This window comes from Triticum urartu, chromosome 2A, assembly GCF_056163025.1.
Source record: "Triticum urartu cultivar PI428250 chromosome 2A, HENAU_Tu73, whole genome shotgun sequence".
NCBI classification, from domain to species: Eukaryota; Viridiplantae; Streptophyta; class Magnoliopsida; order Poales; family Poaceae; genus Triticum; species Triticum urartu.
Window position 1 is genome coordinate 53,202,335 of NC_141874.1, and position 68,476 is coordinate 53,270,810.

General features: G+C 47.7%; 3 protein-coding genes and 1 pseudogene across 3 annotated transcripts; all 4 read left to right on the top strand.

Moving 5' to 3' along the window:
* The first annotated feature begins 578 nt into the window (after nt 1-578).
* On the top strand, nt 579-1,195 carry LOC147983648 (BTB/POZ and MATH domain-containing protein 3-like). Its single transcript, XM_087540811.1, has 2 exons — nt 579-793; nt 853-1,195. Exons 1-2 carry the CDS (start codon nt 579-581, stop codon nt 1,193-1,195), a joined length of 558 nt encoding a protein of 185 aa, XP_087396937.1.
* Nucleotides 1,196-26,396: 25,201 nt separating this feature from the next.
* LOC147983649 (uncharacterized) lies at nt 26,397-29,762 on the top strand (annotated as a pseudogene).
* Nucleotides 29,763-40,443: 10,681 nt separating this feature from the next.
* Nucleotides 40,444-43,131, top strand: LOC147983650 (uncharacterized). The gene is made up of 5 exons (XM_087540812.1): nt 40,444-40,503; nt 40,587-40,760; nt 40,843-41,193; nt 41,281-41,376; nt 42,859-43,131. The coding sequence occupies exons 1-5, from the start codon at nt 40,444-40,446 to the stop codon at nt 43,129-43,131; spliced, it is 954 nt and encodes a 317-aa protein (XP_087396938.1).
* Nucleotides 43,132-43,919: 788 nt separating this feature from the next.
* Nucleotides 43,920-44,597, top strand: LOC147983651 (BTB/POZ and MATH domain-containing protein 1-like). Its single transcript, XM_087540813.1, has one exon. The coding sequence runs from the start codon at nt 43,920-43,922 to the stop codon at nt 44,595-44,597; it is 678 nt and encodes a 225-aa protein (XP_087396939.1).
* The last annotated feature ends 23,879 nt before the right edge of the window (nt 44,598-68,476 follow it).

Sequence of the window (68,476 nt, forward strand, 5' to 3'; positions counted from 1 at the left end):
CAACTACAGCTTGCGCGTACGTCGCGAGTTCGACCGCTGGTCACTGCAGCATTTTTTAACTTTTGCTTTTTTTCGAAAAAAATAAAACTGCGCGAGGCCAGACTCGAACCCGCGACTTGCTGCTAAGGAAACGATACCTTTGCCAACAGGCCACTACCTGTTCTGTTGATATACAAGAGATGCTACTTATTTAACTATGCAGTGAACGTTTGAATTCAAAAATTTCAAAATATTCGAGATATTTTGCTCGTTATGTGTGTTTCTCGAGGGGCGACGGTAAACGCGGTAACCGCGCGAGATCGCGAAATTTCGCTCGGTACCCAAAACGCTGTCAACTGCTTCATTGAAAATAGAGATACGAAAGAATGCAGAAGCTACGGCTACGACTCAAAGGTTCCCCGGAAGGAAGACGCAAAGCGCGTCACTTTTCAAAAGGAAAGGACCGAGGCTGACTGAATCCGTCCATGTCTCTTACCGATCTTCTGCCTATATAAATCCTCCAAACCTGATATGAAGTCCCATCGCATCGCATCGATCCTACTAGAATACGTACGCAGCGTTCCCATCGATCTAGAGAGATGTTGTCGTCGTCTCCGCCGTGCTACGCGCCCGTGCCCTCGGATGACCAACCACTGCAACACGCGGATGCCCCCGTGTCCACCGTCGCCGCCACGGCCGTCGGCGCCGGGGAGCACATCCTCAGGGTCGAGGGCTGCTCGCGGCTCAAGACCATGCACGGCAGCGACGGCGGCTACCTGGAGTCCGCCGTGTTCATGGCGGCGGGCCACGCCTGGCGGGTCTGCTGCTACCTCAACGGGGCGCGCCCGCCGGCTTCGTTTCGGTGTTTCTCAGGCGCGACGACGACGACGCTGACGCCGATGCCGAAGAGAACGTCATCCACGCCGAGTACGAGTTCGCTCTGGTGCACCACCGAGGGACGCTGGTAAACTGGCCGTCGCACCGCGAACGCGGGACCGCCTCCGCCTTCGACAAGGGGAACTCCTGGGGCTGCCCGTCGTTCATCGCCGCGGAGGACCTGAATCGCTCCAGGTTCCTCAAGGACGACTGCTTCGCCGTCCGGTGCAAGGTCACCGTCGTCCAGGTCCAGGAGTGGGCCGTCCAAGAGGACGCGAGGCCTGCTGAGACCACCGCTTGGAAGGCGTTTGCTAGGTTCTGTGGTTCCATCTGTGGCTAGATAGATGTGCTTGTTGCAATGTTTTTGGCTCCTGCATGTTTGGAAAAAATTGTAATGCGTTACCTTCTTGTTTCATCATGTTTACCACTGTTTCTTGCAATATTTTTTGCTCGTATTCAGAGAAAATTATTACTATATGCTTACTAGTTCTTCTTGTTTTTTACTGAAAAATATGTCTAGATTAAATATGGTAAGGAAATAACCCCATTACATCTGCAAAAGGGACAGATGTTAACAACCGCGGAGTCACTTGGTCACACCAATAGTTTACAAGAAAATGATCCCCCTCTCATCATTGCTCCTCCCAGGTGACACCAAGGGGAAACCGAAAACCCTAATGCGGCCGCTGCCGTTGGTCTTCGCCACGAGCTGACAGTCCCAGCACCAAAGGTGCCAGGGATCATGTTCCCTCTCTCTCATTCACGGTCGACCGGTCATCGGGAGTGTCAGCGGTTGACTCATCAGTGGAGCGCGTATCCGTCACCCCTGCATAATCCTGTACTTTTTTAAGGGAGAGCCTATTGGTAAATTGCAATATAGAAAGGTTTACATCTTTGATTACATGCGATAAGAGGAAATCTGGAGGTTCATCCTCCCATAGCAGAAATAGCTTTGAATCATACACATGTCTGGCAAGGATGTGTGCCAAATTATTTGCTTCCCTAGGGCAATGTATAAAGCTGAGACTTGGTACTGCATGAGCAATATGAAAACAGTCCGCCAGGATTGCTGAATATAGTGCTCAGATCTCGTTCTCCTCGTTGCAGGCATCAATGATCTCAAGGCAATCAGACTCAACTAGTGAGGTGCAAATGCATTTTAAAAAATCATTCACTTTCAGAATCTTTTTTTTTGCGGAAAAGCACATATATTATTCACATAGCAATGCTACAACTAGTTTCACAGAGTTTAACAATCTCATCCGGGCCTGAACAAAGCCACACCACAGTTCGACCCTCGTCCTACCAAAAGCTGCCAATGCATGGCTTACAGAATTTGGAGATCGCTTTATGTGAGTATACAAGAGTTTCGCTGAGACATAAAAAGCTTAATCTCACGAACTAGAAAACTACTCCCTCCGTTCCCAAATGTTTGTCTTTCTAGACATTTCAAATGGAGTACAACGTACGGATGTATGTAGACATATTTAGAGTGTAGATTCACTCATTTTCCTTTGTATGTAGTCACTTGTTAAAATCTCTAGAAAGACAAATATTTAGGAACGGAGTGAGTATATTGTGATCTGTTCATTTGTTCCTTTTTAATCATGTTCAAAGCCTCCAAGCAGTCTGTTTCGACTAAAACAGCACGTTGACTCCACTGAAGTGAGAGAGACAATCCTTCTCTGATTGCAAGTAATTCTGCCTCCAGAGAATCATAACAATGCAACAAGTGACGGCATGAACTGAAGATTATGTCGCCATTATGATCTCGTAGAATCATACCGCTTCCTGCATTTCCATCAGATTCCATATAAGAGCCATCTGTATTAAGCTTCACGGTGTTTATATTTGGCCTCTCCCATTGTAAGCTATCTGTTACTGTCTTCTTTCTCTTGTTCGATTTTGTGCAAAGGAGCATATACTCAGGTAAAACTGCTTTACCTTTGACTGAATCTGCATCCAATGAATGTGAAAGCGATAAAATGGGTTGGACATAGCTGCTCAAAAAACGCTTCAACACTTCTTCTTTTTTTTGCGGGGGTAAAGGGAGTTTTATCACATATGAATAGAGTTACAGTCGAGGGGCCAAATGTCCTCGATACATGGTGGAACCGAACCAAGCCACACAGCCGTAGCTTGTTCGGACCGGCTATATTTCGCCAGACGATCGGCAACTCTATTTTGAAGTCTACTAATCTTTTGTGGAAAAAACTCCCTACTACCAAGCAGATCTTTGATTTCCAGAACTGTATGACCGTATCTCGAGTGAACCAACGCACCGTTAGTCAAGCTAGACAGGGCTTCCGAGGAGTCCGTTTGCACAACCACTGGGAGATCGGAGTGCTGCATGGCCAAGGCCATACCCTGCATGATCGCATGTAGCTCAGCTTCGAGTGGATAGTTGCAATGAAAGATATATCGATACGCGGCCATCAGAATCTCCCCTTTCTCGTTCCTAAGCACCATCCCTGCTGCAGCAGAGCCATCCTCTTGGAGAAACGACCCATCAACCGAGAGCGCCACGGTGCCCTGCGCCGGGGCTGGCCATGGAGCTGCAAGACGCTCCATCGTGTGCCTCGGCCTGTCCATATCCATAGTAGTCATCTTCCCCTTTAGGATATCTTCAGTAGAGTAGCGGCCAGCTAACTTGATCGATTTGTAGTAGCTATCCAGGTACTCGACGGTAGACGGCACCGGGGGGGCTGCCTTCCCATGGGTCATATCATTCCACAACTGCCAAATCCTCCAAACAAGCAGGATGAGCAAATCACAGACATCTTCCGAGCATCTGGCCAGCAAGGAAACCAGCCATTCTTTCCCATCAGAGATGATAGCCTCATCTCCAGGTAGTGGCCATCTTCGTCGCATATTTATCCATAAAATTCTTGCATGGGTGCAGGTTACTAATGCATGGAAAGAGTCCTCCACCTCAAAACCACACAGCGGGCAGGTGGACGTCGTAGACAGGTGTCTATAGGATTTACACAGCTGTGTAGCTAGTGTACCCGTTGCACACCTCCAAGCCGTAATCTTCATCTTCTGAGGAACCTTGGACTTACATATATAGTTCCAACTTGATCGGTTCCCCTCCGGGTTGGTGCTAGATGCACCATTTGCAAAGGTATCGTTGTGTTCGTAAGTGGCCAGCTTGTAGGCACTTCTTACAGTAAATTGTCCACTCTTTTCCGGGTGCCAAGACAAAAAATCATCACGTTGGCGCGGCGAGGGTCGGATTTTTAGAATGTGCTCAATATCCATATCCCAGAAAAACTCCCTCAGCCGATCATACCTCCAAGCCCCATTGTCATCAAGGAAATCAGAAACCCAGTTGAAACGACAGTTCCGTTTTGGAGTGATCGGACGGAATGAGTGAGGGCGCGGGATCCACGGATCACGCCATGTCCGGATCATTGTACCATTACCAACACGCCATAAGACCTCCTTCTTGATAAGCGCAAGGCCATGCAAAACTCCTTTCCACACCTCCGAACTGGAGTTCGGGAAGACTATATCAAGTAGCTGACCAGAGGGGTAATATTTAGCTTTCAGCAGACGCGCACATAAGCTATCCGGATTGTCGATAAGCCTCCAGACCTGTTTGGCGAGCAAAGCCTGGTTAAAAGCCCTCATGTCTCGGAAACCCATGCCACCCATGGATTTCGGTAACCGTAGTCTGTCCCAGCTCATCCAAACCATTTTCCTTTTGCCGTTCTCCACCCCCCACCAGTATTGGCGAATCATACGAGTCAGGTCATCACACACTGAGTAGGGGATTTTGAAAATACTCATAAGATAGGTCGGAATGGCCTGAGCTACCGCCTTGATCAGAACCTCTTTGTTGCCAGAAGACATGTATTGCTCACTCCAGTCGACAAGAACTTTCCTTAGCCATTCTTGTAATGACACAAACTTCCCCTTGTGCATCCTGCCTTCAGGTATCGGCAAGCCCAAATATTTGGGCTCAAAAGCTTCCTGGGTAACTTCCAGAATATTTTTAACTTGCGTAGCAACAACTTGTTGGCACTGGTTTGAGAAGAGGATGGAACATTTGGACGGTTTTATCAGCTGACCAGTCGCCGTCGCAAACGTGTTCAACAAACCTTTCACTAACAGTGCCTGCTGTTCTGTTGCCTGGAAGAACAGTAGCGAGTCATCTGCAAATAGAAGGTGGGAGATTTCCGGTGCCCCCCCTGCATATTCTTATCCCTTCAAGGCCATCTTGTTGCGTCGCCTTATGAATCAAGGAGGATAGAGTATCAGCAACAAACAAGAAGAGGAAGGGAGATAACGGGTCACCTTGACGGAGCCCTCTTGAGGGAGAAAAGAATCCAACAGCTTCCCATTAAACTTCACCGCATACTTCACAGATGAAACACACGCCATGACACGGGAGATCCACACAGGAGAGAAACCCCATTTTGCCAAAGCCCGCTCCAAGAAATCCCAGTCCACACGATCGCAGGCCTTCGACAGGTCTAGTTTGTACGCACACAGCCCGGGGCCCGAGTGCCTTACAGATTGTATATGATTGATGCATTCGAAGGCAATCATTGAATTATCAGAGATCAACCGTCATGGGATGAAAGCACTCTGGTTTTCAGATATAAGTTCTATCAGAAGAGGCCGGAGTCTGTTCACCATTGAGAAACAGTATAACGGAACGAGCTACGAGCCTCCACGGCGCTTGCCATCGTTAACCATCCGATCAGGTCGATCTTGGATGTCCTGATGTTTCTCTTGGGCCGCTGCTCGGTGGTGCTATCTAGGCCGGCTGTGATTGTTCGGGCCACGTGTGCTTATTGGGCCGGCGGTTGCGTGCGTTTAACCCAACTGATGAAGTTTGAAACATGATTCTAGCCCAAAAGGTGTACGCGTCCATCCCAGCCCCCGTGAGCATTGCTCGTGCTTTAGTCTCTAAACTTTTTTTGGATACAAGCCTATTACTTATTTGTCCTGGGAAAAACTTCTATACCCACCCGTTGAGCTAAATTGTGATATTCTTGATCACTATGGAAAATTTTGAGGTTAATGTGTGCTGCACATGCGGACATTCCTAGCCTTTTGGGGTTAAGTCAGGCATGGTAAGAAGAATCCGTATATAGATTATCTGCAAATAAACGGTGGATGATTCGTTAATCCTATATGTATGCTTCTTTGGAGGTGGCGTTGACATAGTCAATTTCTTTGTTTTTGTGTCTCTCAGTTGGTGAGGTTGGGATGCCTATCTCATATATATAAATTAAGAAACAGTATAACGGGGCAGAAAGTCTCCCATTATGTGAATGATTAAATTATCCTTTATGTAACTTTGTTTTCTTGATATATATTTTTTCAAATGTTTACACAATATTCTAAATTTTTTAAAAATATACGGGCGTAGAAACGCGCGCAATCATGATCTGGTACACTTGGAGACCACCTTATAAAGCACATTACACAGGCTAATAGGACGGAAATCTTTCAGTTCCTACGGGTGGGGAACTTTAGGAATAAGCACTATAGCTGTGTCGTTTAGACCATCAGGCATCACACCAGATAAGAAAAACTGTTGAACTGCAGCAACAATCTCCGTTTTTACTAAACCCCAGTTGCGCTGGTAAAACCTGGCCGGGAGGCCATTGCAGCCCGGGGCTTTGAGGGGCCTGATCTGGAACAAAGCATCCGAGATTTCCTCCTCGGTATAAGGTCTACACAGTGATTCATTCATCTCCACTGAAACTTTAGGCTGTATACAATCAAGAACCCCATCCGGTGAAAGGGTTGGGTCCTTAGTAAAGATCTCCTTGAAGTAGGAGGATGTCATTCTCTCCATATCTGATGGAACGTGACACCAAGAACCATCTTGCTTCTGCAACCGGCGTATGAGGTTTCTACGAGCTCGCCAGACAGCTCTTCTGTGCAGAAACTTGGTGTTCCGTTCCCCTTCCTTTAACCAATCAATACGAGACCGTTGGAGCCAAAGCATCCGCTCACGGTATAACAGCTCATCCAATTCGTTCATCTTTGCACGAATGACAGCATAGTCAGAACCCGTCATCTGTAACTCGTCAAGTTGTGATCGCAGCTTCTCGATCTCCTTCAACACGTTACCAAACTTAATTTTATTCCACTCTTTTAAATCCTTAAGCACCTCCTTCAGGGATTTTGCTACCAAACCCAAGCTGTCAGGTTGTTTGTGTCTGTTCCACGCCCTGGCTAGCATGTCAGGTAAAGTATGGTCCCGTTCCCACATTATCTCATAGCGTAGAGTGGGTACCCGACGTCTCTCATCTTGCTGACCCTCCATCTGGATCAAGATGGGGCAGTGATCCGAACAGGGAGTGGCCAGATGGGTCACCTTCGCGGCGGGGAAAGAGTCCCGCCATGATTCATTAGCGCAAGCACGGTCCAGTCAGACCTGAACATTCCGATCCGCCTGCTGACCATTGTTGTAGGTGAAAGGATAACCTGAAAAGCCCAGGTCTTCCAACTCGCATCTTTCCAAGCAATCTCTAAACGCCGCCATTTGAGATTCAGACCGCGGCGTACCAGAGAGGTGCTCATGTTGCCAACGTGCCTCGTTAAAATCTCTGCACACCACCCATGGCTCCCGTGAGCTGGCCCTAAGCCCACACAGTTGCTCCCACATCCGATGACGATTCTCAACACGTGGCTCCCCATAAATAAAAGTTCCTCGCCAAGAAGTGCCCGAACCGCCATCTACTACCTTGACGTCAATAAAACGGCCGCAAGAATCTATCACCGTTACTGTCAACGACTCATCCCAGAACAGAGCCAAACCACCACTTCTTCCATCGCTACTCACACCATGAAAGCCTTTCAACCCGAGTCTCCAACGCAGCTTTTCCACTTTAACAGAATCCTGTCTAGTCTCATAGAGGAAGACTAGTTTGGGGAAGTTGGCTTTTGAGAGGGCCAAAACCTCACGAACTGTCCAGCGGTTCCCCCCCTCCCCCGCGCAGTTCCAGAACAGTATATTCATTGCGTCCGGCGGTCCTCCTCGCGGGAGGCCGCCGATATCTCATTTGTAATAAGCTCCTGTGACATTCTGGCGCGTTTGCTACTAGATGTACTGCTCGAAGGCGACGTAGCCTCCTCTCCATCTTTTCCCTTACAATCCGTGATGGCAAGTAGGGTTTTGGGCTTGTTGGATGTGTGCATGCCCTCATCCCCAGCAATATCCATGTTGAGTCTTTTTCTTGCCTCACGTTCCAGCTCCATATGTTCACGACGTAACTTAGGCGGGCTGGTCGCCGTATCTAGTAGATCCGGATCAGTCCCATGTATCCGAGGATCCAACGGAGCTTTGGAGCCGCCATTATCTCCCGTCTGCTGCGGGGCCTTCGCCCTGCTAGGGTTTGGTTCGGGACGAGAGCGGCTAGGGCCGTTGGCGTATAGCCAGTCACCGAACTTGAGCTTCTGCTGATCATGAACCCCAGAGCCGCACTCCTTGTGTTCATGTCCAATGAGGCCACAGAACTTGCAGAATCTGGCCAACTTCTCATAGCGAACCAGAAAAACTTGTCTTGCTTGAGATCGAACTATGCTCACAAACTTGGTTAGGGGGAGTTTTATGTCATGCTCCACCCTAACCCTAATGTAGTCGCCGTGGGTGTTGCCGTTCAATCTCATCTCCAGGATTTTGCCCGCGCCTTTCAACAGCTTGCCCACAATCTCCTGCTTGCAATAGGGATCCGGCAGCTTATGAATCTGTAACCAAATAGGCATATGATCGAAGACTACCTCATCAGCTTTGGTAAACCCGTCATACGGGCACAACAGGACCGCCATGTTTCGAAATAGCCATGGCCCATGCATCATCATCCGCTCCCAATCACCCAGGCATGAGGCCTGGACTACGAATCTATTGGGACCAACAGGGCGAAATCTCACCCTTTGAGCCGGATTCCAGGACGCTCTCATATCCTTATAGAATGCGGCCGGGGAGAAATTCTTCTCGGTATGAACCCTAGCAAGGGCTAACCACCGCACGCTTTCTTGGATCACCGGATCCTCCTCATCAATTTCCACATCGTTGAAATCCTCATCGTTCAGATCTAGTTGGTCGAAGAAGTCCTCCAGGACGGAGTTCGCGGGCGCCGAGGCGCCGCCGCTTGTGGCCGAGTTGGCGTCCGAGGAGGCCATCGGGACACGGCGGGAAGACTGCAGGGATCGACGGGGCGCCGATCGGTGTAGGTTGGGTGGTGGGACTCTAGGCGGTCAGATCGCCATAGAGGAGACAAACCCTAGGCGAGGAGCGTAGGGGACGTGGGGTCACGCTTCGACACTTCAACAGGGGGTGCAGGTTTCGAATGTACAACCTCATTCCGCACATACCAGATTCTCCACAGCAACATCAAGAAGCACAGGGACTGATTGACAGACATATTACTTGCAGCTTGAAGGATTCAGTCTGTTGATGTATTGGTCAAGTCATTTAGTTTTGGTAAATCCCAACAGGTCGACATAGTGTGCCATAAGTCTCTGGCGAAAGTGCAGCGACAAAGGGCATGAAAAGTATCTTCAGTTTCAGTGCCACAAATTGGACAAAGAGACGAAATCTCAAGCGTCCGAGATCGCTTACGTTCCCATGTAGGCATAGAGTTTGTTGCAGCCCGCCAAGCAAAAATGCGCACTTTAGGAGGTGCAGTACTTTTCCAAATCGCTGACCACATAGATTGTTCACCACTAGGGGGAAATGCTGGAGAAGTCTGTGCAGATTGGTTCAACTCATCAAAGGCAAGCTTATAGGCACTTCTAACTAAGAAAACACCTGATTTCTCACCGGCCCAAGCAAGAAAATCCTCCAGGTTACGGGTAGTAGTTTTAATCTTTAAGATGAGTGAAGCATCAAGCGGAAGGTACTGTTGGATCAAGTTAACATCCCAGTTGCCATGAATATCAAACAATTCGGAGACCCACCTCAACCGGCATCGACCTTTCTGAGATATTGCCTTGTACTCAGGTTTCGGTACCCATCTGTCACGCCAAATACGGACTTGTGTGCCATTGCCAATCCTCCATATAAGGCCTTTTTTCAGAAGTTCTAGACCATGCGAAACACCTTGTCAGGAGGTAGACGGATTTGCAGAAAATACCGTGTCCTCAAGTCTGCCATGAGGGTAATATTTTGCTCGTAACAGTCGTGCACACAAGCTGTCAGGAATTGTGAGCAGACGCCATGCTTGCCGAGCAACCAAGCCCTTTTTGAATAACCTGAAGTCGCAGAAGCCTACGCCATACTTTTTTCCAGTGTGTCTTTCTCTTGCCTTTCTCAGAGCCTTCCATGTCAACATGAGCTCCTTTACACACTACCGGAAAACGGTCCTACCACGACGGCCAAAACTATGTCTACGGCTGCCGTCGGCCTAGTTTGAGATATGCCGACAGCCCAGTCCTGGCCGTCGGCCTACCCTGGCCGTCGGGTTACACGGAGCTATGCCGACGGCAGCCGTCGGCACAGAACGGCCGTCGCCGTAGATTCAGACATGCCGACAGCAGCCGTCGGCATAAACCAGCCGTCGGCATACCTGTGGGCCCGGCGACCCCGCCCGTGACTGGCGGTTAACGCCGTCAACCCTATGCCCGACCGTCGGCCGTCGGCATATCTCCGCATGCCACGTCACCGATCCGCGGCGTAGGTATGCCGACGGCAGCCGTCGGCATAGGTGCTACGTCACCGATCCGCGGCACGACGCCTCCCAAAACCATGCCGTTTCTATGCCGACGGCAATGCCGTCGGCATAGCTATATATTTTTTTACACGCATTTTTTTCATATGTTTTTATGCTTTTTTACATATGTTTTTATGCTTTTTAATATGTTTTTATGCTTTTTATGTATTATATGAATATATATGTAGTTTGTAATTTTTCCATAGATTATGAATATATATAGTTTGTATTTTTTTCGAGCACATTAATACTGTGTCGTCATGTTCTTTTGAATATAGGTCCTTATATTTTATTAAAATCAAAAACAGCTATGTGACAGAAGTTCAGTGGCGGAAGCAAACGCCCGGCACCCGTCTCCGGAGTGTGACCCCCTGACGTCCGCGGTGTGCCCCCCTCACGGACGGCGCCGCCGCCAGCATCTGGAGGGCGGAAAGAGCCGCATCGGGTCTATACGGAGGGGACGTTGCTCCCAAGTGTTTCTATGGGATGACCTACCACAACTGGGTGGTGTTGTGGCATGTTAGAAGAGGCGGCACGCATCTCCGGGGCGTGCCCCCCTAACGAACGGCGCCGCCGCCGGCACCTGGAGGGGGAAAACGGACGCATCGGGTCTACACGGAGGGGATGTAGCTGTCGGTTTGGCCCGGATGTTGCTCCCAGGTGTCCCTCTGAGCTGACCTGACACAACCGGGTGGAGAGGTCCACTGTTCAAAGCCCTTCCATGGAAAGTCAAAGGGCTAGATCTCATGGTCAACCGCTCCAGGGTTAGGCGGGATGGTGGCCCTGGGGGGGGGGGGTAGCAATGCCACCGGAGCGTCGCACCGGCCCCTCATACATGCGGGGTGGTGTGGTGGCTGTTGGAAATATGCCCTAGAGGCAATAATAAATTAGTTATTATTATATTTCCTTGTTCATGATAATCGTTTATTATCCATGCTATAATTGTATTGATAGGAAACTCAGATACATGTGTGGATACATAGACAACACCATGTCCCTAGTAAGCCTCTAGTTAACTAGCTCGTTGATCAATAGATGGTTACGGTTTCCTGACCATGGACATTGGATGTCATTGATAACGGGATCACATCATTAGGAGAATGATGTGATGGACAAGACCCAATCCTAAGCCTAGCACAAAGATCGTGTAGTTCGTATGCTAAAGCTTTTCTAATGTCAAGTATCATTTCCTTAGACCATGAGATTGTGCAACTCCCGGATACTGTAGGAATGCTTTGGGTGTACCAAACGTCACAACGTAACTGGGTGACTATAAAGGTCCACTACAGGTATCTCCGAAAGTGTCTGTTGGGTTGGCACGAATCGAGACTGGGATTTGTCACTCCGTGTAAACGGAGAGGTATCTCTGGGCCCACTCGGTAGGACATCATCATAATGTGCACAATATGATCAAGGAGTTGATCACGGGATGATGTGTTACGGAACGAGTAAAGAGACTTGCCGGTAACGAGATTGAACAAGGTATCGGATACCGACGATCGAATCTCGGGCAAGTACAATACCGCTAGACAAAGGGAATTGTATACGGGATTGATTAAGTCCTTGACATCGTGGTTCATCCGATGAGATCATCGTGGAACATGTGGGAGCCAACATGGGTATCCAGATCCCGCTGTTGGTTATTGACCGGAGAACGTCTCGGTCATGTCTGCATGTCTCCCGAACCCGTAGGGTCTACACACTTATGGTTCGATGACGCTTGGGTTATAAAGGAAGTTTGTATGTGGTTACCGAATGTTGTTCGGAGTCCCGGATGAGATCCCGGACGTCACGAGGAGTTCCGGAATGGTCCGAAGGTAAAGATTTATATATGGGAAGTCCTGTTTTGGTCACCGGAAGAGTTTCGGGGTTTATCGGTAACGTACCGGGACCACCGGGAGGGTCCCGGGGGTCCACCAAGTGGGGCCACCTGCCCCGGAGGCTTGCATGGGACAAGAGTGGTTAGGGACCAGCCCCTTAGTGGGCTGGTGCGCCTCCCACAAGGGCCCATGGCGCCTAAGAGGTGGAAAGGGGGCAAACCCTAAGGGGATATGGGCCTTAGGGCCCATATTGGTGCGCCTCCCTCTCCCCTCCCCTCTTGGCCGCCACCCTTGTTCCCCATCTAGGGCTGCCGCCCCCCCTAGAGGGGGCGCAGCCCCTCCCCTTCCCTATATATATTGAGGCAAAGGGCTGCCCACAACATGCGATTCGATCTCTCTTGGTGCAGCCTTGCATCCCTCTCTTCCTCCTCTTCTGCGGTGCTTGGCGAAGCCCTGCAGGATTGCCACGCTCCTCCATCACCACCACGCCGTTGTGCTGCTGCTGGATGGAGTCTTCCTCAACCTCTCCCTCTCTCCTTGCTGGATCAAGGCGTGGGAGACGTCACCGGGCTGTACGTGTGTTGAACGCGGAGGTGCCGTCCGTTCGGCACTTGGTCATCGGTGATTTGGATCACGACGAGTATGACTCCATCAACCCCGTTCACTTGAACGCTTCCGCTTAGCGATCTACAAGGGTATGTAGATGCACTCTCCTTCCCCTCGTTGCTGGTCTCTCCATAGATAGATCTTGGTGACACGTAGGAAAATTTTGAATTTCTGCTACGTTCCCCAACAGTGGCATCATGAGCCAGGTTTATGCGTAGATTCTATGCACGAGTAGAACACAAAGAAGTTGTGGGTGTTGATTTTGTTCAATATGCTTGCCATTACTAGTCTTATCTTGATTCGACGGCATCGTGGGATGAAGCGGCCCGGACCAACCTTACACGTACCCTTACGTGAGACCGGTTCCACCGACAAACATGCACTAGTTGCATAAGGTGGCTGGCGGGTGTCTGTCTCTCCCACTTTAGTTGGATCGGATTCGATGAAAAGGGTCCTTATGAAGGGTAAATAGCAATTGGCATATCACGTTGTGGTTTTGTGTAGGTAAGAAACATTCTTGCTAGAAACCCATAGCAGCCACGTAAAACATGCAAACAACAATTAGAGGACGTCTAACTTGTTTTTGCAGGGTATGCTATGTGATGTGATATGGCCAAAAGGATGTGATGAATGATATATGTGATGTATGAGATTGATCATGTTCTTGTAATAGGAATCACGACTTGCATGTCGATGAGTATGACAACCGGCAGGAGCCATAGGAGTTGTCTTTATTTATTTATGACCTGCGTGTCAACATAAACGCCATGTAATTACTTTACTTTATTGCTAACCGTTAGCTGTAGTAGTAGAAGTAATAGATGACGTGACAACTTCAAGAAGACACGATGATGGAGATCATGATGATGGAGATCATGGTGTCATGCCGGTGACAATGATGATCATGGAGCCCCGAAGATGGAGATCAAAAGGAGCAACATGATATTGGCCATATCATGTCACTATTTGATTGCATGTGATGTTTATCATGTTTATACATCTTATTTGCTTAGAACAACGGTAGTAAATAAGATGATCCCTTATTACAATTTCAAGAATGTGTTCTCCCCTAACTGTGCACCGTTGCTAAAGTTCGTCGTTTCGAAGCACCACGTGATGATCGGGTGTGATAGATCCTTATGTTCACATACAACGGGTGTAAGACAGTTTTACACATGCAAAACACTTAGGGTTAACTTGACGAGCCTAGCATGTACAGACATGGCCTCGGAACACAAGAGACCGAAAGGTCGAGCATGAGTCGTATGGTAGATACGATCAACATGAAGATGTTCACCGATGTTGACTAGTCCGTCTCACGTGATGATCGGACAAGGCCTAGTTGACTCGGATCATGTAATCACTTAGATGACTAGAGGGGTGTCTATCTGAGTGGGAGTTCATAAGATGAACTTAATTATCCTGAACATAGTCAAAAGGATTTTGCAAATTATGTCGTAGCTCACGCTATAGTTCTACTGTTTAGATATGTTCCTAGAGAAAAATTAGTTAAAGTTGATAGTAGCAATTATGCGGACTAGGTCCGTAAACTGAGGATTGTCCTCATTGCTTCTTAGAAGGCTTATGTCCTTAATGCATCGCTCAGTGTGCTGAACCTCGAACGTTGTCTGTGGATGTTGCGAACATCTGACATACACGTTTTGATAACTACGTGATAGTTCAGTTAAACGGTTTAGAGTTGAGGCACCAAAGACGTTTTGAAACGTCGCGAAACATATGAGATGTTTTGAGGGCTGAAATTGGGATTTCAGGCTCGTGCCCACGTCAAGAGGTATAAGACCTCCGACGATTTTCTTAACCTGCAAACTAAGGGAGAAAAGCTCAATTGTTGAGCTTGTGCTCAGATTGTCTGAGTACAACAATCATTGAATCAAGTGGGAGTTGATCTTCCAGATGAGATAATGATGTTTCTCCAAAGTCATTACCACCAAGATGCTAGAGCTTCATGATGAACTATAATATATCAGGGACATATATGATGATCCTTGAGATATTCGCGATGTTTGACACCACAAAAGTAGAAATCAAGAAGGAGCATCAATTGTTGATGGTTGGTGAAACCACTAGTTTCAAGAAGGGCAAGGGCAAGAAGGGATACTTCATGAAACGGCAAATCAGCTGCTGCTCTAGTGGAGAAACCCAAGGTTGAACCCAAACCCGAGACTAAGTGCTTCTGTAATAAGGGGAACAGCCACTGGAGCAGAATTACCCTAGATACTTGGTAGATGAGAAGGCTGGCAAGGTCGATAGAAGTATATTGGATATACATTGTGTTAATGTGTACTTTACTAGTACTCCTAGTAGCACCATGGTATTAGATACCGGTTCGGTTGCTAAATGTTAGTAAACTCGAAATAAAAGGCTGCGGAATAAACGGAGACTAGCTAAAGGTGAGCTGACGATATGTGTTGGAAGTGTTTCCAATGTTGATATGATCAAATATCGTACGCTCCCTCTACCATCGAGATTGGTGTTTGCGTTGAGCATAGACATGATTGGATTATGTCTATCGTAATACGGTTATTCATTTAAGGAGAATAATGGTTACTCTGTTTATTTGAATAATACCTTCAATGGTCTTACGCCTAAAATGAATGGTTTATTGAATCTCGATCGTAGTGATACACATGTTCATGCCAAAAGATAGTAATGATAGTACCACCTACTTGTGGCACTGCCATGTAAGTCATATCGGTATAAAACGCATGAAGAAGCTCCATGTTGATGGATCTTTGGGCTCACTCGTTTTTGAAAAGTTTGAGACATGCGAACCATGTCTATTGGTGTATATGCATGAAGAAACTCCATGCAGATGGATCATTTGGACTCACTTGATTTTGAATCACTTGAGACATGCAAATCATACCACATGGGCAAGATGACTGAAAGCCTCGGTTTCAGTAAAATGGAACCAGAAAGCAACTTGCTGGAAGTAATACATTTTGATGTGTGCAGTCCAATGAGTGCTGAGGCATGTAGTGGATATCGTTATGTCCTTACTTCACAGATGATTTGAGTAGATGTTGAGTATATTTACTTGATGAATCACGAGTCTGAATTATTGAAAGGTTCAAGTAATTTCAGGGTGAAGTTGAAAGATCGTCGTGACAAGAGGATCAAAGATCTATGATATGATCATAGAGATGAATATCTGAATTACGAGTTTGGCACAGAATTAAGACATTGTGGAAATTGTTTCACAACTGATACAGCCTGGAACACCATAGTGTGATGGTGTGTCCGTACATCATAACTGCACACTATTGGATATGATGCATACCATGATGTCTCTTATCGAATTACCACGATAGTTTATGGGTTAGGCATTAGAGACAACTGCATTCACTTTAAATAGGGCACCACGTAATTCCGATGAGATGACACCGTATGAACTATGGTTTAGAGAAACCTAAGCTATCATTTCTTAAAAGTTTGGGGGTGCGATGCTTATGTGAAAAAGTTTCAGGCGGATAAGCTCGAACCCAAAGCGGATAAATGCATCTTCATAGGACACCCAAAACAGTTGGGTATACCTCCTGTCTCAGATCCGAAACCAATAAGGAATTGTTTCAAGAATCGGGTCCTTTCTCGAGGAAAGGTTTGTCTCGAGAATTGAGTGGGAGGATAGTGGAGACTTGATGAGGTTATTGAACCGTTACTTCAACTAGTGTATAGCAGGGCACAAAGAGTTGTTCCTGTGGCACCTACACCAATTGAAGTGGAAGCTTATGATAGTGATCATGAAACTTCCGATCAAGTCACTACCAAACCTCGTAGGATGACAAGGATGCGTACTACTTCAGAGTGGTACGTAATCCTGTCTTGGAAGTCATGTTGCTAGGCAACAATGAACCTACAAGCTATGGAGAAGCGATGGTGGGCCTGGATTCCAAAATGGCTCGAGGCCATATAATCCGAGAGAGGATCCATATATGAAAACGAAGTGTAGACTTTGGAAGAACTACTTGATGGTCGTAAGGCTGTTGAGTACAGATGGATTTTAAAAGGAAGACAGACAATGATGGTAAGTGTCACCATTGAGAAAGCTCGACTTGTCGTTAAGATGTTTTTCCAACAAGTTCAAGGAGTTGACTACGATGAGACTTTCTCACTCGTAGCGATGCTAAGAGTCTGTTGGAATTATATTAGCGATTACTGCTTTATTTATGAAATCTTGCAGATAGGATGTAAAAAACATTGTTTCCTCGACGTTTTTCTTGAGGAAAGGTTGTATGTGATACAACCGGAAGGTTTTGTCAATCCTGAAAGATGCTGATAAGTATGCAAAGCTCTAGCAATCCTTCTAAGGACTGGAGTAAGCATCTCGGAGTTGGAATGTATGCTTTGATGAGATGATCAAAGATTTTGGGTTTATACAAAGTTTATGAGAAACTTGTATTTCCAAAGAAGTGAGTGGGAGCACTATAGAATTTCTGATGAGTATATGTTGTTGACATATTGATGATCAGAAATGACGTAGAATTTCGGGAAAGCATATAGGGTTATTTGAAAAGTGTTTTTCAATGGAAATCCTGGATTAAGCTACTTGAACATTGAGCATCAAGATCTATAAGGATAGATCAAAATGCTTAATGGTACTTTCAAATGAGCACATACCTTGACATGATCTTGAAGGTGTTCAAGACGGATCAGTCAAAAAAGGAGTTCTTGCTTGAGTTCTAAGGTATGAACTTAAGACTTAAAGCTCGACCACGGCAGAATAGAGAGAAAGGACGAAGGTCGTCCCCTATGCTTAAGACGTAGGCTCTACAGTATGCTATGTTGTGTACCGCACCTGAAGTGTGCCTTGCCATGAGTCAGTCAAGGGGTACAAGAGTGATCCAAGAATGGATCACAGGACAGCGGTCAAAGTTATCCTTAGTAACTAGTGGACTAAGGAATTTTGTCGATTATTGAGGTGGTAAAAGAGTTCGTCGTAAAGGGTTACGTCGATGCAAGCTTAACACCTATCCGGATAGCTCTGAGTAGAGATACCGGATACGTATAATGGAGCAACAATTTAGAATAGCTCCAAGTAGAACAGTTATTTGGAATAGCTCCAAATAGAACGTGGTAGCTACATCTAGGAGATGACATAGAGATTTGTAAAGCACACACGGATCTGAAAGGTTCAGACCCGTTGACTAAAACCTCTCTCACAAGCAACATGATCAAACCCAGAACTCATTGAGTGCTAATCACATAGTGATGTGAACTAGATTATTGACTCTAGTAAACTCTTTGGATGTTGGTTACATGGCGATGTGACCTGCGAGTGTTAATCACATGGCGATGTGAACTAGATTATTGACTCTAGTGCAAGTGGGAGACTGTTGGAAATATGCCCTAGAGGCAATAATAAATTAGTTATTATTATATTTCCTTGTTCATGATAATCGTTTATTATCCATGCTATAATTGTATTGATTGGAAACTCAGATACATGTGTGGATACATAGACAACACCATGTCCCTAGTAAGCCTCTAGTTAACTAGCTCGTTGATCAATAGATGGTTACGGTTTCCTGACCATGGACATTGGATGTCATTGATAACAGGATCACATCATTTGGAGAATGATGTGATGGACAAGACCCAATCCTAAGCCTAGCACAAAGATCGTGTAGTTCGTATGCTAAAGCTTTTCTAATGTCAAGTATCATTTCCTTAGACCATGAGATTGTGCAACTCCCGGATACCGTAGGAATGCTTTGGGTGTACCAAACGTCACAACGTAACTGGGTGACTATAAATGTCCACTACAGGTATCTCCGAAAGTGTCTGTTGGGTTGGCACGAATCGAGACTGGGATTTGTCACTCCGTGTAAACGGAGAGGTATCTCTGGGCCCACTCGGTAGGACGTCATCATAATGTGCACAATATGATCAAGGAGTTGATCACGGGATGATGTGTTATGGAACGAGTAAAGAGACTTGCCGGTAACGAGATTGAACAAGGTATCGGATACCAACGATCGAATCTGGGGCAAGTACAATACCGCTAGACAAAGGGAATTGTATACGGGATTGATTAAGTTATTGACATCGTGGTTCATCCAATGAGATCATCGTGGAACATGTGGGAGCCAACATGGGTATCCAGATCCCGCTGTTGGTTATTGACCGGAGAACGTCTCGGTCATGTCTGCATGTCTCCCGAACCCGTAGGGTCTACACACTTAAGGTTTGATGACGCTAGGGTTATAAAGGAAGTTTGTATGTGGTTACCGAATGTTGTTCGGAGTCCCGGATGAGATCCCGGACGTCACGAGGAGTTCCGGAATGGTCCGGAGGTAAAGATTTATATATGGGAAGTCCTGTTTTGGTCACCGGAAGAGTTTCGGGGTTTATCGGTAACGTACCGGGACCACCGGGAGGGTCCCGGGGGTCCACCAAGTGGGGCCACCTGCCCCGGAGGCTTGCATGGGACAAGAGTGGTGAGGGACCAGCCCCTTAGTGGGCTGGTGCGCCTCCCACAAGGGCCCATGGCGCCTAAGAGGTGGAAAGGGGGCAAACCCTAAGGGGATATGGGCCTTAGGGCCCATATTGGTGCGCCTCCCTCTCGCCTCCCCTCTTGGCCGCCACCCTTGTTCCCCATCTAGGGCTGCCGCCCCCCCTAGGGGTGGGAACCCTAGAGGGGGCGCAGCCCCTCCCCTTCCCTATATATATTGAGGCAAAGGGCTGCCCACAACATGCGATTCGATCTCTCTTGGTGCAGCCTTGCATCCCTCTCTTCCTCCTCTTCTGCGGTGCTTGGTGAAGCCCTGTAGGATTGCCACGCTCCTCCATCACCACCACGCCGTTGTGCTGCTGCTGGATGGAGTCTTCCTCAACCTCTCCCTCTCTCCTTGCTGGATCAAGGCGTGGGAGACGTCACCGGGCTGTACGTGTGTTGAACGCGGAGGTGCCGTCCGTTCGGCACTTGCTCATCGGTGATTTGGATCACGACGAGTACGACTCCATCAACCCCGTTCACTTGAACGCTTCCGCTTAGCGATCTACAAGGGTATGTAGATGCACTCTCCTTCCCCTTGTTGATGGTCTCTCCATAGATAGATCTTGGTGACACGTAGGAAAATTTTGAATTTCTGCTACGTTCCCCAACAGTGGCATGTCCGAAGAGGCGGCACGCGTCTCCGGGGTTTGGCCCCCCTCATGGACGGCGCCACCGCCGGCACCTGGAGGGGGGAAACAGACGCGTCGGGTCTACACGGAGGGGATCTTGCTATGGGTCTGGCCCGGATGTTGCTTCAAAGTGTTCCTATGGGCTGACCTAACACAACCGGGTGGAGAGGTCCACTGGTCAAAGCCCGCCCGTGCAAAGTCAAAGGGCTAGATCCCGTGGTCAAACGCTATAGGGTTAGGCGGGACGGGGGCCCTGGGGGCGTAGCAATGCCACCGGAGCGTCGCACCGGGCCCTCATACATGTGGGGTGGTGTGGTGGCATGTCCGAAGAGGCGACACACATCTCCGAGGTGTGCCCCCCCTCACGGACGGCGATGACACGGTAGTAGACGTTCTGCGGTAACGATGCGGCGTGAATATTATTAAATACTCGAGCGCGATAAAATCATGAGTTTTTTACACGACGTGGGCACATGTGTTATAGGACCGATGGTAATTTTTCATAATTTTTCATGATGGAGAAGTATCTGAACACTTCCCTCTACGCGGATTGCTCTTCGCGTGTCTGCAACTGTGGCCGGCGGCCTCCGGGGGCTAGCATGCCGTCAAATCTTGCGTAGGCGGCCTCTCACAAGTCTGGAAGTGTTGTGGCGGTTGCAAACGTTCGACACGCATCTCCGGGGTGTGGCCCCCCTAACGGACGGCGCCGCCACCGGCACCTGGAGGGGGAAAACGGACGCATCGGGTCTACACGGAGGGGATGTAGCAGTCGGTTTGGCCCGGATGTTGTTCCCAGGTGTCCCTCTAAGCTGATCTGACACAACCGGGTGGAGAGGTCCACTGTTCAAAGCCCGTCCGTGGAAAGTCAAAGGGCTAGATCTCGTGGTCAACCGCTCCAGCGTTAGGCGGGACGGGGGCCCTGGGGGCGGGGTAGCAATGCCACCGGAGCGTCGCACCGGCCCCGCATACACGCGGGGTGGTGTGGTGACATGTCCGAAGAGGCGGCATGCGTCTCCGGGGTTTGGCCCCCCTCACGGACGACGCCATCGCCAGCACCTGGAGGAGGGAAATGGACGCGTCGGGTCTACACGGAGGGGATCTTGCTGTGGGTCTGGCCCGGATGTTGCACCAAAGTGTTCCTATGGGCTGACCTAACACAACCGGGTGGAGAGGTCCACTGGTCAAATCCCGTCCGTGCAAAGTCAAAGGGCTAGATCTCGTGGTCAAACGCTATAGGGTTAGGCGGGACGGGGGCCCTGGGAGGGTAGCAATGTCACCGGAGCGTCGCACTGGGCCCTCATACATGCGGGGTGGTGTGGTGGCATGTCCGAAGAGGCGGCATGTGTCTCCGGGGTGTGGCCCTCCCTCATGGACGGCGATGACACGGTAGTAGACGTTGTGCAGTAACGATGCGGCGTGAATATTATTAAATACTCGGAGCGCGATAAAATCATGAGTTTTTCACACGACGTGGGCACATGTGCTATCGGACTGATGGTAATTTTTCATAATTTTTCGTGATGGAGAAGTATCTGAACACTTCCCTCTACGCGGATTGCTCTTCGCGCGTCTACGACTATGGCCGGCGGCCTCCGGGGGATAGCATGCCGCCAAATCTTGCGTAGGCGGTCTCTCAAAAGTCTGGAAGTGTTGTGGCGGTTGCGAACGCTCGACACGCGTCTCCGGGGTGTGCCCCCCTCACGGACGGCGCCGCCGCCTGCACCTGGAGGGGGGAAACGGACGCGTCGGGTCTACACGGAGGGGATGTAGCTGTGGGTCTGGCCCGGATGTTGCTCCCAGGTGTTCCTATGGGCTGACCTGATAAAACCGGGTGGAGAGGTCCACTGGTCAAAGCCCGTTCGTGGAAAGTCAAAGGGCTAGATCTCGTGGTCAACCGCTCCAGGGTTAGGCGGGACGGGGGCCCTGGGGGGGGGGGGTAGCAATGCCACTGGAGCGTCGCACTGGGCGCTCATACATGTCGTACGGTGTTGTGGAATGTCCGAAGAGGCGGCACTCGTCTCTGGGGTGTGGCACCCCTCACGGATGGCGCCGCCGCCGGCACCTGGAGGGGGGAAACGAACGCGTTGGGTCTACACAGAGGGGATGTAGCTGTGGGTTTGGCCCGGATGTTGCTCCAAGGTGTCCCTCTGGGCTGACCTGACACAACCTGGTGGAGAGGTCCACTGGTCAAAGCCCGTCCACGGAAAGTCAAAGTGCTAGATCTCGTGATCAACCGGTCCAGGGTTAGGTGAGACGGGGGCCCTGGGAGGGTAGCAATGCCACCGGAGCGTCGCACCGGACCCTCATACATGCGGGGTGGTGTTGTGGCATGTCCGAAGAGGCGGCACGCGTCTCCGGGACGTGGTCCCCCTCACGGACGGCGCCGCCGGCGGCACCTAGAGGGGGAAACGGACGCATCGGGTCTACACGGAGGGGATGTAGCTGTGGGTTTGGCCCGGATGTTGCTCCCAGGTGTCCCTTTGTGCTGACCTGACACAACCGCGTGGATAGGTCCACTGTTCAAAGCCCGTCCGTGGGAAGTCAAAGGGTTAGATATCGTGGTCAACCGCTCCAGGGTTAGGCGGGACGGGGGCCCTGGGGGTAGCAATGCCACCGGAGCGTCGCACCGGCCCCTCATACATGCGGGGTGGTGCGGTAGCATGTCCGAAGAGGTGGCACGCGTCTCCGGGGTTTGGCGCCCCTCACGGACGGCGCCACCGCCGGCACCTGGAGGGGGGAAACGGGCGCGTCGGGTCTACACGGAGGGGATCTTGCTGTGGGTCTGGCCCGGATGTTGCTCCAAAGTGTTCCTATGGGCTGACCTAACACAACCGGGTGGAGAGGTCCACTGGTCAAAGCCCGTCCGTGTAAAGTCAAAGTCCAACCGCCGCCGACACCTGGAGGGGGGAAACGGACACGTCGGGTCTACACGGAGGGGATGTAGCTGTCGGTTTGGCCCGGATGTTGCTTCCAAGTGTCCCTCTGAGCTGACCTGACACAACCGGGTGGAGAGGTCCACTGTTCAAATCCCGTACGTGGAAAGTCAAAGGGCTAGATCTCGTGGTCAACCGCTCCAGGGTTAGGCGGGACGGGGGCCCTGGGGCGGTAGCAATGCCACCGGAGCGTCGCACCGGCCCCTCATACATGCGGGGTGGTGTTGTGGCATGTCCGAAGAGGCGGCACGCGTCTCCGGGACGTGGCCCCCTCACGGACGGCGCCGCCGCCGGCATGTGGAGGGGGGAAATGGACGCGTCGGGTCTACATGGAGGGGATGTAGCTGTGGTTTGGCCCGGATGTTGCTCCCAGGTGTCCCCGCGCGAAGCATCTCCCTCCAAAGGATTTGGATCCGCCGCCGCCCCCACCCCCACCCCCCGTCGACGACCCCCTCCCCCTTCAGTCACCTGACCTACTAAGCTCCAGATCAAGCACGCGAGGCGGCGGCCATGCGCTCCCAGACCCGCGACCAGGCCACGGCCTCGGCGGATGAAGCTGCTCGAGTTCGGCGCCTCCCCTCCCCTCCCCTCCCCTCTGTGTGGTTCCGGGAGAGGAGAGGGCCGAGCGGCGTTAAAACATAAAAAACATGCAAAAGGAAAAATATAACTATAAAAAACATCAAAAAATTTATATGAAATAGAAAAACATAAATAAGAAAAAATATAAAATATTAAAAACATTAAAAAAATTAAAAAAATAACTATGCCTACGGCTAAGCCGTCGGCATAGGTGCCACGTGGCATCGCTAGATATGCCGACGGCTTAGCCGTCGACATAGTTGCCCTTATCCATCCGCGGTCGCCCCTCCACCACTCATTCCTCCCCGACCCTAGAGCCCGACCCGCGCCGCCGCCAGAGACCGACCCGCACCGCCGCCGACGCTCCCCGTCGCCCGCCTCGCTCCCCGCCGCCCGCCGCCGCTCCACCCGCGCCACTCCCCTTCCCTCACCCCTCCCCGCCTACATCCCCGGCCCTTCTCGCGCCACCGCCGCCACGCTGTCGCCACCTCGTCTCCGCGCCGCCGCGACCACTCCCTCTTCGCCCCCTCACCCACCACCACCCCGTCCCCCCGCCACCTCTCGCCGGCGCCGTCCACCACCCCCGACCCCGCACCCTCCCTGTGTCCTGCCCCGACCCCGTGCTAGGGGGCGCCGGAGCTAAGAGGCGCCCCTCTGCCGACGCCCTGTTGCACCCCAGCCGGCCCCGTCCACCCTTCCCCGGCAGCTGTCCCCCGGCCTCCCTGCTGCCCGCTGCACCGGCGGCCAAGGTGAGCTTTTTTTTTTCTTCATTTTTTTGCATTTTGTTACTGTTTTTTTTGCATAGATGGATATATATGTGATGAATGGATATATGCATGTACAGATTGATGGTGAAGTTTGTGATAGATGGATGCATTAATGGATATATTGGTCAAGTTTGTGAATTTGGAAACTTAGTTTAAAATATGGATAGATGATATTGGTCAAGTTTTTGAATATGTGCATGTATAGATTGATGGATATTGGTCAAGTTTTCCATTTTGTAAACACTTAGTTTAAAATATGGATGAATTGATGGATATTAGTAAGTTTTGTATTTGGTCAAGTTAGTGTTAGATGGAAGCAATTCGAGGCACTTGGTTTCTAAAATACTTAATGAAGCTTTTTTTTACAATTTGACATGTTGTTTCATGTTCATTCATAATGTTGTGTCAATGCTTAATGTGAGGTGATGACCTAATTTTTTTTCACTCGGTGTAATTAACATGATTTGTGGTGTTCCATCTTCGTGGAGTGATCGTCGACGTTGGAGGTGTTGGTCCACGATCATCCCTCTCCTTTGATCGACTACATCGGAGGGTGAGCAACAATTCCATGACCTTGCCCACTTTTTTCCATGTCACTAGATTAAATTTTCACATCAAGTCGCGTAACCTAGGTCTCCCGTCCGAAAGGGTTGCATCGATAAATATGCATTCAATTGCATATTTATCACCGCAGCTCTTTCGGATTGTCCAGCGCTTTCCACGGACAGCCCGAGGATGTCACTAGTAGAAGAAGGGTCAAACGTGAAGCACATTAGTGCCGGTTTGTATTTGAGCTGGCACTAATGTATACATTAGTGCCGGTTCCAACAGCTAGCCGGGCCACTTTCATTAGTACCGGTTCGTGGCGAACCTTTAGCACCGATTCGTGCCACGAACCGGTACTAATGAGAGTGGTGGCAGGATGTTGTCAGACTGGGGCCCCTCCAGCCCCTTTAGTACCGGTTCTTGGCACGAACCGGTACTAAAGGTCGTCCTACATAAACCCTTCCTCCACCCGAGCTCGCTCTGTTCTTCACCTTTCCCCTCTCCTCTCTGTTCTTTCCCTCTTCCTCTCAAGCTCATCACACATTTTTCCCAAAATTTGTCAAGATTTGAAGGCCCCCATCCATTCAAATGATCACAAAGGTTAGCAACTTTGTCCTTTCATCTCTCATTGCTAGATTAGCTCTTGCAATGCTTTATATAGTGATTAATTTGTGAGTTTAGTAATTTGGGAGGATATATATATATATGTGCTAGTATTTGATTTATATGCAATTTGAGGTTAACAATAACACTTAGTTTGCATCCGTCATAACCACCGTCGATCGCCCGCACCGTCCCGTCGCCAGCACCACCTTGTGGTGAGCCTCTTGTTCATGAAAATTTATATAAAAATTGATGTTTGTGTGATTTGGATATATAGTTACTCATATAATTATCTTACCCATACGTTGTTTGTTATACATATAGTGCCATGGTTTTGATATCCGTCCCCGTCGGCCCTTGTCCTTGTTATGATTCGGATGTGGTATATATATATTCTCTTTTAAAACTAGTTGCATTTCGTGTTTATGACAAATTATGCCCATCAAGTTGACATAGAAATTTTTTCTAGGAGGTATGTGAACCGGAAATTCCAACCGACCCTATTGTCGAGAGGTTAAATTTAGTTGAAAGAGAAAATGAGTACTTGAAAGAAAAATTGAAAAGAATTGAGGGGGAGAAGATGGAATTGGAGTTGCATGTTGCCGATGTCGTCGATGATCACAAGATCAAGATGGAGAAAATGCGCTTGAAGATTAGAAAGATTAGAAAATATGCCATCGATAGTGAGGCTTGGTATCATTATGCTGTTGGATCCATTGTTACCTTAGTTGCGATCTTGATCGTATTTGTTGTTGCATTTAAATGCTTTAGCTAGAGAGTTATTTGTTTGTTGCATTTAAGTGTTGTATGAACTTTATGTATGAACTTGTATTAATTTGGTCTATTCGGTGTTGTGTAATGAAGATGAGCCGGCAATGGATGTACGATGACCGATGCTCTCCCCAGTTCGTTGAGGGCGTGCATACTTTTTTGCTTGCGACTGAGGCAAACAAGCGGGCGGATGGTTTTATGCCTTGTCCATGTGCTTGCTGTAAGAATGGTCACAATTACTCTACGTCAAGAACCATTCACATCCACCTGTTTAAGTCCGGTCTCATGCCCCACTATAATGTTTGGACCAAGCACGGAGAAAGAGGGATTATGATGGAAGACAATGAAGAAGAAGAGGACGACGACAGCTATCCTGGCCATGGGTTCCCTGAATACGATGATACAACAATGGGGGAAGAAGCTGAGCCGGTAATGCGGGAAGAAGCTGAGCCGGCAATGCGGGAAGAAGCTAAAGAAGAGGCATCAGATGAGCCCGTTGATGATGTAGGTCGGGCCATTGCCGATGCAAAGAGAAACTGTGCAAGTGATTTGGAGAAGAAGAAGTTGCAGCGCATGTTAGAGGATCACAAAAAATTGTTGTACCCGAATTGCGTAGGTGACAAGAAAAAGCTGGGCACCACACTGGAATTGCTGCAATGGAAGGCAGAGAATGGTGTATCTGACAAGGGATTTGGAAAGTTGCTGGTAATGGTAAAGGATATGCTTCCAAAGGACAACGAATTGCCCGAGAGTACGTACGAAGCAAAGAAGGTTGTCTGCCCTCTAGGGTTAGAGGTGCAGAAGATACATGCATGCCCTAATGATTGCGTCCTCTGCCGCGGTGAGTACGAGGATTTGAACGCTTGCCCGGTATGTGGTGCATTGCGCTATAAGATCAGCCGCGATGACCCTGGTAATGTCGAGGGCGAGCGCCCCAGGAAGAAGATTCCTGCCAAGGTGATGTGGTATGCTCCTATAATACCACGGTTGAAACGTTTGTTCCAAAACAAAGAGCATGCCAAGGCGATGCGATGGCACAGAGAAAACCGTAAGAAAGACGGAAAGTTGAGAGTACCCGCTGACGGATCGCAGTGGAGAAAAATCGAAAGAAAGTATGGGAAGGAGTTTGCAGATGACGCAGGGAGCGTATGGTTTGGTCTAAGCGCAGATGGCATTAATCCTTTTGGGGAGCAGAGCAGCAACCATAGCACCTGGCCTGTGACTCTATGTTTGTATAACCTTCCTCCTTGGTTGTGCATGAAGCGGGAGTTCATTATGATGCCAGTGCTCATCCAAGGCTCTAAGCAACCCGGCAACGACATTGATGTGTACCTAAGGCCATTAGTTGAAGAACTCTTACAACTGTGGAATGGAACAGGTGTACGTGCATGGGATGAGCACATGGGGGAAGAATTTGACCTGAAGGCATTGCTGTTCGTGACCATCAATGATTGACCTGCTCTCAGTAACCTTTCAGGACAGACAAACAAGGGATACCGCGCATGCACGCACTGTTTGGACGATACCGACAGTATATATTTGGCTAATTGTAAGAAGAATGTGTACCTGGGACATCGTCGATTTCTTCCGAGCAGGCATCCCGTAAGAAAGAAAGGCAAGCATTTCAAAGGTGAGGCGGATCACCGGACGAAGCCTCGCCAACGTACTGGTACTGATGTACATGATATGGTCAAGGATTTGAAGGTGGTCTTTGGAAAGGGTCCTGGTGGACAACCTGTTCCAAATGACGCTGACGGACGCGCACCCATGTGGAAGAAGAAATCTATATTTTGGGACCTGCCCTATTGGAAAGACCTAGAGGTCCGCTCCGCAATCGACGTGATGCACGTGATGAAGAATCTTTGTGTGACCCTGCTTGGCTTCTTGGGCGTGTATGGGAAGACAAAAGATACACCTGAGGCACGAGAGGACCAGCAACGTATGCACGGAAAAGACGGCATACATCAGGGTCATGCAAGCTACGCTCTTACCAAAGAAAAGAAGGAAATCTTCTTTGAATGCCTGCTCAGTATTAAGGTACCATCTGGCTTCTTGTCGAATATAAAGGGAATAATAAACATGGCAGAGAAAAAATTCCAGAACCTAAAGTCTCATGACTGCCACGTGATTATGACGCAACTGCTTCCGGTTGCATTGAGGGGGCTTCTACCGAAAAACGTTCGATTAGCCACTGTGAAGCTATGTGCATTTCTCAATGCAATCTCTCAGAAGGTAATCGATCCAGAAATCATACCAAGGTTAGAGAATGATTTGCTGCAATGTCTTGTCAGTTTCGAGTTGGTGTTCCCACCATCCTTGTTCAACATCATGACGCACGTCCTAGTTCACCTATGCGAAGAGATTAACGTTTTGGGTCCTGTATTTCTACACAATATGTTCCCCTTTGAGAGGTTCATGGGAGTCTTAAAGAAATATGTTCATAACCGTGCTAGGCCAGAAGGAAGCATCTCCAAGGGCCATCAAAATGAGGAGGTCATTGAGTTTTGTATTGAGTTTATTCCTGACCTTAAGCCGATTGGTGTTCCTGAATCGCGGCATAAGGGCAGACTGGATGGAAAAGGCACGCTAGCAGGGGAACAAATAATATGTATGGACGGACATTCTCTCACTGAAGCACACTACATAGTTCTACAGAATTCTGCCTTGGTTGCTCCGTATATGGATGAACACAAGAATTTGCTACGCTCCAAACACCCGGAGCGGTCTGATGACTGGATTACACGTGAACAAACCAGGAGTTCCGCCAGCTGGTTGCAGACACGTACCATGCATGACACCTCTATTGAAGATGACCTGTACTTGCTATCCCAGTTACCATCTTCGAATATAATGACTTTCAAAGGGTACGAGATAAATGGTAATACATTTTACACGATCGCCCAAGATAAGAAGAGCACCAACCAAAACAGTGGTGTCCGCTTTGATGCAGAAACCAAGACAGAAAAGGAAACATATTATGGTTATATACAGGACATATGGGAACTTGACTATCGACGTGGTTTGAAGGTCCCTTTGTTTCGGTGCAAATGGGTCAATATGACACAAGGCGGGGTAACGGAAGACCCGCAGTACGGAATGACAACAGTGGATCTCAACAATCTTGCGTATGCAGACGAACCATTCGTCCTAGTCAATGATGTGGCACAGGTTTTCTATGTGAAGGACATGTCTACCAAGCCAAGAAAAAGAAAAGATAAGGAAGCGAATGCATCGTACGATGAGCCAAAGCGGCACATAGTTCTTTCTGGGAAGAGAAACATCATGGGAGTGGATGACAAGACAGACAAGTCAGAAGATTATGAAAAGTTTGATGAAATTGCTCCATTCACAGTGAATATTGACCCGAGGATCCCGTTAAATGATGAAGATTTTCCATGGTTACGGCGCAAAGGGACACACGCGAAGAAAAAGTTTCACACCCAAAGATCTGGGATGTGATCGGCTTCACTATCACCACTTTCTTCTGTGTTTCACACCCAGAAGGGAATCTCTGTAATAGTTAGGGTAGTTAATTATGTGTTTTGACATTTGAAACGCGAAGAAATTTTATGTACAAACAAATTCTTTCATGCCTTTACTGATTTTTAAAGTTAAGTTATTCACAAACTAGTGATTCACACTAATTTCAAATAATTCAAAATTTAAACTATTCAAATTTGAAAACTACGGGCACTAACAGAAAGTTTGTAATTTTTTGTACCTAAAGCAAAAATATTCACAAAGAAACTCTAAATACACAAAAAAAACAACTCAAAATAAATAAAGCAAAAAAAAAGCCCGCCTACTAGGCCAGAGCGGCCTGCATACGACTAGAAACCCAACCTGTTGTTGGGCCAGGATGCAGGCCTGCAAAGGCCCAGTAGGCCAACAGGGCAGCACAGAACATGTAGGCCCAGTAGGCCTGCTTTGGGGAGGAGCTCGAGAGAGCTACCGCACGGGGGTTTATAAACCAGTGTGTTCGCCCCTCGGCTAGCGAGGTGGGACTAAACTTGCGCACCGCACCTGCCTCAGTGCACCCTCTTTAGTACCGGTTCATGGCACCAACCGGTACTAAAGGGGGGCCTTTAGTACCAGTTGGAGCCACCAACCGGTACTAAAGGGGGTGCGGTTCCCGCCGCTTGGCCTGGCCAAAATAGGCCTTTAGTACCGGTTGGTGGCTCCAACCGGTACTAAAGGTGCCTTCTATATATACAACACTTACGAAAATTTCATTCTCCCTCTGTTTCTTCCTCTGTTTCCCCATTGAAGCACCGCCCGCGCGCCCCGATCGATCGACACCGTCGCTGTCGCCACCCCCGTCCCTGTCGCCGCCCTCGTCTCCGTCGCCGCCCCGGGCCCGTCCCCGTCGCGCCGTCCCCGTGTCACGCCCCGGCCCGTCGCCGCCCCCGGTCGTCACCTCGCCGTCGCCGTCGCCCCGCTGTGAGCTCTCCCCCTCTAACCCCTCTCCCTCGCCCCCGGCGGCCACCATGTGCGCTGCCCCTCCCCGAGCCCATACACACACACACACAAGCATGATGAACACACACACACACACGTACATATGTATGAATTAATGCATGTATATATTAGTATATACGTATTTTGTATGTTTAATTAGTTTAGATTTTTTAGATTATTATTTTTTCACTAGTATATATGTATGAATGCATGTTAGATGGATATAATTAGTGTTTAATTATTATGGAATTTTTTTCACTAGTATATATGTATGAATGCATGTATGATTGCGGACAAGTTCGTTCGTCAGTGCGGAGTTCTTGTGAAGGACCAACTCCCGATCTCCCTTCAAGAATGGAGAGAGCCAGCAAAGCCACGTCCAGATCTTACTTTTGTCGACGACAGACAAAAAAGTCTGCTTTGGGATACTCTCATGGAACATTTCACCCTACCAGATCATTTCACAGAAGCAGATGTGCAGAAAGTCAAGGACGCTGCTCTTAGGAAGATGGCGGTTGCATTCAAGAACCACAAGAATCGTGAATGGGACAAGTACGTCAAGGGAGGAAGGAAGACTCCAGTATTCGAGGGAACACTAGTGAATCAAAGTGCTCATTGGGACGATTTCGTGAAATTCAAGGATTCAGAATTATCTAAGGAACGGTCAAGAATAAACAAGGCCAATGCCGCAAAAAAGGATAAGTTCCATAAGCTGGGGCCAGGTGGCTATGCGGTGGGAATGCCTAAGTGGGATAAGTCTGAGAAAGAGATGCTGGATGCAAGTGTCACTCCAGAAACATTGAGCTTGCCCCCCCCAGGTGCAGGACTTGGTTCTATGCGCATGGGGGGGAGTTGGACCCGAAGACCGGCAAAGTTTCCAAGAAGGCATGTCTGGACGGAGCCGAAGATAAGCTACTTGTTGCAATAGAAGAGGCTCGATCCGGGTTGTTCGAGCCCAACAGAGAGAACGAAGAGCTTACGCGTGCCCTGGGAAATCCTGAACACCCGGGAAGAACACGAGGCATGGGCGCTATTCCGTGGTATGAGGGGTTTTCGGACTGGAACGCCGACTATAGAACCCGTGCGAGAAAGAAGATTGCGGAGGAGAAGAAGAGGAAGATGGAGGAGGAGCAGAGGAAGCTCGACTATGAACGCCTTCAAGGCCTAGAATCAGCGCACGCGGACTTGGCAATCAAATTCCTGCGGCAGCAGGAGCAGATCGACTCACTTAGCCAGCAAAGGGGGTCTCAGCAGCTGCAGCAGCTAGCGGATGATCCAGCATTGGATACCACCGCCCCATCCATGCCGAGAAGCAACGTGGGTTCCGCCCCGTTTGACGCAATGCTGGATAGATACCCCGTGGATAACACCACGGAGAACACTAACTGCGAGCTACACTTCAAAATTAAGAACATATCCTTGAAGGTGGCGGACGGCGTTGCTTATACAAATTCCCCCGATGCAACCTTCCATTGCAACCCGATTCCAGCAGGCTATGCTCGTGTCATGGTTGATGAGGTGGTGGACCAATATTCGGGGCTAGAGCTTGACATTCCTGGAGGTGACGAGGAGCACACACTCGGAGATGCCAAACATCGTTTCATCCTATAGAGAAAGGATTGCATCATCTTTCGAAGGCCACCGACACCGCGTCACCCGACTCCTCATCGAAGTCCGCCACCGAGTCAGCAGACTCCCGCTCCTCCAAGTCCACCAACGCGTGAGGCCACTCCTCCTCGTCCAATTCCGGCAAAGTGTCAGGCCACTCCTCCTCCAAGTCCGACACAGCGTCAGACGTCCACTCCTCCTCCATGTCCGGCACAACCTCAGGCCACTGCAAGTCCGGCACAGCTTCAGGCCACTCCTCCTCGTCCAACTCAGCCCCGTCAGCCGTCTCCGCCGCCTCAGCAATCGCAGAAGAGACACCCCGCAGCTATGGTGCGTAGCGGTACGAGTCGAGGTCATAGTACAGGAAGTACAGGCGGAGGCAAGCGATACAAATATGGTCCAAACCTCAGTACTCCTCTTCCTGAGAGGGCTTACGACAGGACCGAGGAGCAAACCAATGCCATAGTGCGGGCAGAAGTCGACGCCCATTTTGGACCGAAACCACCACCGCCGCCATGGGAGAAAGTGCCTGTGGAAGTAGTTGACCACTTCATTCGTATGGCTCAACCACCAGCTCCTAAGCCTATTGACACAGACTATGAGCGCCACATCAGGAAGTTACATCGACAACGTCTACAGAAGGAGGCGAGCTCGAGCTCGAGCACACAACAAGCAGCTGTCAAAAAATGCGGGAAACCGTTGCCCAGCTGGGAGAACAAGCGGCGCAATCGATCCCCCCGCTTGTTGTGCCGCGAACAACACATGACAATACACGCGCCCAATATTATTGTGGGCAAACAGTTTACGTTCCCGAGGTGGGCGATGTGGTAATAACCCAGGAGCATATAATGCAGGCTGAAACTCTCAACATCACTGTTGGACAACTCCTCGAGATTGAGGACATGCCTGTGCTTACAGAGGAGGAAATAAAACGGAAATATGCCCGGGGCCAATCTTTGGTCAAGCCAGAAGAGGTCAAGAAGCTCCCAACGAGAATGTATGAATTGCATCAATGGTACATGGACATTACCAAGAGATCCGATCGAGAGTCCCTCATGGTGCAAGTCAAGAAGGATCATTACTACCATGAGAAACCTGTGACCGTTGAGTATTCTGAAATGTTTCAGTTATACAATCAAGACGCACTCGACAAATCTATCGTCAGTTGCTATTGTCTGTAAGTGATTTCTTTCTGTAATTTAAGTCTCAAGCTAGCTGTAATGATCCTTTTGATCAATCATTACCTGTAATTATCCTCACTATATTCTTTTCTGTGGTATTATGCAAGATGAAGATGTATGAAATGAGAAAAGGTGGACGCTATGGCATTGGGTCCATTGACCCAAACACCGTTAATGAATACACATCGAAAATAAACAAGCATCATGAAAAGCAGGTAGAGGACAGCATGCTAGAGTTCTTGAAGCGCCTCAAATACAATGAAGATATACTACTTCCTTACAACTTCCAGTGAGTCACACTTTCTTGTACTACAAATTCTCTGTTTTTGCCTACTAGCTAGCTACATGTTTTTGCTTACATATGCCCGCTTAATTAAGATATGCAAACGTGTGTGCATGCAGATTTCACTGGATCTTGTGTATCATTAAAGTTGTCGCCGAAACAGTTCAAATACTGGACTCACTACTCAAAGCAAATAGTGACTATAACATCTTGTTTGGGATAGTCAACAGGTAATTTCAATAATTATTAACTATATATCTCGGCCTATTTAGTTCATCATTTCATGATATGAACTATTTAATAACCCCTTTATTCATTTTCTTTGTCGGCGGGCAGGGCTTGGGCAAGGTTCATCAGCGTCACGGAAGACGGATGGAAACGACAGCTGAAATGGTTTCGACCCAAGGTAAGTAATTAAGTAGTACTAGCTAGCTAGCTAGCTGCCATCTCTTTAATTATCATGCTTGATTAATTATTATCTGATCAAATTAAATTCCATTCTCGTAATAAAGGCCCTGAAGCAGGCGCAGGGGACTGATCTGTGTGCATTCTGCATTTGCGAGAACATTCGCATGATGGCGTCCGAAAGGAGCAGATCTCAAAGACAGGAATGGGTACGCTTGTCAGAACACTATTCACAATTTTTACACCATTATCAATATCTAGTCACACAACTAATACACATGCATATTGATCTCCTTCTTAACAGTTCAAAGAGGTGCGGGACAAGCTCCTAGAAATGGAGCGCGTAGAAGCACTTCAAGAGGAAATAGCGGGATTTTTGCTCGACCAGGTCATAAATCCGAAGGGAGAATACTATTACCCGCTACCGCCCCCATCGACCAGGTCATGAACCACTTCCAATTGTCATCGTGCTCCGAAGGCACTAATTAGGATAATGCCACTGGCTGCGAAGGCAACATGCATATGTAGGAGAAATTGTATATAGCTATACATGTGTGTATGTGTGAATTAATATGGTGGCTTGTGAGACATTGATGATATATATATGATTGGTTCTACTAGAAATTCTATTTACATATATATATATGCATAACGTGTACAATGTGTATTATCGTAAAATACCAGCAAACGAAAAAGAATTAAAATGGAAAACACAAAATTAAATGAAAAAGAAATCATAAAACCAAAAACCCCCCAAACATTTTAGTACCGGTTGGTGTTACCAACCGGTACTAAAGGGCTCCCGGCCCCCGGAGCTGGCTCGTGCCACGTGGTTGCCCTTTAGCACCGGTTCGTGCTGAACCGGTACTAAAGGGGGGCCTTTAGTGACCACACTTTAGTGCCGGTTATGGAACCGACACTAAAGGGCCTTACGAACCGGTGCTATTGCCCGGTTCTGCACTAGTGTGTGTAGATTGGGTACGTTGTTCATGCTCTACCCCGTTCCGAGACAGGATTTCGGCGGCGCCTTCCTGTTGTTCTCTGGATGCACATTCTCTCAGCATTTTGCTGAGACGTGTATTTGGAGAACAGCGGGGAGGTGCTGCCGAAATTTTGTCTCGGAATGGGGTAGAGCATGGACAACGTACTCAATCTACACATTCTCGGGTGGGATTAGGACCCATCTTTACCTATTAGAGATGTAGGTGGATTAAATGTCGTTTCTTGTCAAGCTTGTAAAAAATAAAATATTGATGTGAGTAATTTAAATGAATCCTTAATTTTGTTGTGTGGCTTCCAATAAAGCAGATATGGCAGATAATCAATGGATGTATAGTGGGTTTTTTCGTCGGAATCAAGTAACAACAGAGTGGGTCGAGAAAACTGATGTGTTTTTGAAAGAGATATTCCGCAGTCCAATAAGGGTGGTGCCAGAATGCCCATGTGCCAAATGTAAGAGACGTATCCGCAGAGATAAGAGTGAGATGACTAAGCACCTTCGCACACATGGATTTATTCCCAACTTTAATATGCCCATAAACTTTGCCTAGCGGGACCGTGGTAGAGAGGATGTGATATGAGAACGCGTCGCTGGTTATGAGGACGATGGGGTTAGAGACATGCTAGATGATGTCTTTGCTGCACAGCCGACACCTCCGTCACATTCAGCCAATGAACCGGAGGAGCCGGAGGAAACCGCAAAGGCCTTCCTGGAAATCTTGGCCTCGTCAAATAAACCTCTCTATGAGGGTGCCAAGCTGTCTGTGCTGGATGCCATCTCGCAACTAATGGCAGTCAAGGCTAAGTATGGCTATAGCCGAGGTTGCTTCGAAGCATTTCTGGGAGTATGGGCTAACAGCCTGCCTGAGGGCCATGAACTGCCGAAAACCGTGTACGCTATGAAGAAAATCATGAAGGCGCTCTCCATGGACTATGAGAAAATACATGTTTTTCCAAAGAATTGCCTTTTGTTTAGGCATGAGTATGCGGATGACAAGTACTGTAGGAAGTGCGGTTCCTCTCGGTATATTGAGGTGTTCGATAAGCATGGTCAGAAGCAGCAGCTAAAAATCCCTGTGAAGGTTCTTCGGTATCTTGATTTTATAAAAATACTGCAGCGCCTTTTCGTCACCGAGGAGTCTGCCAAAATGATGAAGTGGCACAAGGAAGGGAAAATGTACAATCTAAAAAAAATTGTACATCCATCAGAAGGTGAAGCATGGAAGTCATTCGATATAGAGTAACCGAAGGAAGCAGCCGAGGCTGGGAATGTCAGAATTGCTATAACAGGTGATGGGTTCAATTGATATGGTATGTCGTCTAATCCATACACCTGCTGGTCCGTATTTGTTATTCCACTCAATCTCCCTCCCGGCGCCATAATAAAACGCAAGATCATGTTCCTGTCGCTTATAATTCCGGGGCCTGAATATCCGGGGAAGAATTTGAGTGTGTTTATGCAGCCGTTGGTGGATGATTTGCACCATTCTTGGTACTTCCCGAGGTTGACATACGACCGGCATCTGCAGAAAAATTTCTTGATGAAAGTTTGGCTACAATATTGCATGCATGACTTTCCCGGCTATGCCCTGTTCTGCGGATGGTGTACAAGTGGAAAGATGCCTTGCCCAGTGTGCATGCAGGCCTTGATTTTCATTTGGCTGAAGAAGGGTGGCAAGTATGTTGCCTTTGACCTGCATCGACAGTTCCTCCCTCCAGACCATCCTGATAGGGAAGACAAGAAGAACTTCACAAAAGGCAAAGTTGTCCATGAAGTAAACGAGATTCCAACTTTTGTGGTGTGGATGTGCTTGCTCAACTGAAAGCTCTTAAGCCTGCCGGTGAAGGGAAAGGCAAAGGCAAAGCCACATGCGAAGATGAGGGCGAGGGCAAAGGAAAAGGTAAAGGGAAAAAATGTTTTGAAGGATATGGTGAGACGCACAACTGGACTCACATTACCCCCTTCACGCAGCTTCCCTATTTTAAGGACCTCAAACTTCCATACAACATCGATGTGATGCACACCGAAAAGAATGTCGTAGAGTCCCTTTTTCACATGATCCTCAACATTCCTGATAAGACAAAGGATAATGTTAATGCTAGAGTCGATCAACAGAATATTTGTGATAGACCACGTCTACACATGCAGCCTCCCACAGGCAGTCGAAAATCTTGGTTCAAGCCAGATGCTGACTTCGTACTTAAAAAGGATCATAAGATGGAGGCATTCAAGTGGCTGAAATACGTCGTGAAGTTCACTGATGGTTATGCGTCGAATATAAGTAAGGGGGTCAATCTTTTAATGGGCAGAGTGACCGGGCTCAAGAGTCATGACTATCATGTATGGATTGAGCGGATTATGCCGGTGATGGTTCGGGGCTATGTTTCCGAGCGTGTCTGGCGTGTGCTTGCGGAGTTAAGCCATTTCTTCCGCACGCTTTGTGCTAAAGAAGTATGTCCTAAGAAGATAAAAGAAATGCATAAGAATGCGCCGGAGTTGATATGCAAACTAGAGAAGATCTTCCCGCCAGGCTTCTTTACTCCGATCACACATCTCATTTTGCACCTCGCGAACGAGGTATTGTTGGGGGCCCTGTGCAGAATCGTTGGCAGTACGGCCCTGAGAGACAGAACAAGCATCTGAGACAGAAATGTGGAAACAATGCTAAGATTGAAGCTTCCATAGCTGAGGCGGTTATCCTAGAGGAGGTGGCAGACCTCAGGACAGCCTACTATCTGGATCATGTTCCCACGTTGCACAATAAGGTTTCTCGATACAATACAGAAGAACCCAAGTATAAACCCAAGTTGCCTCTATTCATTGAGCAAGGTGGCAGGGCTGGATGCTCGACACCTTATCTCATGCCACGAGATGAGTGGGAGGATGTCATGTTCTATATCTTGCACAACATCAAGGAAGTTGAGGATGAGTGGATGAGGTAATACCTTTGCACCATTCTTTTAGTCAATTCGTTATGTTCACTTTGCCTAGTTCTTATACCGCTTTTCTTATTGTAGTCGATTCGTTGAAGAAGAGTGGACGGGAATGCTACCTCCGACTGAAGCGGAGGCACTTGCTCTTCTCCGAAAGGGTGCTGATGGAAGGAAAATTTTCATTGTGTGGTTCATGGAGAAAGTAATTTTTCACACTTCACTATTACCTATTTAAATTAAACTCATGCACCCTATAATTTCAATTAAACTTGTAGGGAAATGATCCGACCGAATCAATGGATGAAGAATTGAGATGGGTTTCCATGGGTTTTGACCCTGCCGTCATGACATGCCAAAAGTATGATGTGAATGGGTATCGCTTCCATACAGAGGAGCACCAGAACAGTCGGCCTGATCCCAAAACCATAAATACCGGAGTCTTCACTGAAGGAGATAATAAAGTAGATTACTACGGAAGGGTAGGAAAAATATACGAGCTTACATTCAAACGTGGCCGCGAACACCTAAGTCTCACTGTGTTCAAATGCCGATGGTTCGACCCCAAAAAGGGTCTGAGACATACGCCTTCTGTTGGTTTAGTTGAAGTTAAACCATCAACCGTCTATGCCGGAGCTGATCTCTTTATCGCCGCTACCCAGGCCACACAAGTATATTATCTGCCTTACCCATGTCAGAAAGAGTACCTAAAGGGTTGGGAAGTTGTGTTCAAGGTGTCGCCACATGGTAAGCTACCAGACCCGAACGATGATGATTACTACAACATAAACCCCATGACATACGAGGGAGTGTTCTATCAAGAGGAACATGATGACGTGGTCGGAAACAACGAGGATGATGACTTGGGTTATGTTGACCTGGACCCAAACGACGACGACACACGGATTGATTGTGAGGCAGTTGTGAATCAAAGAGACATAATTATGCTTGAAAAGTTAAATGAAGACACTGACGATGAGGAAGAGCCTCCACCTCCGTCAGACAACGAAGAAGATATGTGTGATAGTGATGATGAGACCGGTTCACAAATAGATTACAATAGTGATGATTCATATGGGTTCTAGAAAATGTAAGTTCTTTTAATGATCATTACAATAGTATGCTTAATGTGCTCTTCTGTTATTAATGTTTTTCCTGTATGCTTGTTTATTTGATATCCTTACTAATTCTTTATTCTCTTCTCAATGCAGGTTTGCTAACCATGGGCAAGTCCAGCGGCGCCAGTTTCCTTAGTAAATTCAAAGGACTTACTCGGAGTGGACGAGCCCACAAGGTTCCCTCCCGACTACGCGAGGATGACACCTCACAAGGAGGTGGAGGGGTTGGGGGAGGAGACCCTAGAGGAGGAGGCGGTGGGGGGGAGATCCCCTAGAGGAGGAGGCGGTGGGGGGATAGGCAACCGGAGCAAAAAACTCCAGGCCGCGTCCGAAATAGGAGGGTCTTCTTCGATGCCCTCCTATACAGAGGCACCTTCTGAGTCTGAGGAGGAGGAGTATGTTCCTGATGGTGAGGAGGAGGAGGGCGAGGAGGAGGAGGCCGAGGAGGAGGAGGTCGAGGAGGAGGGTGAGGAGGAGGGCGAGGAGGGTGGTGGAGGGGAGGTTGATCCCGAGTTGTGGGGTGACGTGCCACCTGGTGCTCCGCAGGGGTGGCTGCATGGTAATGCCGGACTACCTACACCACCTTCTATCGAGGCGCACAATTGGCTCATTGAACCTGCGGGGACAGAGTAAGTGCCTCTCAATCATATTTTCAACACATGACAACATTTTCTTATTGTACACATGGCAATCCTTTGATTCTTTTGCAGAAACTGGATCCTTCGCGGAAAGGGCCGTAAACCGAACGGCCTTATCACTGTCCTGTTGAAGGAGTTTTGGCCTGGCCTATTCTGCCCGCGGCCAGACAGGGACCCACAGCTGCGGGTTTTGGCCACGAGCTGGGCCCACTACGAGGCTTGCAGCAACGCGGAGTACGGACGGCCGCTAAGGCCGTGGTCACCAAATTTTGGGTAAGTTCTCTTCTGAATCACTTGTCTTCAGTTTCGTTCATAGTTTATCATTGAATCACTCAACTCATGCCTTGTTTGCTTCTGGTTTATGCATGATTGCAGCAACTCTATAGAGTTCTTGACGAGCACAAGGCCAGAGCCGACGTAGTCTTGCTTGCGGCTGCGAAGAAGAAAGCTCGTCAGTTGCAGTACGAGGTGCGCTGGGTTGCCGTCTCGTAGTACTACCATATCTACCTGCAACAAAAGATGACCAAAACTCAAGCGCAGAGGCAACGACTTACCTTGAACAGGGAGCAGTTCATGATGGTAACTATTACTAACTTATCATTGTTTCAAGCAGTCAACTATATGTTTCGTGCTCACATGTCATGCTTCCAAAATTTGCATAGGTTGTTCCTCGTTGGTGCTATGGAAGGCATGACGGATGGGCGAGTTTGGTGGATAGGTGGCTCGGCGACGATGCAAAGTTTGCTGCCAAGAGCATCAAGGCCCGGGCTAACCGTGGAAAAGACGGGACACACGGCCAAGGAAACAGGAACCACTGGGGCTTCAAGGCCATGAAGGTATATCTATATGCATGATGCATTTTTGTTCTTGTTTATCGTCATGTTCTTATGTATGGCTAACTTCTATTTGACGTTGCAGGAGGACAAGTTGAAGAGGCCGCTCTCAGACATTGAGTCGTGGAAGATGGCCCGCAAGCGGAGTCATCCCAAGGAGGGCGAGAGCCAGTACTACGGCAAGACCGAGGAGCACCTGGAGTCTTACAGTCAGTACTATCAGAAGTTGCATCCAGATGTTCCTGTTCCCGAGGTCGCCCAGTCTCAGATCGACGACACGGCGGTGGTGGCCATCCAGGGAAAGTCACATGGTCGGTATCCGTGTTTCGATGGCTTGATAACCCCTTCGATCCCGTACACACGGCTTCGGTCTACCAACCCGAGCCAGTTAGAGAGTATGGGGCGTTCACAGACTCCCTTAGCCTGCCAGCATGCTGTAAGTACTTCCCCTTTATCTTTTTCTCTCTAGCATTCTCAGTTCATTTTCAGCATTGCTCACTTAGAAACAACCTAAATTATGTAGGCATATAAGGCCTTTGTCGAGCATAGGAATCTCGAGGTGCGAGAGTACTTGCAACGAGTGAAGGCAAATGATGATTACAACCGTCAGATGATGGCGGTTAGTTTTGCCCTCTTAAAACCAAGCTAAATTTTTGCACTTTCATTCCTTCTGACCTTCTAGTTTGCTTGTTTAACTAACATCCAAGCTATGTTGGCATCTTGGAGTAACCGCACGGATCCACCACAAATGGGACCCCCACCACCACCTGCGGGAGAACCCCCACACATGCCCACGTTTGATGAATGGGTGGCACTAGGCAGTGATAGTCCGGTTAGTACATTTGCCTAACTACTGACAAACTAGTTCTCGTCCATTCAACACTATCATATCATACTTACCGTTAGAATCTTCTCTCAAACATGTAGGGGACCGGTGGCTCGACTCCTGCTCCGTCGACCCCAGTCACTCCGATCTTCCAGAGTGATGGTGGTCGCGGTGGCGGTTTTGGCGGAGGTGGTCTTGGTGGTGGTGCTTTTGGCGGAGGTGGTCTTGGTGGTGGTGGTTTTGGTGGAGGTGGTCTTGTTTGATGTCATGATGATTCCATGCATGTGGCCGTCATGCCATGCCTTTCATGTTGCTACTTTTATTATGTTCCATGTCTTGCACTAGTTTTATGTTCATGAACTTTCGCCGGTGATGATCTTTAGATGATGATGATGAATTTGAGTATGGTTAGATGATGATGATGAACTTGAGTATGTTTAGATGATAAAATGTCATATTTCTGCATAATTCTATATTATTCTGTTTTGAAATGCTGTCAAATGAATTGAAAAAGAGAAAACAGAGAAAATAAAAAAAATAAAAAAACTATGCCTACGGCAAAGCCGTCGGCATATATAAGCCCAGGAGATACCAGGACGTGCCACGTGGCAGAGATATGCTGACGGCAAAGCTGTCGGCATAGTTTTCGGTCTATGCTGACGGCTTTGCCGTAGGCATATCTCTGCCGCCAGGAGAAACCAGGGGCCGACACGTGGCAGAACTATGCCTACGGCAAAGCCGTCGGCATAGATCCGTAGGCATAGACCTGCCACCAGGAGGCACCAACGGGTGCCACGTGCCATTCCATGATTCGCCCGCGCTTTTGACGGCGCCGTCCATTGCCGTCAGACGGAAAACAGTGCCGACGGCTATACTATGCCGACGGCTGATGCCGGGCCGTCGACATAGGCGCCTATGCCAACGGCTATACTACGCCGACGGTCTAACAAAACTACGCTGACGTGATATACGCCGACGGGTCTATGCCGACGGCAGCCATAGGTATAGATCTATGCCGACGGCATAGGACCTATGCCGACGGCCCTAGGCCGTAGGCATAGTCCGCGAGTCCGGTAGTGACACTCGGACATGAATAGTAAATTAAAAATTGAAATTTTTAGGCATCCAAGATGCTCGTGTGCGCAAGGTTCGTGCAAATATTCGTGGTGTTTGGACATCTAAGAAGCTCATGCTAAAAAAAATTAGGCGTGTGAGAAACTTTGAAAAAAAATTGAAGCCGATGTTCCCTTCGCGCAACCACGGCGTCCAAATCAGATGCCACGTGAAGGAGGAGCCGACATCGCCGTCATGCCATGTCTGGCGCGGCAAGGCAATGAAGGACTAAGTGCCCTCGGCGATCGTGAAGTCGTGCGGGCGCCTCCTCTACTCGGTGGTATCAGCGATGGCGGCCCCTTGTCCCGGAGCATCATCTCGGTGTTGAAGAAGGCAGCCAGGGAGGTGGCGCGTAGGAAGCAGCGCAATGCGGCGCATCGAGCAGCATTGACGAAGTCTGACGTCGTGACGGCCTCAGTCCTCACGGAGGCCTAGGGCCGCGATCAATCGGTGACCACCGCGGAGACATCTAAGTGGCGACAGTGCCACCTCAACGGAAATCTTTTCGGAATCGGGAGGAGTGGTCACTCAACAATACCCCTGCTGCCACCGGCGGGGGCAAGGGCATGGCTCTCCCCGACCAGGGTCAGTGTTGGCCGAGGCAGCCCTCCGCATGGCGCATGACGTAGCAAAACGGCTCCTCTGCGAGCATTTGGCGGCGGCCGGGTAGGCTGCCATGCCCATGCGACATTCCGCCGTTGGAAGGACCACTCCGACGACGATGATGACACGGCCTACGATGGAGGTGCCATCAGCCATGGGCCATCATGGTCAGACGTACAAGGTCACCGTCCGCTACAAGTTAATTTAGACTCTTTTATTAGGTTTTATAATCGAAAGCACAAAATATCGGCTGATTTATGTGAAATATATCAAACTTTTGTCTCCTTTGCATGAATTATGTTTGAATATATTTTTATTGTGGGTGGAGGTTTACTGTAAGTATTGAATAGCCGGATGTGTCAGCAGATAAATATATATCAAACTTTTGCCGGCTTTGCATGAATTAAGTTCGACCTACTCGAATTCTACCTAGGTAGAGGCAGAGTCATACGTATATTATACAAGCCGGTTTCGATTCTACGTAGAGGCAGGGTCATACCCCAGAAGTTTCAGTGCATGCATATATAAATCTTCCAAACCCAGGTAGAGTCTCGTCGCATCGATCATAAGATACGTTGGCCGCCGTCGAGTGCGTCTTCATCATCAATCTAGCCGGAGAGATGTCGTCGTGTCCGCCCTACTACGCGCCCGTGTCCTCTGATGAACCTGAGGAGTCCTCCGTGTCCACCGTCGTCGCCACGGCGGTCGGCGCCGGGCACCACATGCTCAAGGTCCAGGGCTACTCGCGACTCAAGACCATGCACGGCGGCAACGGCACCTACGTGGAGTCCAGCGCGTTCAAGGCAGCAGGCCACACCTGGAGGATCTGTTGCTACCTCGATGGGAAGCGCCCGGAGGACGCCGGCTTCGTCTCGCTGTTCCTCAAGCTTGCCTCCACCGACAACGCCCCCGCCGCCGATGCCACCACCACCACCGGCAACGTCCCCGCCCCCGATGCCTCCACCGAGAACGCCCCCGCCCCCGCCGCCGCCGCTGAGAGCGTCGTCCACGCCGAGTATGAGTTCACCCTGGTGCACCACCGAGGCACGCTGATAAAGTGGCCGTCGCGCAGCGTTTGCGGGAGCGCCTCCGCCTTTTGCTTGAGCAAGATGTGGGGCTTCCGGCCGTTCATCAGCAAGGAGGACCTGGAGGGCTCCAGGTTCCTCAAGCACGACTGCTTCGCCGTCCGGTGCAAGGTCACCGTCCTCCAGGAGTTGGCCATCAAGGAAGAGGACGCGAGGCCCCTTGGCCCTGGGAAGGCGTTTGCTAGGTTTCTATGTAGTTCCATCCGTGGATAGATGCGCTTCTCGCAATATTTTTGGCTCTTGCGTGTTCGGAGAAACTTGTTATACGTTTACTATTTCTTCTTCTCGTTTCATGTGTACCCGTATCTTTTTTTTTAGGAAGTATGCTTGTATTCAAGTCATAAATTAATGCAAAGTTCTTGATCCATACAAGCACACAGCCCATGCATAAATAACCGAATAACAAAGAGCACCCTAAAACAACGAGTAAAACACGAAGATCTCCGAAGCTTTGTGTTATCATCCCTAAACCTTGCGACAAGACTCCTGCAACACAAGCATCTGCAATCAGACCTAAGCAGGTAATAAACTTCAACCACAGTATAATTGTCGCCACTGTTGGGATTCGCCCTTCAGGATCGATCACATCAAATCACAATGACAACAATCCTAACCGGACTAGACTCCAAGCGCTCACACGGGCCAAGTACTATGACGACTCGGCATGCAAGCTAATTACAAGCCGGACACGATCTAGTACACAACCCCCACGTACGTCAAGGTTGACTCCAATTAGTACTACTACACGGCAACCAGCAAAGTAGCATCTAACTAGCACTAACTAATTAAGCTATAATAAAGATTATGCTAACAATCTCCCCCTAATCTTGACTTTGTCATCTTCCTCGTGCTTTTTCTCATCTTGACTTGTTGCAGGAAGCCAAGCTAACTAAGATGGAGGCGGATAACTGGGAGGAGTTACAGTTGAAAGCAGCCAGGACTATACGGTTGTGTTTGTCGGACCAAGTTATTTATCATGTGATGGATGAGAATTTGCCGAAGAAGATCTAGGAGAAGCTGAAAAGTCAGTTTATGTCCAAGACTGCGACGAGCAAGGTGTATCTGAAGCAAAAGTTGTATGGGATGAGGATGTAGGAGGGCTTAGATCTTGTGGAGTATATGAACGCCTTTAATCAAGTCGTGACGGATCTAGCACGCTTGGGTGCGACGGTTGACGACGAGGATAGGGAAATTTTGCTTCTTTGTTCATTGCCATCATCCTATGACCATTTGATCACTACTTTGACGCATGGCAAGGAGATCATCAAGAATGAGGATATTACTGCGGGATTGCTATCTTATGATATGAGAAAGAAGAACGTGGTGGAAGTATCTCATGGTGAAGGTTTGCTAGTCAAGGGTGAGGAAGGGATATGAGGCTAGGAAGAACAAGAAAAAGAAAAGAATATACAGTGTCACAAGTGTAAGCAGTGGGGACATATGAGAAAGGACGGTCCAGAACTCAATGGTGGGCAAGTGCTAATAAGGCAACTCATGGTGATGACTTAAACAGCAGTAGTGATGTCCTCATAGTATCATACAGGCAGTCAACCAAAAGTGAAGCGTGGATGTTGGATTCATCTTGCTCTTTTCATGCGACACCCAGCAGGGAGTGCTTCTCTTCGTACAAGTCTGGTGAGTTTGGTTTAGCCTATGTGGGCGATGACATGGGTTATCGTGTTGCTGGAGTAGGTGACATCAAAATCAAGATGTTTGACGGAGTTGAGCGGATGCTTCGGGGAGTCAGGCATGTGCCAGTGCTAAGGAGGAATCTAATTTCGCTTGGTGTTCTTCATGATGGTGGTATGGTATTCCATTGTGATCGGGATAAGAAGACCGTGAGAATCATGAAAGATGAGGTGACCATGATGATTGGAGGGAGGACAGCTTCGCATCTTTACAAGTTGCAAGGGAGCACTATTGCAGGTGGAGTCACGGAGACTGGAGTTGCGGGAGTAGCAGCGGGGTCTCACGGCGGCGGCGGGTCTGGGGCAGACTCGTCGAGTAGCTCTCAGTAAGCTACGAAGAAGACAACACAAGTCTGGAGTACATGGAAGTTTGACGCATGGACAAATTCAAGGTGGTGAAGAATATTCGCCAAGGTGGACTTTGTTGTGTTTGTGTCGAATATTTTGTACTAGTTGGGTTACGTTTGGACTTGGTGTTGTAGTGTGGGTAGAATACTTGTAGTGCGGAGTCAGACACGTTGTACCCTTGGCCTCTTATATATGAGGAGGCACCCCACATTGTAACCATGACAGCTAGATAGCGACAGGCTCGCAAGGGGGTGCCGGCGTCTTGTGCCGGTGTTGCGGTATCTTGGGGAGGAGCGCCCGTAGTCATTGCCCTGGGGAGTAGGCGAGTTTGCCGAATCTCGTTAACAAATCTCGGTGTCGTCATTGTCCTGTTATTGCTTGTTTTTCGGTGGATCGACTACGTATCTCGGATTAATTCTAACAGCCACGCTGCTCTCATTTTTCTTCACTCCCACGTCGAAAAGACAAGAACACACATATGCATCCAACACGCCTGCACCAGCCTTGTGGCTTTGAGTATCGATGTATGTGCCCATCCAGTTGGAAGAGAACTAGGATCCGGTCTGGCGTCGCGGTCGGGCCAAGTACTCGAGCAAAGCAGGATATCCCTCCAACAACAGCACAAAGAAGAAGGAAGAAACACAGCAGGAAATCATAGTTTCCATCAAATTCAGAAAACTAAGTGACGTTTAGATCAATAGGCATGATACAAAATGTAATGTAATTAACATGCAAACTCACTTCAAAATCATCGAGATGCTTTGTAGCATCAATGGAGATGTTTGCCACAATTGTATTTGAAGCTTTCCTCAACCACTTAAGTATTCGACTCTCAGTTGATGCTGGATAAGAAGTTCAGGGAATAAGATATCATCATGAATATTTAGTAACTTGACTTCAATAAATCCTGCATTTCTCATTTATTAATCCAATTAATGCATACAATATACATGTTGGTGAATTGTTTTGATTGCTAAAAGAAGTATCGCATATATCTCCGAATCAGTAATATAAATTGTACTATTATTAAATTAGCGCAGCTAAAAATAGATTAAATTATATGCATGAAAATGCTAATGGTTTAAATTCTCTAGCTTCTGTTGTTGAGATAATAGCTCTGTTCTCTTTACTGTTGAAGCTTCTTCATGATACACGAGATAAACCTGGATCTCTTTTGGTCTGGCATCGATTGGAGGGAATGACTGGAGCATGAATTAGTTGAGGAGATAGCAACCCTTTTTGCGAGGGAGGGGACAGAAAACCTTGACACAACAAGGATCTCATGATTGTTATTGGCTAACTTCAAAGTTCACAGAAAGTGCCGAGAGCTTCAGATTCTCCAATCATAATTAAGAAGCATTGTTACTATACACACATATACCCTTGTCACAGACATGCCACCCTTATTGCTTCAGTACCACATTATGCCATGATATCAAGCATCTGACTTAAAATCAGTAAACTCATGTGGGAGTTATTTCGAAAAGAGAAAAGTATATTTTTCGTCCCTCAACTTTTGATGAAGTCTAAATTTGGTCCCTCAACTACAAAACCGGACAACTTGCACCCCCAACTCTTAAAACCAGACAAGTTTCGTCCCTTGTTTTCTGCTGTCCCGGTATAGGTGCTGACTCAGCATGTTTTTCACCTGTCTTCATCCACATGGCACTATTTTTCTCTCCTATGTTGCTCTTCTTCCTCCTTACTACCCGGGCATTCCATCGAACATTTGGCGCGCCCCTGCTCCCATGCTCAAGGCCGTCGGTGGTCTCGTATGGCTCTTATACTGCTAGCCGGAACCATGCTATGCTTCGAAATCCACATCACCAGCATAACCGTTGCCGCTCTCGGTGCTCCATCTGGACACGGTCTCGCCGCTGCTAGTTGCCCTCTTGCCGCTGGTCCACACATAGTCATGGGGCCTTCTCTTACTTCAGCAAACGCGCGGTCTGCGTTATGTACTCGAGTACATTGCACGGAACGTCGGCGACAATGACCGTGACCATGCTGCTTTCGCCACCGTCTGTAGGCTGCACCGCCGCGCGTCGAGCGCTACTGGCGTGTTAGCCATAATCTTGATGCAAGTTTGTTGGTTGACTGCCTAGTTAGTAGGGAAGGATTGAGTCACACGCATGCATGGATAAGTTGTTAGTGGCCGAGTCATGGATGCATGCATGTAGTACCTTAGCTAGTGCGTGACTTGCGGTGTGGCTGGGTTGTGCGTGCGTGTGTGGCTTTTGGGGTGTGTGTGTGCGCACTGTATATAAATCCCCCGCCTGGGTACTCTTGTAGGCTGAGCCGAGTGTAAACCATGTAGCTATTGTAAAGAAGAAAAGATTGAGGTGTTTGAGCGTCCGTGGCGGCGTTCGTGCGCTGGCCGGAAAATCTTTCGTGTCCACTGTTCTTCTTCTTTCACCTCCGTTCGAGTAAGAGGAGAGGTAGCCAGAGGGCTGCGGTTCCAACATGGCGCACGGCTCAATCGCCACTCCCTTCAACATGAACATGGACGACACGTTTTTGCGGGCATGCATCAACTCGTGCAACTGGTGACATGCGTACGTGTGCTACTCGTGTGTTCTGGCCAGAATGGATCGAGCGATAAAGGTCATATACGTGCATGTCTATGGCGGATGGATGAATCAATCAGCTAGAGGTGAGCAATCATCCAGAGCAACGCGCGACCGAGCCTGGTTGGTGAGCACCAGCACCCGTCATTGATGACCGTGCCATGCTCGCTCACGCCATGCTCATCGTACGTCGCACGCTTGTGTAGCCTCCATGCTTCGCGCTGTCGTGCGAGCTGCACCCCGCCATGGCCAATCTGCAAGCAAACGCCATCTGCTGGCCACCATGCCGTTGGCTGCTCCCCTGAACACCGGCGCGCCGAGCCTACCACCTCAACGCTACCGTGGTCTCGCCGCAGCTCGCGTGCCGCCACAGACCGTCCATGCCACGAGGTGCCCCAGGCCGGCAAACTGGTCACAAAGGCAACGTGGTCCATCCGGGTAACGAGCAGGCCGAGTAGCGGAGATCTCCCATCTCCTGGCGCCGCGCTCACTCTGTTGAGATCACCACCACCGATAGCTTGCTCCTCGGTGCGCTCCCTGCCCGCAGACGCCGCGTGAGAGAGCGGTGGAGTAGAGAGAGAGGGGAACCGGGACAGGTCAATTTTGGGGTCTTCTTTGCCAGGTTGGCATGGACAGGTCAAAACCAGGGTGAGTCATCATCAAAACGGGTCAAAATCAAGATTAGGGACAAAACTTGCCCGGTTTCAAAAATTAGGGGTGCAAGTTATCCGGTTACGTAATTGAGGGACTAAATCTAAATTTCGTCCAGAGTTAAGGGACAAAAAGTATACTTTTCTCTTTTGCAAACAGTGTGAGATTTGAGTTTCACTCAGAGATGAAAACATTCTGGATCAATTGGATTGATTGGAGGCCTATTGATGACACCGACTGCTCCTTTTACCGTGGCATCAACAAAATTGCATGTCACTTTATAAGTGCTCTGCCTCGCAATATCCTAAAATATCATGTCTATAGCTGACAAAGAGTGAATGCCATACACCAACAACCATGATCAGGAAGGTAAACAGAAGCAACAACAATAAAAAATCCTGATATTATCTACTTCCCCAACAATTTATCTTCATGTTGGATCCATAACAGAGAGGAGAGACGAGCGGCGAGTTGTACATGAGGCGTGCATGCGACCAAGGGCACGCACAAACGGATCGAGTGACGACACCTCTGCTGCTCATGCAGGATGTGTCCATTTCAGCATCCATCTTCTTCACGGCATCAAAGACGAGAACGAGAGAGGTGGCCGCTTGGCCAGCGAGCCAGCCACCGCACCCTTCACCGACCTGGCTCGACCTCGTCCTCCACCACATCCTCATCAGCGGCGCCTTCCCCGTGTTGACCCAACACCAGCATCCCCCGCCGACCCGTCCCTAGAAGGTGACGGTGACTCTGGCGGCTCTTAGTACATCTGTTCCACCCAAAATGGGAATGGGCGCTAGGGTTATACACTTATAATCATGGCATGTGTGCCCCGTTGGCACCGGATCTCCTCCACCCAACTTCCTTCCGGTGGCAGCTGCAAGCCACGTGCTCCTTCAGAGGAGGAGAAGAAGAGTGGACGATGCAGGGTTGGAGCTCGGCTAGGAGAGGGGAATGAGCAGGAGAATATGCTGAAAAAGTAGCGGAGGCAGAGGCAGCGGCGCAGAAACGCGAGACATCGATGCGTATGCGGAAGCGGTGATGGTTGCATGATAGAGGCGAAATAGGAAGAGATGAGGTTTGCTTCGTGTGGAAGGGAAGGCAGGGGAGGTGTTATCTGGACAGCAACGAATTGTTTCCTTCTCTGGCGTGGATGTAGCGACAACGAATCAGAACAACCAATCAAAACACGCACTACACAACAGCCAAAGGACCAATCGCAACTCGAGCCGGATAAACTATTCCTAAGCCAACGTGGCTAGCACGAGAAGACGGCCATATCACGCATGTTGTTGTGTTTGATCGCAATGCGTTACTAATTCTTCTTGTTTCATGTTTACCGGTGTTTCTTAGAATGCTTTTTGCTCCTCTTCAGAGAAAAATATTATGTGTTTACTAGCTCTTCTTGTTTTTTACTGAAATGTCTACATTAAATATGGTAAGGAAATAACCTCATACATCTACAAAAGGGACAGACGTTAACAACCCGACTCGTTGCTCCTCCCAGGTGACACCAAGGGGGAACCGAATCGGAAACCCTAGTGCGGCCGCTGCCGTTAGCGTCTTCGCCACGGTGGTGACAGCCCCCCCACCAATGGTGCCAGGGATCGTGTACCCTCTGTCATTCATGGTCGACCGGTCATTGGGAGTGGCAGCTCAGGCGACTCATCAGCGGGGCGCGTATCCAGCACCCCTACATAATCTTGTAATTTTAGTCTAAGAGTGGAGTGGGATATACAACTAGCTAGTGAGATACGAATGCAATTAAAAAATCATTTACTTTCAGAATATTCCATACTAAGATGACCTCATTTACACTCGGACATGAATAGTAAATTGTAAAAAAGAAAATGAAAACTTTAGGCATCCAAGATGCTCATGTGCGCAAGGTTCATGCAAATTTTTATGGTGTTTGGACATATGAGAAGCTCATGCCAAAATAAATAAATTTTGGGTGTGTGAAAAACTTTGAAAAATTATAACATAGGGTGACATCGAAGTAGCTCCAGTTCATCACCCCTCTGGCGACTCATGGCTCCCCCCTCCACCACCCCTCTGGCGACTCCCTGGGCGACTCCAACGGCGATCCATGGCGCTCCCTCTCTGTGAATCCCTCCGGCCAAGATGGTGCCGCCCCTCCTGGACCTTTCTCCAGGGGTGGAAATTGCCAACAAGGTTAGAGCCCGATTCTCCACCTCTGTTCATTGCCTTGATCCCAACCACGCATTTCATCTGGTGGTCTCCTTTAGCCATTCTTCTTTCCCCTTGAATGTTGAACACGTTGGCCTAGCCCTAGAGTCTTGCATTGGGGGATCACCAGCTCATCTCAATGTTTCTCACATTCGTGGACAAGTTTTCAAGTTCTCTGTTATATCAAAGGCGGTTGGATTTATGATCTATCGCTTAAGATCTTTTCGATGCCCTAGTTTTTCATGTCATTTTCACCTATGGGGTTTTGGTGGTCCTTCATGGACTAGAGAATACAATCTTTGGCTTGATGAGCTAGATCACGAATGGACCACGGTCTCCAGAGCCACTCCAGGTCTTCTAACCGGTGCAAACTCTGTTCCCATCGGTGATCGGCGTCCACCCATCCCACCTCCATGCTCAACTCCGGCTGCCGTCAACAATATCCCGTCAACCTCGGATCATGTGCCAACAGTGAGCGGGATCCTCGCTATTCAAAATTCTATCCGCAGCGACCATACTACGAGGCCTACTGATCCACCACAACCCATCTCCACCCTGGCTGGAGCCCAGCCCACTTCCGTATCCAACCAACGACCCACTCCAGCCCACCGCACCGAGTTTGACCCACCTGGCCATCAACAACCTCATATTTTATCTTTCTGCGGTAAATGCTTATCCTCTGGTCACCTGCGTATTGATTGCAAAAATCAGTTTAGATACCGATCTTGTTTTCGTTACGGGCATATCTCCCGTTTCTGCCTTTTATCCAAAAAAAAACCCTTGTCTATCGGGTCAAATCCCACCAAACTCCACCTCGCCCGGCCACACCAGTACCCGATTACCCGGTTGACGACTCGTCTCCCCAAAACCCCACCCCTCCTCCTCTATTCGATCGCCAAGCCTGCCAAACCCCCTGCACCTCATTACACCCCTGCTCTGCTCCGTCGTGCTTCTCCTTTGTCGCCCCAACTTCCTCTGCCACCATGGCCACCTACCCATGCGACCCCCTCCCGCTCCTTCCACCTGGTACTGCCATCATCGAAGCCCATGGAGAACGCCGTCATCGATCTTACCATTACCTTGGCGGAGAAGCTCTGGTTCAATCGGGGGAGTGGGCCATCATCTCCCTCGCCCCGCCGCCGGACCCCAACCAGTTCGACACGGACGCCATGCTCATTCGTCACTATCTCGACCATGAGCGTGGTTTCCGCATTGCTGAGGTGTCCAGGTGCGGCATGGGGGCCGCACTCGTCCGCTTCCAACATGCCTGCGACATCGACACTGCTATTGCCAACAGTCCCTACTTCGTAGGCGACTCGACTCTACGTGTGATCCGTCATGACCGAGGTATCAACTATCAAGACTGCACTTTCTCCCATGATGTTTGGATCATGATGGTCAATTTCCCTCTTGAGGCATGGAGGCCAGACAAGGTCCGTGAGTCTATCAGTGGGTTTGCTAAGTTCTTAGTTTGGAATAGAGATTTATCCAATAGAGCTCGCATACTAGTCAAGATTAGAGTGCCTGATCTTTTGGAAATACCTGTCAGTCATGTCATATGTGAAAGCTTAGATGATTATGGCCATGGGCAATCTTGGACTAGTGACGTGTATATTCTGTCAACTGAACTCCTTGGGGCTATGGGTGGTGATGAGGATCCGATCCCACCTGACGGTGTCTTGCATCCTATGCCTCATGCTCCATTTGGTGGTATTTGGCATGATGCTGAGTTTGATCAAAATGAAAACCCTCATGCTGCGCCTGCTGCCCACCATGCCCCTGAAGATGCACAAGCTAACATCCCCATGGTTAACATCCCGCCCCAGGACCCTGTGATTGCTCATCAGGATCAACCATACCAACCTGCTATTGAAGCTGCCGATGCATTTATTGCTCTACATGACATGATGTCAAAAATTATCTCCAATGCACCTGAGGTCCTTGATATGCTTGATGGTGTTGCTGTAGTCAGTACCCGTGTCCAATTATTCAATGTTGATGATGTCCATGGTCCTGTGAAGAAATGTCTGCTGACTGTTGTTACTGAAACACCACCGGAACCATTGATCCCCTCTGTTATGATCTCTGAAGAGTTGGATGTCCCTGGTTCTTCCTCAGCTGCCCTGTTGCATGGACATGAGTCTAACATGTCACCTGCCATGCTTGATTTTATGGCCAGTAATCCAAACTCACCATCTGCTGAGGCAACACAGGGACTGCCTAAGGAACCAGTCGCTCCTCCTGCCATACCCCCAATGCAGGTGATCAACAAAAGGAAGAAGGCCAATGCTCCACTGGATGTAAACGACATGCGCCGTAGCCGCCGCATTGCTGGTCTGAGTGTGGGTTTTAAAAATGAAGCTGCTGCAAACAAAGCAAGGAACCTCAGTAACTGACAGAAGAATCTGAACTCCGAGTTTGAACATGAAGTCAGAGACCCAACTGCTCCTCCACCTCCTGAACTTCCACTTGGAACTATCCAAGCTCTTGCTACTATGCAGTGCATGATTCCTCCTGAGGAGGTCTCTGAAGAGAAGCTGATGGCCAAGGTGGACCATGAATAAAGATTCTAGTTGCTCTAATTGGTCTTGTTATATCAAGATCAAGGAAGTTTGCAGAGAGTGTGTTTTCTTTATCTGCTCTTGGACTATTTTATCAGTTTTTATTAAGTATTTGGGTTGTAAGGAGTTAAACTCCATATTATATGCTTGTGAGTGGAACATCATGCACTATTTATATTTTTATTTAAGAGGTCTGAATGGTCAATTAAGTATGTGTCAGATGCTTCTGAGCAGTTTGGGTTATCAGATCACATGGCTACCTTATTCCATCACATCCTATGATTGTTACCCTGTTTCTCTGGATATGATTAAGTCTATCCAATATAAGCACTGTCATACTAATTTGATCAATGAATAGAAACTGGAACATCCTAAATTGGAATGTCAGAGGAATTAACTCCCAGATTAGATGGGATGATGTTAGAGCGAAAATCAAAGAAAGCAACTGTGGCATTATTTGCTTGCAAGAAACTAAGCGAGATTATTTTGACCAATCTTACCTCAGAAATTTTTCGCCTAGAAGATTCAATCAATTTGCATATACTGCGTCTGTTGGCCTATCAGGAGGAATTATCACTATATGGAATGGCAGTCTCTTTACTGGAACTGTAGTCAGTCAGAGTACATATCAAATCACTGTGAGATTAACATGCAATTTATCTGGGAACATTTTCTTCATCAGCAATATTTATGGACCCTGCCACAATGATGACAGAACTGAATTTTTTGATTGGTTGAACAATATAGATGCTTCTCAAATGGATCATTGGATTTTAATGGGGGATTTCAATTTAATAAGGAGCCCACTTGACAGAAACAGACCAGGAGGAGACACCAATAATATGCTTTTATTTAATAGCCTAATTCAACAACAGGATCTTGTGGAAATACCTATCAAGGGTAGGAATTTCACTTGGTCTAACATGCAGGACTTACCACTTCTGGAAAAGCTTGACTGGATTTTTACTTCTGCCAACTGGACCCTCACCTTGCCAAATACTTTAGCACACCCTCTTGCTAGAGTCACATCAGATCATATTCCTATTCATATCCAGATAGGCAGTGATATTCCAAAATCCTCTATATTTAGATTTGAGAATTATTGGCTTGAATTTGATGGGTTCTATGAGACTGTTATTCAGTGTTGGAACAGAAATCAACAATTGACAAATTCTGCCAAGGATACTGCAGCCCGGTTCAAATGTCTCAGAATGGGTTTAAAAAAGTGGAGCAAAAATCTCTCAAAAATTAATACCAATATTTTTGCTTGCAACTATGTTCTATCTATGATTGATGGCATTGAGGATCAAAGGAATCTAAGCACTATTGAATCAAACTTCAGAACTATTATCAAGAATCACATAGCCAAGTTACTGGAAGTAAAAAGGATATATTGGAAATCCAGGTTTAAGATGAGGAGTATTCAGCTTGATGATGAAAATACTGAATTTTTTCATGCCATGGCCACCCAAAGCTACAGGAAGAATTTCATAACTTCTTTGCAAGATGAAGATGGGACTCCTTTCCAAAATCATGATCACAAGGCTGCCATTATTTGGAAGTCCTACAAAGATAGATTGGGAAAAGCTATCAACCCCCCTATGTTATTCAACCTTGAGGAACTTATTCAACCTAAAGATTTATCTGAACTTGAGGCACCTTTTACCATGGATGAAATTGACCAGGTTATTAAAGAGATCCACTCTGTCAGAGCTCCAGGGCCTGATGGTTTTAATGGCTTATTTCTGAAGAAATGTTGGGATATTATCAAACAAGATATTTACACTATGATTTGGGATTTTTTTTGAGGGAAACATTGATATTCAGAGCATTAATACAGCTTTTATTACTCTCATCCCAAAGATTACTAATCCTATTGGCATGAATGACTTCAGACCCATTTCCCTGGTCAGCCTTCCTCTTAAAATCATCATGAAACTTATGGCCAACAGAGCTCAGAAAATCATTACCTCTGTCATTCATCAGAATCAATATGGTTTCATAAAAGGGAGAAATATTCAGGACTGCTTGGGATTTGCATTCGAATACATTCATCTATGCCATCAGTCTAGAAAACCTATCATCATTCTCAAACTTGATTTTGAGAAAGCTTTTGATAAGATTGAATATAATGCTATTACTGCTATGTTGAAAGCTAAGGGTTTTGGTCCAAGATGGATAAAATGGGTAACCAATATACTCAACACTGCATCAACATCTGTCCTATTAAATGGTGTTGCTGGGAAAAAAATTATATGCAAAAGAGGAGTCAGACAAGGAGACCCCCACTCTCCACTACTATATATCATTGCGCTGACCTTCTCCAGACTATTATTAGTGTTGCTTGGGAAAATGGGGAAATCACTCTACCCACAAATCAGGCTTATGGCCTTGACTACCCTATTATTCAATATGTTGATGATACTCTATTGATCATGCCTGCTGATGCAGAACAACTCAGCCATCTCAAATACGTGCTAAACCTATTTAGTATGTCCACTGGGCTATTTGTTAACTACAGTAAATCATCCATGATTCCAATAAATATGGATCAACAATCAGTCAACAATCTTGCAAGCTCTTTTGGCTGTAAAGTTGAAAGTCTTCCTTTCACATACCTTGGACTACCTATGGGCACCACTAAGCCATCTGTTCATGATCTAATTCCAGTTATATCCAGAATTGATAAGAGATTATCAGGGATTGCCAGGTTCATGAACCATTCAGGGAGACTCACTTATGTTAATTCTATTGTTGCATCTATGCCTATATTTGCTATGTGCTCTCTTAAAGTCCATGTCACCATTCTGGACCATGTGGATAAATCAAGCAGAATTTTTCTTTGGTATGGAAATGAAATCAATAAAGGTGGTAAATGCCTGGCAAGCTGGGAGATGATATGCAAGCCCAAACAGCAAGGAGGTCTAGGGGTGTTGAATTTGAGAGAACAAAATAAAGCTCTACTCATAAAGCACCTGTTCAAATTCTATAACAAAGTGGATGTCCCATGGGTAAAGCTAATCTGGGAAGCTCACTATCACAACAAAGAGGTCCCTCATTACAACAGAAGCAAAGGATCCTTTTGGTGGAAAGATTGCATGAAGATGTACGACTACTTCAGGGAAATGACTACTTGTGACATCAAATCTGGTTGCACTAAGTTACTATGGGATGACATGTTGGAAATATGCCCTAGAGGCAATAATAAAAGTATTATTATTATATTTCTTTGTTCATGATAATTGTCTTTATTTATGTTATAACTGTATTATCCGGAAATCGTAATACACGTGTGAATACATAGACCATAATATGTCCCTAGTAAGCCTCTAGTTGACTAGCTCGTTGATCAACAGATAGTCATGGTTTCCTGGCTATGGACATTGGATGTCATTGATAACGGGATCATATCATTAGGAGAATGATGTGATGGACAAGACCCAATCCTAAGCATAGCGCAAGATCGTGTAGTTCGTTTGCTAGAGCTTTTCCAATGTCAAGTATCTTTTCCTTTGACCATGAGATCGTGTAACTCCCGCATACCGTAAGAGTGCTTTGGGTGTACCAAATGTCACAACGTAACTGGGTGACTATAAAGGTGCACTACAGGTATCTCCGAAAGTGTCTGTTGGGTTGACACGGATCGAGACTGGGATTTGTCACTCCGTATGACGGAGAGGTATCACTGGGCCCACTCGGTAATGCATCATCATAATGAGCTCAAAGTGACCAAGTGTCTGGTCACGGGATCATGTATTACGGTACGAGTAAAGTGACTTGCCGGTAACGAGATTGAACGAGGTATTGGGATACCGACGATCGAGTCTCGGGGAAGTAACATACCGATTGACAAAGGGAATTGTATACGGGGTTGTTTAATCCTCGACATCGTGGTTCATCCGATGAGATCATCGTGGAGTATGTGGGAGCCAACATGGGTATCCATATCCCGCTGTTGGTTATTGACCAGAGAGTCGTCTCGGTCATGTCTGCATGTCTCCCGAACCCGTAGGGTCTACACACTTAAGGTTCGGTGATGCTAGGGTTGTGAAGATATGTATATGCAATAACCCGAATGTTGTTCGGAGTCCCGGATGAGATCCCGGACGTCACGAGGAGTTCCGGAATGGTCCGGAGGTAAAGAATTATATATAGGAAGTGCTATTTCGGCCATCAGGACAAGTTTCGGGGTCATCGGTATTGTACCGGGACCACCGGAGGGGTCCCGGGGGCCCACAGGGTGGGGCCACCTGCCCGGGGGGGGCCACATGGGCTATAGGGGTGCGCCTTGGCCTATATGGGCCAAGGGCACCAGCCCCTATAGGCCCATTCGCCTAGGGTTCCATAGGGGAGGAGTCCCACTAGTGGAAGGCACCCCTAGGTGCCTTGGGGGGAGGGAAACCTCCCCTTGGCCGCCGCCCCTAGGAGATTGGATCTCCTAGGCTGGCGCACCCCCCCCCTTGGCCCTCCTATATATAGTGGGGGATAGGAGGGACTTCATACCACAGCCTTTGGCACCTCCCTCTCCCCGTTACATCTCTCTCTCGCAGTATAGGCGAAGCCCTGCTACTGTGACGCCCTGCATCCACCACCACGCCGTCGTGCCGCTGGATCTTCATCAACCTCTCCTCCCCCCTTGCTGGATCAAGAAGGAGGAGACGTCTCCCGTCCCGTACGTGTGTTGAACGCGGAGGTGCCGTCCGTTCGGCGCTTGGTCATCGGTGATTTGGATCACGTCGTGTTTGACTACTTCATCCCCGTTCTTTGAACGCTTCCGCTCGCGATCTACAAAGGTATGTAGATGCATCCGATGACTCGTTGCTAGATGAACTCATAGATGGATCTTGGTGAAACCGTCGGAAAATTTTTGTTTTCTGCAACGTTCCCCAACAGTGGCATCATGAGCTAGGTCTATGCGTAGTTCTTCTTGCGCGAGTAGAACACAATTTGTTGTGGGCGTAGATTTGTCAACTTTCTTGCCACTACTAGTATTATCTTGCTTTAGCGGTATTGTGGGATGAAGCGTCCCGGACCAACCTTACATGTACGCTTACGTGAGACCGGTTCCACCGACTAACATGCACTAGTTGCATAAGGTGGCTGGCGGGTGTCTGTCTCTCCCACTTTAGTTGGAGCGGATTCGATGAAAAGGGTCCTTATGAATGGTAAATAGAAGTTGACAAATCACGTTGTGGCTTTCACGTAGGTAAGAAAACGTTCTTGCTAGAACCCTAATTCAGCCACGTAAAACTTGCAACAACAATTAGAGGACGTCTAACTTGTTTTTGCAGCAAGTGCTTTGTGATATGATATGGCCAAAGTTGTGATGAATGATGAATGATCTATATGTGATGTATGAGATGTTCATGCTATTGTAATAGGATTCACGACTTGCATGTCGATGAGTATGACAACCGGCAGGAGCCATAGGAGTTGTCTTTATTTTTTATATGAACTGCGTGTCATTGAGAAACGCCATGTAAATTACTTTACTTTATTGCTAAACGCGTTAGCCATAGTAGTAGAAGTAATAGTTGGCGAGCAACTTCATGAAGACACGATGATGGAGATCATGGTGATGAAGATCATGGTGTCAAGCCGGTGACAAGATGATCATGGAGCCCCAAGATGGAGATCAAAGGAGCTATGTGATATTGGCCATATCATGTCACGTTTATTATTTGATTGCATGCGATGTTTATCATGTTTTGCATCTTGTTTACTTAGAACGACGGTAGTAAATAAGATGATCCCTCATAACAATTTCAAGAAGAGTTCTCCCCTAACTGTGCACCGTTGCTAAAGTTCGTCGTTTCGAAGCACGCCGTGATGATCGGGTGTGATAGATCCTTACGTTCACATACAACGGGTGTAAGACAGTTTTACACATGCAAAACACTTAGGGTTAACTTGACGAGCCTAGCATGTACAGACATGGCCTCGGAACACAGAAGACCGAAAGGTCGAGCATGAGTCGTATAGAAGATACGATCAACATGAAGATGTTCACCGACGTTGACTAGTCCGTCTCACGTGATGATCGGACACGGTCTAGTTAACTCGGATCATGTAATACTTAGATGACTAGAGGGATGTCTAATCTAAGTGGGAGTTCATTAATAATTTGATTAGATGAACTTAATTATCATGAACTTAGTCTAAAATCTTTGCAATATGTCTTGTAGATCAAATGGCCAACGTTGTATTCAATTTCAACGCGTTCCTAGAGAAAACCAAGCTGAAAGACGATGGCAGCAACTATACGGACTGGGTCCGGAACCTGAGGATCATCCTCATAGCTGCCAAGAAAGATTATGTCCTACAAGCACCACTAGGTGATCCACCCGTCCCACAGAACCAAGACGCTATGAACGCTTGGCAGACACGTACTGATGACTACTCCCTCGTTCAGTGCGGCATGCTTTACAGCTTAGAGCCGGGGCTCCAAAAGCGTTTTGAGAGACATGGAGCATATGAGATGTTCGAAGAGCTGAAAATGGTTTTTCAAGCTCATGCCCGGATCGAGAGATATGAAGTCTCCGATAAGTTCTTCAGCTGTAAGATGGAGGAAAACAGTTCTGTCAGTGAGCACATACTCACTATGTCTGGGTTACATAACCGCTTGACTCAGCTGGGAGTTAATCTCCCGGATGACGCGGTCATTGACAGAATCCTCCAGTCGCTTCCACCAAGCTACAAGAGCTTTGTGATGAACTTCAATATGCAGGGGATGGTAAAGACCATTCCTGAAGTATTTGCTATGCTGAAATCAGCAGAGGTAGAAGTCAAGAAGGAACATCAAGTGTTGATGGTGAATAAAACCATTAAGTTCAAGAAGGGCAAGGGTAAAAAGAACTTCAAGAAGGACGGCAAGGAAGTTGCCGCGCCTGGCAAGCAAGCTGCCGGGAAGAAGTCAAAGAATGGACCCAAGCCTGAGACAGAGTGCTTTTATTGCAAAGGGAAGGGTCACTGGAAGCGGAACTGCCCCAAATACTTAGCGGACAAGAAGGCCGGCAACACCAAAGGTATATTTGATATACATGTAATTGATGTGTACCTTACCAGTACTCGTAGTAACTCCTGGGTATTTGATACCGGTGTCGTTGCTCATATTTGTAACTCACAGCAGGAGCTACGGAATAAACGGAGACTGGCAAAGGACGAGGTGACGATGCGCGTCGGGAATGGTTCCAAGGTCGATGTGATCGCCGTCGGCACGCTACCTCTACATTTACCTACGGGATTAGTTATAAACCTCAATAATTGTTATTTAGTGCCAAGTTTGAGCATGAACATTGTATCGGGATCTCGTTTAATACGAGATGGCTACTCATTTAAATCCGAGAATAATGGTTGTTCTATTTATATGAGAGATATGTTTTATGGTCATGCTCCGATGGTCAATGGTTTATTCTTAATGAATCTCGAGCATATTGCTACACATATTCATAGTGTGAGTACCAAAAGATGTAAGGTTGATAATGATAGTCCCACATACTTGTGGCACTGCCGCCTTGGTCACATAGGTGTCAAACGCATGAAGAAGCTCCATGCAGATGGACTTTTAGAGTCTCTTGATTATGAATCATTTGACACGTGCGAACCATGCCTCATGGGTAAAATGACCAAGACTCCGTTCTCAGGAACAATGGAGCGAGCAACCAACTTATTGGAAATCATACATACTGATGTGTGCGGTCCAATGAGTGTTGAGGCTCGTGGTGGCTATCGTTATGTTCTCACCCTCACTGATGACTTGAGTAGATATGGGTATGTCTACTTAATGAAACACAAGTCTGAAACCTTTGAAAAGTTCAAGGAATTTCAGAGTGAGGTTGAGAATCAACGTGACAGGAAAATCAAGTTTCTACGATCAGATCGTGGAGGAGAATACTTGAGTCACGAATTTGGCACACACTTAAGGAAATGTGGAATAGTTTCACAACTCACGCCGCCTCGAACACCTCAGCGTAACGGTGTGTCCGAACGTCGTAATTGCACTCTATTAGATATGGTGCGATCTATGATGTCTCTTACCGATTTACCGCTATCTTTTTGGGGCTATGCTTTAGAGACTGCCGCATTCACTTTAAATAGGGCTCCGTCGAAATCCGTTGAGACGACACCGTATGAATTATGATTTGGGAAGAAACCTAAGCTGTCGTTTCTAAAAGTTTGGGGATGCGATGCTTATGTCAAGAAACTTCAACCTGAGAAGCTCGAACCCAAGTCGGAAAAATGCGTCTTCATAGGATACCCTAAGGAAACCATTGGGTATACCTTCTACCTAAGATCCGAAGGCAAGATCTTTGTTGCCAAGAACGGACTCTTTCTGGAGAAAGAGTTTCTCTCGAAAGAAGTAAGTGGGAGGAAAGTAGAACTTGATGAAGTGTTACCTCTTGAACCGGAAAATGGCGCAACTCAAGAAAATGTTCCTGAGGCGCCTGCACCGACTAGAGAGGAAGTTATTGATGATGATCAAGATACTTCTGATCAAGCTCCTACTGAAATTCGAAGGTCCACAAGGACACGTTCCGCACCAGAGTGGTACAGCAACCCTGTCTTTGAAATCATGTTGTTAGACAACGGTGAACCTTCGAACTATGAAGAAGCGATGGCGGGCCCGGATTCCGACAAATGGCTAGAAGCCATGAAATCCGAGATAGGATCCATGTATGAAAACGAAGTATGGACTTTGACTGACTTGCCCGTTGAACGGCGAGCCATAGAAAATAAATGGATCTTTAAGAAGAAGACAGACGCGGATGGAAATGTGACCATCTATAAAGCTCGACTTGTCGCTAAGGGTTATCGACAAGTTCAAGGGGTTGACTACGATGAGACTTTCTCACCGGTAGCGAAGCTAAAGTTCGTCCGAATCATGTTAGCAATTGCTGCATTCTACGATTATGAGATATGGCAAATGGACGTCAAAACGGCATTCCTTAATGGTTTCCTTAAGGAAGAATTGTATATGATGCAGCCGGAAGGTTTTGTCGATCCTAAGAATGCTAACAAGGTGTGCAAGCTCCAACGCTCGATTTATGGGCTGGTGCAAGCATCTCGGAGTTGCAACATTCGCTTTGATGAGATGATCAAAGCGTTTGGGTTTACGCAGACTTATGGAGAAGCCTGCGTTTACAAGAAAGTGAGTGGGAGCTCTGTAGCATTTCTCATACTATATGTAGATGACATACTTTTGATGGGAAATGATATAGAACTCTTGGACAGCATCAAGGCCTATTTGAATAAGAGTTTTTCAATGAAGGACCTTGGAGAAGCTGCTTATATATTAGGCATCAAGATCTATAGGGATAGATCGAGACGCCTCATAGGTCTTTCACAAAGCACGTACCTTGATAAGATTTTGAAGAAGTTCAAAATGGATCAGTCCAAGAAAGGGTTCTTGCCTGTTTTGCAAGGTATGAAATTGAGCTCAGCTCAATGTCCGACCACGGTAGAAGAGATAGAAGAGATGAGTGTCATCCCCTATGCCTCAGCCATAGGTTCTATTATGTATGCCATGCTATGTACCAGACCTGATGTAAACCTTGCCGTAAGTTTGGTAGGAAGGTACCAAAGTAATCCCGGCAAGGAACACTGGACAGCGGTCAAGAATATCCTGAAGTACCTGAAAAGGACAAAGGACATGTTTCTCGTTTATGGAGGTGACGAAGAGCTCGTCGTAAAGGGTTACGTCGACGCTAGCTTCGACACAGATCTGGATGACTCTAAGTCACAAACCGGATACGTGTATATGTTGAATGGTGGAGCAGTGAGCTGGTGCAGCTGCAAGCAGAGCGTCGTGGCGGGATCTACATGTGAAGCGGAGTACATGGCAGCCTCGGAGGCAGCACATGAAGCAATATGGGTGAAGGAGTTCATCACCGACCTAGGAGTCATACCCAATGCGTCGGGGCCAATCAAACTCTTCTGTGATAACACTGGAGCTATTGCACTTGCCAAGGAGCCCAGGTTTCACAAGAAGACAAGGCACATCAAGCGTCGTTTCAACTCCATTCGTGAAAATGTTCAAGATGGAGACATAGATATTTGTAAAGTACATACGGACCTGAATATAGCAGATCCGTTGACTAAACCTCTCCCTAGGGCAAAACATGATCAACACCAAAATTCCATGGGTGTTCGATTCATCACAATGTAACTAGATTATTGACTCTAGTGCAAGTGGGAGACTGTTGGAAATATGCCCTAGAGGCAATAATAAAAGTATTATTATTATATTTCTTTGTTCATGATAATTGTCTTTATTCATGCTATAACTGTATTATCCGGAAATCGTAATACACGTGTGAATACATAGACCATAATATGTCCCCAGTAAGCCTCTAGTTGACTAGCTCGTTGATCAACAGATAGTCATGGTTTCCTGGCTATGGACATTGGATGTCATTGATAACGGGATCACATCATTAGGAAAATGATGTGATGGACAAGACCCAATCCTAAGCATAGCGCAAGATCGTGTAGTTCGTTTGCTAGAGCTTTTCCAATGTCAAGTATCTTTTCCTTTGACCATGAGATCGTGTAACTCCCGCATACCGTAAGAGTGCTTTGGGTGTACCAAACGTCACAACGTAACTGGGTGACTATAAAGGTGCACTACAGGTATCTCCGAAAGTGTCTGTTGGGTTGACACGGATCGAGACTAGGATTTGTCACTCCGTATGACGGAGAGGTATCACTGGGCCCACTCGGTAATGCATCATCATAATAAGCTCAAAGTGACCAAGTGTCTGGTCACTGGATCATGTATTACGGTACGAGTAAAGTGACTTGCCGGTAACGAGATTGAACGAGGTATTGGGATACCGACGATCGAGTCTCGGGCAAGTAACATACCGATTGACAAAGGGAATTGTATACGGGGTTGTTTAATCCTCGACATCGTGGTTCATCCGATGAGATCATCGTGGAGTATGTGGGAGCCAACATGGGTATCCAGATCCCGCTGTTGGTTATTGACCAGAGAGTCGTCTCGGTCATGTCTGCATGTCTCCCGAACCCGTAGGGTCTACACACTTAAGGTTCGGTGACGCTAGGGTTGTGAAGATATGTATATGCAATAACCCGAATGTTGTTCGGAGTCCCGGATGAGATCCCGGACGTCACGAGGAGTTCCGGAATGGTCCGGAGGTAAAGAATTATATATAGGAAGTGCTATTTCGGCCATCAGGACAAGTTTCGGGGTCATCGGTATTGTACCGGGACCACCGGAGGGGTCCCGGGGGCCCACAGGGTGGGTCCACCTGCCCGGGGGGGCCACATGGGCTATAGGGGTGCGCCTTGGCCTATATGGGCCAAGGGCACCAGCCCCTATAGGCCCATGCGCCTAGGGTTCCATAGGGGAGGAGTCCCACTAGTGGAAGGCACCCCTAGGTGCCTTGGGGGGAGGGAAACCTCCCCTTGGCCGCCGCCCCTAGGAGATTGGATCTCCTAGGCTGGCGCACCCCCCCCCTTGGCCCTCCTATATATAGTGGGGGAGAGGAGGGACTTCATACCACAGCCTTTGGCACCTCCCTCTCCCCGTTACATCTCTCTCTCGCAGTATAGGCGAAGCCCTGCTACTGTGACGCCCTGCATCCACCACCACGCCGTCGTGCTGCTGGATCTTCATCAACCTCTCCTCCCCCTTGCTGGATCAAGAAGGAGGAGACGTCTCCCATCCCGTACGTGTGTTGAACGCGGAGGTGCCGTCCGTTCGGCGCTTGGTCATCGGTGATTTGGATCACGTCGTGTTCGACTACTTCATCCCCGTTCTTTGAACGCTTCCGCTCGCGATCTACAAAGGTATGTAGATGCATCCGATGACTCGTTGCTAGATGAACTCATAGATGGATCTTGGTGAAACCGTCGGAAAATTTTTGTTTTCTGCAACGTTCCCCAACATGACATATGGAATGGGGATATTAGGAAGATCAAATACCCTGAGCTTCACTCTTTCAATCTAAAGGAAAGCATATCAATCAAAGAAGCCAAGGAACTGGATAATATTTATAGTCTGTTCCAACTTCCACTCTCCATTCAAGCTCATCAGCAACTCCACTCTCTATCAGGGGAATTAAACAATATCAGAAATACAGATGACAAAGACATATGGACTTTAATTTGGGGTAACAATAAGAATATTACAAAAAAGATCTATGGATACCTTATGAATGGTGAAGATGTTGCTGACACATTTAAATGGATATGGAAATCATGTTGTCTTCCAAGACATAAATTTTTCTGTTGGCTCATGCTAAATGACAGGATAAATACATGTGACCTTTTGACCAGAAAAGTCATGCACCTAGATTCCAATGTATGTGTTCTATGCAACAGTGAAGACAATGAAGACAGGACCCATCTACTATTCTCTTGTCCATTTAGTCAAGGATTCTGGTGGAACATTGGATTTGAATGGAATTCAGATATGCAGATCAACAATATGATTATTGATGCTAAACACAGATATAAAATTGATCACTTCATGGAAATCATGATACTTGGTTGTTGGAGCATATGGAACCAAAGGAATGGGATGATCTTTGAAGGGATTCCTTGCTCAATAAATGACTGCAAGATTGACTTTGTCAGATATTTCAAAATGACCATGCTGAGGGCTAAAGCCACTCTAAAAGAGGGCATGTCCTCTTGGATAGATAATATTTAATTTTCCAATAATCTTTTTGTCCCCTAGAGTGTATTCTCTTGGTTGTCCCCTCAACAACCTTTTTGATTATGTAATTTGGACAATTTCTTTATAAATGAAAATGACTCACGGTAGGGGATTTACCCTACTGTTCTTTGGTCAAAAAAAGAATCTTTGAAAAAACTATTTGAAGCCGATGTTTCCTCCATGCAACTGCGTATCGGACGCCGCGTGGAGGAGGAGTTGGTGTCGCCACTGCGCCGCATCTAGCGTGGCAAGGTAGAAGGACTAGGTGCCCCTGGCGATCTGTGGAGGAGAAAGCAGCCAGGGAGGTAGCGTGTAGGGAGTGGTGCACCGAGCAGCATTCACGAAGTCCGTTGTCGTGCTGGCCTCGGTCCTCACGGAGGCCTGGGTCCACGATTAATCAGGACCACCATGGAGCCGTCTCCGCGGTGACAGTGCCGCCTGGACAGAGAGCTCGCCAGGATCGAAGGAGTTGTCGCTCAACGACACCTCTGCTGACACCGGCAGGGGCAAGGGCATGGCTCCCTGGCCAGAGTCGGCGTTGACCGAGGCAGCCCTCCGCACGGTGCAAAACGTAGCAAAGCGGCTCCTCCACGAGCGTCTCGCAGCGGCTGGGACCACTCCGATGACAACAACGACGACGGAGGTGCCACCGGCCATCCCAGCCAGACGTACAAGGCCACCGTCCGCTACACGTTAATTTAGTCTCTTTTAGGTTTTATAATTGAAAGGACGAAATATCGTCTGATTTGTGTGAAATATATCAGACTTTTGTCGTGTTTGGATGAATTATGTTTGAATATATTTTTATTGTAGATGGATGTTTACTGTAAGTGTTGAATAGCCGGACGTGTCAGACAGAAGTGTTGAAATGTCTCAACAACAAAAAAAGCAGAAGTGTTGAATAGCCGGACGTGTCAGCAGACAAATATTATTATGTCCGTTTTGGGGCCGTGACTAAGGATGACAATTTTAATCATGGACATGGATATCCATGGATACCCGACCCGAATGGATAGGGTTTGGATATGCTTTTGTGTCCATGGTCGTCGCCCAAACCCGATCCGATTGCTTGTGGGTAGGCCATGGATATAATCTTATACCCGTGGGTATACCCAAACCCGGCCCAATAGTAAGACTTAATGGGCAAAAATCTGCTATCCCTACCCCACAGTCACATGTCCGATTGCAAATTTACACTTTGTTATCTAAAACATGCAAAAGCAATTACACAATCCCCATCATAACTTTTATTAGTTGACATTTATTTCCTTGTTAATGACTCATCATTCTCATCTGTTAGAAAAATACTAAATGATCTTAGGTCGCTAGTGGACGTTGATTTACCATAAGTAAAGCCAAGCCTGCCACGAGGTGAAGAATGGAAGAGCTATTGTTAACATTG

What these genes read in the sequence shown, in the direction of transcription:
- LOC147983648 (XM_087540811.1), top strand. Translation starts at nt 579, where the DNA reads ATGTTGTCGTCGTCTCCGCCGTGCTACGCGCCCGTGCCCTCGGATGAC. An exon ending in ATGGCGGCGGGCCACGCCTG is followed by an intron (nt 794 to 852) that starts GCGGGTCTGCTG and finishes GGTGTTTCTCAG; the next exon opens with GCGCGACGACGACGACGCTG.
- LOC147983650 (XM_087540812.1), top strand. Translation starts at nt 40,444, where the DNA reads ATGACCAAAACTCAAGCGCAGAGGCAACGACTTACCTTGAACAGGGAG. An exon ending in ACAGGGAGCAGTTCATGATG is followed by an intron (nt 40,504 to 40,586) that starts GTAACTATTACT and finishes AAATTTGCATAG; the next exon opens with GTTGTTCCTCGTTGGTGCTA. An exon ending in GGGGCTTCAAGGCCATGAAG is followed by an intron (nt 40,761 to 40,842) that starts GTATATCTATAT and finishes TTGACGTTGCAG; the next exon opens with GAGGACAAGTTGAAGAGGCC.
- LOC147983651 (XM_087540813.1), top strand. Translation starts at nt 43,920, where the DNA reads ATGTCGTCGTGTCCGCCCTACTACGCGCCCGTGTCCTCTGATGAACCT.